Source organism: Coregonus lavaretus, assembly GCF_964263955.1.
Source record: "Coregonus lavaretus genome assembly, chromosome: 13".
Lineage (NCBI taxonomy): Eukaryota > Metazoa > Chordata > Actinopteri > Salmoniformes > Salmonidae > Coregonus > Coregonus lavaretus.
The window spans coordinates 46,430,571-46,491,518 of record NC_140000.1 but is presented as its reverse complement, the minus strand read 5'-3'; the positions used below and the strand labels follow the sequence as shown (position 1 = coordinate 46,491,518).

Here is a 60,948-nt window from a genome sequence, read left to right as displayed (position 1 = left end):
ATGCTTTTTTCTATATGAAGCCTCTCATTCTATAATTCTATTGGCTGCGTGGCCTAGGCCCCTTCTTAAAAAAGAACTACGGTAATGCATACCATGTGTCCATAATAAGCCCATGGGCCACAGTTTGAGAGCCCCTGCGACAGAGCACATACATTCATTTAAACATAGTCATGTTTATTACTAATATTATTATTTTACCTTTGACCTCTCCCTACATTTGCCTTAATGATACATAAAATAACACCATACCATCAGTCCCTATTGTATTATACTAGTACTTCAGTATTATCAGTCCCTATTGTATTATACTAGTACTTCAGTACTATCAGTCCCTATTGTACTGTTGACCATGGTATCCTTCTGGACAGACTGGAGAGGTGGGTTGGCCTCTCCGGTCCAGTTCTAAATTTGTGTAGGACCTATTTAACCGGTCGAGAGTTTTTTGACACCCTTGGTGAACATAATTTAGAGAAAATACATATCACAGGTGGCATTCTACAAGGTTCGATTTTGGGTCCGGTACTGTTCAGTTTATATATGTTACCATTTGGAAGCGTTATCAGAAAGCACAGCATTGATTTTCACTGCTGCGCAGCGATACACAACTTTACATTTCTGTGTCACCAGAGGATTTTAGCTCCACTGGTAAATTATTAGACTGTATTAGTTATTTAAATACTTGGATGGCTCACAACTTCCTCCAGCTAAATCAAGACAAGACGGAGGTACTTATTGTTGGAGCCAAAGCACAGAGAGAGAATCTAGCCACACATTTTAATTCATGGGCAATAAAAATAAAACACCAGGAAAAAAAACGTAGGTGCTATTTTAGATTTTGAACTAAATTTCGTACCAAACATTAAGAATGTGAGCAAAATAGCTTTTTACCACCTGAGGAACATTGCCAAGGTGAGGCCGTTTCTCTCTCAGGCTGATACAGAGCAGGCTTGACTACTGTAATGTTCTCCTGTCTGGTCTACCCAGGAAAGCCATTGGTCAACTGCAAAACACAGAGAATGCTGCAGCACGGGTACTGACCAAGACCAGACGGAAAGCACACATTACAACGGTTTTAAGGTCTCTGCACTGGCTGCCTGTGAGTTTTAGAATACATTTTAAGATTGGTTTTTAAATCAATCCACGATTGTGCACCCCACTACATGTCAGACATGCTTTTAATAAATAATTTAAATAAAAAGTAAACTCAATGGAGAATCGCCATTAAAAAAAAAGCTTTTTAGTCTAGGATTAGGCTTAACCTGTGTCTGGGAAACCGCCAGTGTTTTATTGCTAAACTGTAAAGTATGAATATACCTTTCATGTTTTGCCAGACTTTTTTGTTTGCCTATTTCTTCATAGATTAAGTGTTTGGTTGTTCTCGGTTGTGCTTGGTTGTTCTTTGTACTGTAGCTAGTTGTTTATGCTGTTTACTGTCGATCTGAAATGGTTTTGGTCACTGATAACACAGTGACCATGTCCGAATACCCATATTAGCCTACTATATACTTAAACTGCATACTCATTTTTGCGTTTGTGTCACGATCGTCTTGACGAGAAGGAGTAGACCAAGGCGCAGCGTGTGAAATGAACATGACTTTAATAGTTAAAGCACAAAATATAAAACAAAACACGATCGAGAAGTCCACAGTAACACTGACTGAACACGGAACAACAACCCACAACCACAAGGTGAAAACACACAGTTTAAATATGGCTCCCAATCAGAGCTAACGAGCCAACAGCTGACACTCGTTACCTCTGATTGGGAGTCACTCAATACAAACAAGGAAAAACAACCACATGGACAAACCAACCAAACAGAACACAACGAAACGAACACACCCTGGCTCAACATACAAAGTCCCGGAGCCAGAGCGTGACAGTACCCCCCCCTAAAGGCGCGGACTGCGACCGCGCCTCAAAAACCCCAAACAGGGGAGGGCTGGGTGGGCATTACTCCTCGGAGGCGGCTCCGGCTCCAGGCTTGACCACCACCCTTCTTCAATCCCCCCGTAGCGCCCCCGGTCCGACCTGACCCAGCTGGTAGGATCTGGACTGACGACGCGCACCCCTGGCTTGGCGCGTGAGGCAGGAACGGACCGGACCTGGCCGACAATACGCACCCTAGGCTTGATGCGTGGATTCGGAACGGGCCTCACCAGGCTGACGACTCCCTGGCTTGGTGCGAGTAGCAGGAATGGGCTGGATCAGGCTGACGGCTCGCACCCTTGGCTTGGTGCGAGTAGCAGGGACGGGCTGAACCAGGCTGACGACTCGCACCCTTGGCTTGGTGCGAGTAGCAGGAACAGGCCGGGCTGGGCTGGCGACGCACACCGTAGGCTCTGTGCGTGGAGCAGGAACAGGCCGGGCTGGGCTGGCGACGCACACCGTAGGCCTTGTGCGTGGAGCAGGAACAGGCCGGGCTGGGCTGGCGACGCACACCATAGGCTTTGTGCGTAGAGCAGGGACAGGCCGGGCTGGGCTGGCAACGCACACCGTAGGCTTTGTGCGTAGAGCAGGAACAGGCCGGGCTGGGCTGGCGACGCACACCGTAGGCCTTGTGCGTGGAGCAGGAACAGGCCGGGCTGGGCTGGCGACGCACACCGTAGGCTTTGTGCGTAGAGCAGGGACAGGCCGGGCTGGGCTGGCAACGCACACCGTAGGCTTTGTGCGTAGAGCAGGAACAGGCCGGGCTGGGCTGGCGACGCACACCGTAGGCTTTGTGCGAGAGGCAGGAACAGGCCGGACCGGGCTGGAGACGCGCACCGTCCATTTGGTGCGAGGGGCCGTAACAGGCCGGACCGTACTGGGGACACACACCACTGGCTCTACTCCGGGAACTGGAACGGGCCGGACCGGACTGGTAACACACCCCAGTACCTCTCGCCGTGCCTCTAAATCTCCTTTCCCTACTTTGACCAGTGGCCCCCGTAACCTGGTGGCCTTTTGAATTCGCCCCTTCTCTGCCTCCGTCAGCCCCGTCGTCCATGCCCTGTGCCCCCCCCTAAAAAATTATTGGGGGTGCCTCTCGTCCCTCCGACGCTGCTCCCACATCCAGGCTGCCGATTCCTGGACACGCTGCTTGGTCCTTTGATGGTGGGTTTTTCTGTCACGATCGTCTTGACGAGAAGGAGTAGACCAAGGCGCAGCGTGTGAAATGAACATGACTTTAATAGTTAAAGCACAAAATATAAAACAAAACACGATCGAGAAGTCCACAGTAACACTGACTGAACACGGAACAAAAACCCACAACCACAAGGTGAAAACACACAGTTTAAATATGGCTCCCAATCAGAGCTAACGAGCCAACAGCTGACACTCGTTACCTCTGATTGGGAGTCACTCAATACAAACAAGGAAAAACAACCACATGGACAAACCAACCAAACAGAACACAACGAAACGAACACACCCTGGCTCAACATACAAAGTCCCGGAGCCAGAGCGTGACAGTTTGATCAAATAGAATTCACTCGTCTTTTACAACTCAAGTGTTTGACAACAGCTGATAATCAGATAAATTGACTTTCCCACTCACGTGTTTGACAACAGCTGAGTAAGGCACTCTGGGAAGAGGGAGAGGTGTACACCTGCAGGGTCACCCACGACGACACCAGTGGTTCAGTCACCTTCCGGAGAAGTCAATGTACTGTCTAGGGGCAGGAGAAGCCATTGTAGGGGTCTAGAGAGTCCCCACGTGGTGCTAGTTCTGGAAACATTAGTGTTCTTAAAGCTGAATGTTACAGTATAATAGCGAATAATATCAGTAGTGCTGTATGCTAAATGAAGTATTTTGAGATTCTGTTGTACATGTCTTCTTGACTCTGAGTTCAAATACAGCTTGTTTTAATTTAAATATAAGCACAAGAGTTACTTTAATCAGGATTCCAGTGATCACTGTCTCATGAAGGCAACACATTTCACACTAATTTAGATCAATCAGCTTCTTTTATAATTTCAGCGTTGTAGCATATAGCTACTCTCATGTTTTCAAACAGAATTAAAAGGGCATCTGATACAACAAACACTCTGCAATCATTTCTACAATTGAATGATCCTGTTATACTGTAGCACCAATACCAGTGATAATAATTAGTGATATTTGATAATAAACCTCTAAGATCTGCTCTCAGAACTCACACTGCTAAACTGTTACTTTCCATAACATATATATTTATAATGTTTAATTCTTTATTTATATTTCTTTAATTGTAATAACATATATACATTGCGTTCGGAAAGTATTCGGACCCCTTCCCTTTTCCACATAAAAAAAAAATATTTTTTTCAATTTCTTTCAAAAACATGTATGGGGTAGATCAGCTTTAATATTGCAGATAGATTTTAACTTCAATCAATGTAATTGTCTGCATTACTTCCAATCCCCCATATGTATTTTTTTCTCGCAAATATATAATTTATATACATATATATACATACACATACATATACACATACATACATATAAATACATATGCATACATACAGTGGGGAAAAAAATAATTGAGTCAGCCACCAATTGTGCAAGTTCTCCCACTTAAAAAGATGAGAGAGGCCTGTAATTTTCATCATAGGTACACGTCAACTATGACAGACAAATTGAGATTTTTTTTCTCCAGAAAATCACATTGTAGGATTTTTTATGAATTTATTTGCAAATTATGGTGGAAAATAAGTATTTGGTCACCTACAAACAAGCAAGATTTCTGGCTCTCACAGACCTGTAACTTTTTCTTTAAGAGGCTCCTCTGTCCTCCACTCGTTACCTGTATTAATGGCACCTGTTTGAACTTGTTATCAGTATAAAAGACACCTGTCCACAACCTCAAACAGTCACACTCCAAACGCCACTATGGCCAAGACCAAAGAGCTGTCAAAGGACACCAGAAACAACATTATAGACCTGCACCAGGCTGGGAAGACTGAATCTGCAATAGGTAAGGAGCTTGGTTTGAAGAAATCAACTGTGGGAGCAATTATTAGGAAATGGAAGACATACAAGACCACTGATAATCTCCCTTGATCTGGGGCTCCACGCAAGTTCTCACCCCGTGGGGTCAAAATGATCACAAGAACGGTGAGCAAAAATCCCAGAACCACACGGGGGGACCTAGTGAATGACCTGCAGAGAGCTGGGACCAAAGTAACAAAGCCTACCATCAGTAACACACTACGCCGCCAGGGACTCAAATCCTGCAGTGCGAGACCTGTCCCCCTGCTTAAGCCAGTACATGTCCAGGCCCGTCTGAAGTTTGCTAGAGTGCATTTGGATGATCCAGAAGAGGATTGGGAGAATGTCATATGGTCAGATGAAACCAAAATATAACTTTTTGGTAAAAACTCAACTCGTCGCGTTTGGAGGACAAAGAATGCTGAGTTGCATCCAAAGAACACCATACCTACTGTGAAGCATGGGGGTGGAAACATCATGCTTTGGGGCTGTTTTTCTGCAAAGGGACCAGGACGACTGATCCGTGTAAAGGAAAGAATGAATGGGGCCATGTATCGTGAGATTTTGAGTGAAAACCTCCTTCCATCAGCAAGGGCATTGAAGATGAAACGTGGCTGGGTCTTTCAGCATGACAATGATCCCAAACACACCGCCCGGGCAACGAAGGAGTGGCTTCGTAAGAAGCATTTCAAGGTCCTGGAGTGGCCTAGCCAGTCTCCAGATCTCAACCCCATAGAAAATCTTTGGAGGGAGTTGAAAGTCTGTGTTGCCCAGCGACAGCCCCAAAACATCACTGCTCTAGAGGAGATCTGCATGGAGGAATGGGCCAAAATACCAGCAACAGTGTGTGAAAACCTTGTAAAGACTTATAGAAAACGTTTGACATGTGTCATTGCCAACAAAGGGTATATAACAAAGTATTGAGAAACTTTTGTTATTGACCAAATACTTATTTTCCACCATAATTTGCAAATAAATTCATTAAAAATCCTACAATGTGATTTTCTTAATTATTGTTTCTGATTTTGTCTGTCATCGTTGACGTGTACCTATGATGAAAATTACAGGCCTCTATCATCTTTTTAAGTGGGAGAACTTGCACAATTGGTGGCTGACTAAATACTTTTTTCCCCCACTGTATTTATATACATATCATTTTAAAAAATACATTTTCCTTTATTACTTTCCAACCCCACCACCCCTTCCCTAATTGGAGAAAACTAGTGAACAACAACGCTTAGGCCTCTACTTCCAACTTATACATACTATATACATTTTATGGACACAGTCAATTTTACAATAATTCTATTTTGTTTGTTTTTACTCCTGAACTTCCTCTACCCTCAACCTCTCCGATCATTTTCATGATGTCCATCCGGTTCGCTTCTATATGCCATATCTTTCTAACTGTGCTCTTTCACAAAAGCACTCAACCTATAACCTATATACTTATTATGGACACAGTATGCTTTACATTAGTTATCTTGTTGATATTAGTTGTTGTTAGTTGTTATTAGTCCCATCTTTCAGCTCCATTCAACACCTCCCATCTATCTCTTAACACCATCCATATTGGATTTCTATTTGCCATATATTTTTCAACTGTACTGTGATGTTTCACAAAAGTTCTGAACCCTTCTATTCTCATTGTTTGAAAATAAACATTTTTGCCAAAAGTATTTTTATATTATTGATCGATTGACTATGACTTTTCAGATCACCCAGTAGTGCTTTTTCCACATTTTGTTACGTTACTGCTTATTCTAATATTACCCCATAACGACAAAGCGAAAACAGGTTTTTAGAAATGTTTGCAAATTTATAAAAAATAAAACACAGAAATACCTTATTTAAATAAGTATTCAGACCCGTTGCTCTGAGACTTGACATTGAGCTCAGGTGCATCCTGTTTCAATTGACCATCCTTGAGATGTTTCTACAACTTCATAGGAGTCCACCTGTGGTAAATTCAATTGTAGGACATGATTTGGAAAGGCACACACCTGTCTATATAAGGTCCTACAGTTGACAGTGCATGTCAGAGCAAAAACCATGAGGTCGAAGGAATTGTCGAGGCACAGATCTGGGGAAGGGTACTAAAACATTTCTGCAGCATTGAAGGTCCCCAAGAACACAGTGGCCTCCATCATTCTTAAATGGAAGAAGTTTGGACCAGCAAGACTCTTCCTAGAGCTGGCTGCCCAGCCAAACTGAGCAATTGGGGGAGAAGGGCCTTGGTCAGGGAGGTGACCAAGAACCTGATGGTCACTCTGACAGAGCTCCAGAGCTTCTCTGTGGAGATGGGAGAACCTTACAGGATGACTACCATCTCTGCAGCACTCCACCAATCAGGGTGGTCATCAGGGTGGTCATACACAAGAAGACTCGAAGCTGTAATCGCTGCTAAAGGTGCTTCAACAAAGTAAAGGGTCTGAATACTTATGTAAATGTATTACTTTGTTTTGTTTTATATACATTTGCAAAAATGTATAAAAATCAGTTTTTGCTTTGTCATTATGGGGTATTGTGTGTAGATTGGGACAAAAAAACAATGTAATAAATTTTAGAATAAGGTTTTAACGTAACAAAATGTGGAAAAACTCAAGGGGTCTGAATACTTTCCAAATGCACTGTATTTATAATGTTTAATTCCTAATATGATTTTATTATATTGATGTTTTAGCAATGGTTTTCAACATTGCGTAGTCTACCCTTCTCCATTATATTTCCCCTGGTCTTCTGTACCTCCAACCCCCTGGGAACAGAGCGAATATCTGGTGACAGTGCTGCTCTATTCTGGGACAAGCAGAACCACCCAGCCCTGTCTATGGAAATCTCAGTTTCACTCCCACAGATACCAGTCTAGTAGTTGGACAGTTTCACTGCCTGAAATACCCTGGACTTGGCCAGATGTGAGGGAGGGGACTGGTTTTAACCTCTATGGTGGATTCAGGGAGGGTACAATAACAGATATTCCACCATGTAATCTATGACTGATAAAATTGATATTATACATAATGTAGATATGTCTAATGCCTGAACCCAGCATCATGTCTTATCCACAGATGTAACAGTCAGTAACCTGCTCATCAAAATAGTTAGTATAATGCCAGATGATCACATCAATATTTGGTTGTGAGGTGCTTTATGGGGATTGTATCTAGTTGTTCTGATGCTGATGTAACATCACCTTCTTTTTCTTTACTTCTGTACATTTTATTTCGCATATTGGACTGGTATTGTGGGTATTTCAGAACTTCAAATAACTTTTGTAGGTGCACTACAATAATGATGATGATGGGGAACATGTGATTTGAATGATGCTTTCTAAACATATTCAAAGTTGACTTCACTAACCAGTCTTCTGTGTCACTGTCTCTTGTATGACATAACCTCAGGTTATATCATCTCAGTGAATATGGTTGAATCTTTGCTTGAAACTTACTACCTGACTGGCGGACCTTGCAGAGACTGGGATATTAACTCTGAAATAATGTGAGACATTATTTCACATAGATGGAGTCTATTCAACTTATTATCTGAAATGTTTGCCATAGCAAAAGGGAAAGAATTGTATGTACAGTAGTCTGGAACTATGGTTGTTCAGGAATGCTTTAACATAAAGGTGGATAAATTGACATTATTGTCAGCATCACTGATATATTTAGCTCAGTGTATTTTAGTTCAGTCAGTGTTCCATATCATTGTCTCCTCCCCTCAGCACCTGCAGTAGGTCCCAGCTGTAGCAGTACAGTCACTGAGCAGTCTGACTGAGGGAGGTTTTTGTACGGCTCTGTATCACTGTGTGAACACATATTTACTATTGGGAATGTGTAAACTCTGACAGTAGTAATCTCCTGCATCTTCAGCCTGGACTCCACTGATGGTCAGAGTGAAGTCACTCCCAGATCCGCTGCCACTGAATCTAGATGGAGTCCCAGAGTTAAGAGTACTTCCTCGATAAACAAGGAGTTTGGGAATGGATCCAGGTTTCTGTTGGTACCAGGCCATACAGGGCAAAGATGAACCACAGTTAGGATACACAGCACTGCTGGTTTTACAGTCAATAATGACTGTCTGTCCTGGGAGAACAGATTTCACTGCAGGAGTCTGAGTCACAGTGATCTGTCCTCTGGATTCTGAAACATATAATAAAAAAATTCTATGAATAAAATATTTCATATAGTAATCAATTGTTCTGAATAGAAATATTAACATTGATATACATTTCAATGGTGTAGATGTAATTATTTTTCAACAGTAAATTCTGAAAAGTGTAACCTTGAAAGCAGAAAGCAAGTGTCCAGATGAAGATGGTGATAATAGTCATGGTTGTTGTGGGTTCTGTTGTCATGAAGGACAGCTCTCAGTCATGAAGTGTTAAACTCACAGGGATATAAACACTCTTAGAGCAGTGAGGCAGATGCATTATGCAAATGTCTGTTTCAAATCAGTGTCAGCCTGGGGATCTGAACTAGCAACCTTTTGGTTACTAGGCCAACGCTCTAAACGCTAGCTACCTGCCTTCCCTTTAATAACGTCAAAATGTTTACTCAAATAACTAATGTATGCAACTTTTATGTGATACCACCATTTATGTTTTATTCTGATGATGATCAGATATAATGAACTGTCTGTTCACTCATGCTTAGTCTCTTATGTAAGTTCCTCTAATCAGTTAGTGAACACTTCTCTAAACTAAAGCTGGTAGGATTCCTCTGGTAGTGTTGTCTGTCCTCTGTGACTTTATCACCACTGTTAAATCTGAGATCAACATCTTTAATAAAGGAATATACAACATGGATCACTATCACTACTGCTGCTGCTGTTGTCTTTCAGATGGACAATATGGAGGAATACTAGCAACACTGGATCTAATGTTGGACTATACCTACAGACTAGGAGAACATCTGATACACAGAAGAAGGAAGAAAAAATACTAATATCTGGTTTTAAGATGCAATTCATATTTGTATTATCTAGAAACAGCTTATATCAAGTGTTTGTTCTACCTGGAAGATGTTAAAGTGTATTTGTGTTGATTATGATTCTGTATGAGTGATCTTCACTGTAACAGCTGCAGCATCACAACACAGAGAGGTTTTTGTACCAGCAGTAATAGGGATTGTATCACTGTGGTGGACTTTTGGTAGCGGCACCAGACTTGATGTTGGAAGTAAGTAAACAACAAAATTACCTGTTTTATTCACCTTTTGATCTTGTGTTTCAATTTCTCTATCAATTTATCCTCGAATATATTGAGGATTTTTTAACTTACATTATTTAGTTGATTTCTGGACAAATATACTAGGCCTACACATACTATGGCCAATTTGAAAATAAACGCAATTACATCTTATCAAATTTGACCTGCATTTTTCTATGATGAGAGTGATTAGCCTACATTTGATTAGGTGTATGAATAAACATACTGCACCTTGTAGGAAATGTTCAATAAACAGGTTTAGCAGTTTAAGGGGGAAATCTAAACAAAAAACACTTTATTTCAGATGAACAAGATAAAATTATCTTTGGCAAGGATTCATACCATATTAGAGTCAATGATTTCAACCACAGTCTAAAGAAATGTAGCTTGCCCAATGGGCAGGAGGTTTTTGTACGATCAGTAATAGGGATTGTATCACAGTGGTACACTTTTGGTAGCGGCACCAGACTAGATGTTGGAAGTAAGTAACAAGCACACTTGATATTTCTTTCTGATTACACTTATTAAGTATGTTATTCTTACACTCTGTCTCTATGAAAATATTGTGATTCTAGATTTTCAAAATGTTTTAATTGCTTTTGACTGACCCTTCTTTCTAATACAATTTTATTGAATCGAAATGTTTTAATTGTAGGTTTATTTATGTCTGATTTGTATGATTGCAGACTATAACTCTTAATTCTGGTATGATTACTATTTAATAGCATTGGATATAGTAGTCATTATTGTTGCATTGAGTTCATGGTAGCCTTCACTGTTAGTGTGAAGACAAAGGATCTCAGTTATGTTTGTAACAGACTTCATGATCTACCATGGTTGATATGCGATTAAAACTCATCTATGCTCAGATTTTGCAAATACTATGAATATGGGAAGGCTATTCTGACCAGATCCATTCCTAAACAATATCTGTATGACATGTATAACTGACACCGTATGACTAGTAACTCTAGTTATTTAACCACTTTGGTTCATAAATCTGCTTTGTATCATATTACTTTTAAACAATCTAACTTTTACATTCATATTTAGAAGGCATTTCCATTTCACTTTATTTTGATGTGTCCTTTGCTGAAGATAATCTCTTACTGTAACTGTACTTGATGTAGTTACTTAGTTGATGTGTTCTGTTTCTTCCAGGTAACAGTTCCCCCACCCTCACCGTCCTGCCCCCCTCTAGTGAGGAGCTGTCCAGTACAACAACAGCCACACTGACGTGTCTGGCCAACAAGGGCTTCCCCTCAGACTGGACCATGAGCTGGAAAGTGGACGGGACCAGCAAGAAGCAGGAGGCCAGTCCCGGGGTCCAGGAGAAGGACGGCCTGTACAGCTGGAGCAGCACACTGACTCTCACTGCCCAGGAGTGGACCAAGGCAGGAGAGGTGACCTGTGAAGCGCAGCAGAAATCCCAGACTCCAGTCACCAAGACCCTGAGGAGGGCTGACTGTTCTGGGTAGGACCCCCCAGTCACACAGCCCTGTGGAGAGAGGATGCTGGTTCCTCTGCTTTGACTAGCTTTGTTCTAAAATCAGTAATTCTCTGATTTAGAGATCACCCTGGTGTAGACTAACAGGGGGCTTGGCTTGAATTAATGTGTCAATCCATTCTGTAGATTGAGATTGTGTTAGTTTTAGATTTGATGTGATCTGCTTTTATTCACTATCATGTTTGCTTTGATGCTTCGATTGTGTGAAAATGGATTAAAATAAATATTTCTTTTTGAAATGCATATTTTTGTTGTTTCTATTAATAAACAGTATCATAGATACTGTATATTTGTAATATTCTGGAAAAATATGTATTCAGTAAGGCTGATTAATGGTGTCTTTAAAAACGGTCAAGTCTAAAACTCACTCTAACATCATAATGGACCAGTATTTCATACTATCACAATATATTATGATATAATAGAAGAGGTTCTGCCATGGTAGTAGTTGACTGTCTTCATTCATCAGGATACTGAGTCTGTGTCAGACCTGTTTGACTTGACAGACTTTACAGTAATAAAAGAAGAACTATCAAACAGTCAACCGATATCTTGGACTCTCACGTGTGTTATAGGCTTTGATTTGAAGCTAAAAAAATAAAAAATAAAATACAAATATTACAAGTGGCACTACTTCAAGATTTAGCAGCGTTTCCCATACTCGGTCCTCAAGGGGTGCACATTTAGATTTTTGTCCTAACACTACACAGCTGATTCAAATGATCATAACTTGATGATTAGTTGATTATTTGAAACAGGTGTGTAGTGCTAGAGCAAAAACCAAAACGTGCACCCCTTGGAGTCCCGAGGACCGAGTTAGGAAAACGCTGCTATATAGTGTAGTGACAATCTTCTCTACCTCCAATCCCCTGGGGACAGAGTGAACATCTGGTGACAGTACTGCTCTATTCTGGGACAAGCAGAACCACCCAGCCCTGTCTATGTAAATCTCAGTTTCACTCCCACAGATACCAGTCTAGTAGTTGAACAGTTTCACTCCCTGAAATACCCTGGACTGGGCCAGATGTGAGGGAGTGGACTGGTTTTAACCTCTAAGGTGGATTCAGGGAGGGACTCATAACAGATATGCTACAATGTAATTAATGACAGATAAAATTGATATTATACTTTACGTAGATAGTGTATGTAGTGTACATGTGTCTCATGTTTGAACCCAGCATCATGTCTAATTCACAGATATAACAGTCAGTAACCTGCTCATGAAAACAGTTAATATAATGCTAGAAGATCACAATTTAAATCACACGTTTGGTTGAGGTCCATTTTGGAACTTGTTTTGGGGGGCTGAAGTGATTGTAACTTTGAAGTAATGTTGAGGTTAGAACACCTTTTGTTTTACATCTGTAGATCTTGCTTTACATATTGACAGAAAATGGGTTTCAAAACATCAAATACATGTTATATACACTTAAAGGCCATGACAAATATAACAAGTTATAACGATGATGATGATGTTAATGATGATGATGATGGTCATGTGAACTGAATGATTACCTTTTAACCAAATTTTCACATGTCACAGTTGACTTCATCTAGTGTTCCATGTCACTGTCTCTTCGCCCTCAGCACCTGCAGTAGGTCCCAGCTGTAGCAGTACAGTCACTGTGCAGTCTGACTGAGGGAGGTTTTTGTACGGCTCTGTATCACTGTGTGAACACCCAGACACTGTTGGGGTAGTGGAAACTCTGACAGTAGTAATCTCCTGCATCTTCAGCCTGGACTCCACTGATGGTCAGAGTGAAGTCACTCCCAGATCCACTGCCACTGAATCTAGATGGAGTCCCAGACTGAAGTGTTGTAGCATAGTAAATAAGGAGTTTAGGAGCTCCTCCAGGTCTCTGTTGGTACCAGGCTAGACGGTTATTGCTATAGACATCACTGCTGGTTTTACAGTTCAGAGAGACTGTCTGTCCTGGGAGAACAGCTTCCACTGCAGGAGTCTGAGTCACAGTGAACTGGCCTCTGGATTCTGAAACAGATGTCATGTAGAAATAGCATTCAATTGTTAATACATTTTTCCATGTAGCATATGAAATTAAACTGTAATGAGGTTATATAGCCTAATATTGCAATTGTCCGGGTAATTTTCTGTAAAATATATTACCTTGGAGACAGAGGGCAAATATCCAGATGAAGATGGTGATAAAAGTCATGGTTGTTGTGGGTTCTGTTGTCATGAAGGACAGCTCTCAGTCATGAAGTGTTAAACTCACAGGGCTATAAACACTCCCAGACCACTGAAGCATGTTCTGTCTATGCAGAGCATCATCACTATGCAAATAATCTTCTGGTCTTCTCACCATCCACCATTATTCAGTAAAGTGTCCTACATGTAAGTAGTCTTCCTGGACAGTCAGACTGATGTGATGTAGAAACATGATAGCTATGCAATCACTGAAATGGTTTCTGATATAAGTGCTAAATGGGGACTGATATAATGACTTTAGACATCTACAAGTGGAGCATATTGTTATTACTGTGTTATTAGAGCAGATAGTATCTGCTTTCTGTCTCCCTCCAGTGGTCAGGGTTAGTAACTGCAGTCTATGTGTTGAATATGTGATGCTGCTGATTGACTGTGCTCTACAGGGGATATCTCCAGAGCTCTGACGTCTCCAGTCTCTTGCTTCACATGCTGCTCTCTGGAACTACCACAGTGGTGTGAGGGAGGCTGTATGGGTAATGTTTAAGTGGTATATTGTATGTGTTGGAATCATGTTGATTAAATTATAGCTATTCAAAACACAGTTCATCTTTAGGGGTTTTGATCATTGCACATCATCTCTATTCAGATTGGTTGATGTGTCATTGTACTGGATCATATCCTCCCCTCAGCACCTGCAGTAGGTCCCAGCTGTAGCAGTACAGTCACTGTGCAGTCTGACTGAGGGAGGTTTTTGTATGGCTCTGTATCACTGTGTGAAAACATATATACTATTTGGATAGTGGAAACTGACAGTAGTAATCTCCTGCATCTTCAGCCTGGACTCCACTGATGGTCAGAGTGAAGTCACTCCCAGATCCACTACCACTGAATCTAGATGGAGTCCCAGACTGAAGTGTTTTAGCATAGTTAATAAGGAGTTGATTGTATTATACTAGTACTTTATTACCATCAGTCCCTATTGTATTATACTAGTACTTCAGTACTATCAGTCCCTATTGTACTGTTGACCATGATGTCCTTCTGGACAGACTGGAGAGGTGGGTTGGCCTCTCCGGTCCAATTCTAAATTGGTTTAGGACCTATTTAACCGGTCAAGAGTTTTTTGACACCCTTGGTGAACATAGTTAAAAGAAAATACAAATCAGAGTTGGCATTCTACATGGCTCGATTTTGGGTCCGTTACTGTTCAGTTTACATATGTCACCGTTATCAGAAAGCACAGCATTGATTTTCACTGCTGCGCAGGCGATACTCAACTTTACATTTCTGTGTCACCAGAGGATTTCAACTTCATGGATAAATTATTAGACTGTATTAGTTATTTAAATACTTGGATGGCTCACAACTTGGGCTCCCGAGTGGTGCAGTGGTCTAAGGCACTACATCTCTGTGCTTGAGGCGTCACTACAGATCCCCTGGTTCGATTCCAGGCTGTATCACAACCGGCCGTAATTGGGAGTCCCATAGGGCAGCGCACAATTGGCCCAGCGTCGTCTGGGTTTGGCCTGTGTAGGCTGTCATTGTAAATAAGAATTTGTTCTTAACTGACTTGCCTAGTTAAATAAAGGTAAAATGTGTGTTATTTTTTATTTATTTAAAAATAACTTCCTCCAGCTATATCAAGACAAGACAGAGGTACTTATTGTTGGACCCAAAGCACAGAGAGAGAATCTAGCCAAACATTTTAATTCACGGGCAATAAAGATAAAACACTAGGTAAAAAAACCTAGGTGTTATTTTAGATTCAGAACAAAATTTTGAATCACACATTAGGAATGTGACCAAAATAGCTTTTTACAACCTGAGGAACATTTCCAAGATGCGGACGTTTCTCTCTCAGGCTGATACAGAGAGACTCATCAATGCTTTCATTACAAGCAGGCTTGACTGCTGTGATGCTCTCCTGTCTGGTCTACCCATGAAAGCCATTGGTCAACTGCAAAACATACAGAATGCTGCAGCACGGGTACTGATCAAGACCAGACGTAGAGTACACATTACAGCGCTTTAAAGATCTCTGCACTGGCTGCCTGTGAGTTTTAGAATTAATTTTAAGATTGGTTTTTAAATCAATCCACGATTGTCCACCCCAATACATGTCAGACTGCTTTTAAGTTATGTTCCCAGTATGTCACACCCTGGCTCTGGGACTCTATATGTTGAGCCAGGGTGTGTTCATTCTATGTGTTCTGTTTCTATGTTAGGTGTTCTAGGTTGTGTTTTTCTATGTTTGCCTGTGTGACTCCCAATCAGAGGCAACGAGTGTCAGCTGTAGGCTGGTTGTCTCTGATTGGGAGCCATATTTAAACTGTATGTTTTTCCCTTTGGGTTGGTGGGTTTTTGTTCCGTGTTCGGTCATTGATACCGTGGACGTCACGAGTCGTGATTTGTTTTGCATTTTGACGCTTTAACTAATTAAAGTCATGTTTGTTCATCACGCTGCGCCTTGGTCTACTCCTTACCTCGACCTTGACAGAAAAACCCACCATGCAACGACCAAGCAGCGTGTCCAGGGGCAGCTCTTGGGCTGGACATGGGAGGAAGCGTCGGGAGAAGAGACGGTGGAGGCACGCCGTAGAGAGGAGCTACGGCGTGATCAGGGTCGTCGTCGGACGGTCGTGAGGCAACCCCAGAAAATTTTTAGGGGGGGGCACACGGCATGGACGACGGGGCTGACGGAGGAGAAAAGGGGGCGGATCCAGAAGGCCACCAGGCCAGGGGTACACCGCCCTGTACGTCCTGTGCGGATGCGTCACACAGAGTGTGTGAGGGTAGGCATTCAGCCAGGACGGGTGGTGGTCGCTCTTCACTCCAGGCCTCCTATCTGTCTCCACAGCCCGGTTCGGCCTGTCCCTGCTCCACGCACCAAGCCTACGGTGTGCGTCGCCAGCCCAGTCCGGCCTGTCCCTGCTCCACGCACCAAGCCTACGGTGTGCGTCGACAGCCCAGCCCGGCCTGTCCCTGCTCCACGCACCAAGCCTACGGTGTGCGTCGCCAGCCCAGTCCGGCCTGTCCCTGCTCCACGCACCAAGCCTACGGTGTGCGTCGACAGCCCAGCCCGGCCTGTCCCTGCTCCACGCACCAAGCCTACGGTGTGCGTCGACAACCCAGCCTGGCCTGTCCCTGCTCCACGCACTAAACCTACGGTGCGCGTCGCCAGCCCGGTCCGGCCTGTTCCTGCCACCCGCACCAAGTCTACGGTGCGCGTCGCCAGCCCGACCCGGCCTGTTCCTGCCACTCGCACCAAACCTACGGTGCGCGTCGCCAGCCCGGTCCGGCCTGTTCCTGCCACCCGCACCAAGTCTACGGTGCGCGTCGCCAGCCCGACCCGGCCTGTTCCTGCCACTCGCACCAAACCTACGGTGCGCGTCGCCAGCCCGGTCCGGCCTGTTCCTGCCACTCGCACTAAGCCAGGGGTGCGAGAAGTCAGCCTGGTAAGGCCCGTCCCTCTTCCACGCACCAAGCCAGGGGTGCGAGTCGTCAGCCTGGTAAGGCCCGTCCCTCTTCCACGCACCAAGCCAGGGGTGCGAGTCGTCAGCCTGGTAAGGCCCGTTCCTCTTCCACGCACCAAGCCAGGGGTGCGAGTCGTCAGCCTGGTAAGGCCCGTCCCTCTTCCACGCACCAAGCCAGGGGTGCGAGTCGTCAGCCTGGTAAGGCCCGTTCCTCCTCCACGCACAAAGCCAGGGGTACGAGTCGTCAGCCTGGTAAGGCCCGTTCCTCCTCCACGCACCAAGCCAGGGGTGCGAGTCGACAGCCTGGTAAGGATCGCTCCTGTTAAGTCCAGTCCTGCTCCAGCCGGCGGGGCCAGACTGGACCAGGGGCACTATGGGGGGTGTATTGGAGGGTGGTGGTCAAGGCCGGAGCCAGAACCGCCGCCGAGGAGGTATGCCCGCCCAGCCCTCCCCTGGTTTGTTTAGTTGAGGCGCGGTCGCAGTCCGCGCCTTTAGGGGGGGGTACTGTCACACCCTGGCTCTGGGACTCTATATGTTGAGCCAGGGTGTGTTCATTCTATGTGTTCTGTTTCTATGTTGGGTGTTCTAGGTTGTGTTTTTCTATGTTTGCCTGTGTGACTCCCAATCAGAGGCAACGAGTGTCAGCTGTAGGCTGGTTGTCTCTGATTGGGAGCCATATTTAAAATGTATGTTTTAACTTTGGGTTGGTGGGTTTTTGTTCCGTGTTCGGTCATTGATACCGTGGACGTCACGAGTCGTGTTTTGTTTTGCATTTTGACGCTTTAACTAATTAAAGTCATGTTTGTTCATCACGCTGCGCCTTGGTCTACTCCTTACCTCGACCTTGACACAGTAGGTCCCTCAGGTCCTCTGGCACTGGCCTTTTAACTATCCCAAAGCCTAGGACCAAGAGGCATGGAGAGGCAGCCTTTAGTTATTATGCCCACAGCCTCTGGAATAGCCTGCCCTACAACCTGAGGGGGGCTGAAACTGTGGAAATATTTAAAAGAGATCTTAAAACACATATTTTTACCTTTGCTTTCCTTAGGGTTCTTTTTAGTTGTTCAGTTTGTGTCATTCTTTTGTTTTTATCTTATGTTTGTTGAGAAGTAAATATTTCAGCTTTTATTTTCATTGTTTTTTATTAGTTTCTTCCTGTAAAGCACTTTTTGTTGCATTCCATGTCTGAAATGTGCTGTATAAATTTGATTTGATTATACTAGTATTTCAGTACTATCAGAGCCCATTATATTATACTAATACTTCAGTATTCAGGGTGGTACTGCGAGTGATCTATCTGTGAAGGTGGTCACACTTGTGTGAAGGAGGTTTTTTGTACAGAGACCACCAGAATGAATCACTGTGGAGGACTTTTGGAAGTGGCACAAAACTGGTTCTAAAAAGTATGTAAATTTTTGTCTTTCTTCCATCATACAACAAAATGTAATCATGATATTGAACAACGTTATGAGATTGTATCATCTTCTCCAGAGGAAATACTTTTATTCTATATATTTTTTAAAAATGTCTGTCAACACATTGGTAGATTGGTAAATGGAAGAGAAGGGAGAGAGTTTCATATACCACCAAGTTTATTTGGCAATAATAACGTAAGATTTTAAAATAACACATTTTGATACACAATATTGCATGTTAGCTCATTGTGCTGTCAAGATGTAGCTACTACTATTTATATAAGCAACAGTTTGTATTGTATGCATAGTAGATACTAACACAGACATGGTTTAAAGGTGAACCTCATCTATAGTTTTGAACAGTAATTTGAGGTCATTTTGGTTTGTGTCTCAAAGTAGATTTGACAAAAATTAATATGGAGGTTTCATGTCAGATTTTACATTGTGAATGTTAAATGATACTGTATCCAGACTATATGTGGTATCTGTTCCCTGCATGTCTTTCTAGAATTAGAGGCGGTTTCACAGACACAGATTAATCCTGGTCCTGGAATAAAAAGCAATCTCAGTGGAGAATCTCAATAAAAAATGCTTTTAGTCTAGGACTAGGCTTCACCTTTGTCCGGGAAACCGCCAGTGTTTTGTTGCTCTTTGAAGGCTACACTATAGAGCATGAATGTACCTTTACATGTTTTGTCAAATAATTAGTCCAGACTTTTTTTGTTTACCTATTTCTTCATAGATTAAGTGTTTGGTTGTTCTCGGTTGTGCTTGGTTGTTCTTTGTACTGTAGCTAGTTGTTTATGCTGTTTACTGTCAATCTGAAATGGTTTTGTTCACTGATAACACAGTGGCTGTGTCCGAATACCCACATTAGCCTACTATATACAGTCATTTTGGTGTTTATTCAAATAGAATTCATTCGTCTTTTCCCGACTCACGTGTTTGACGACAGCTGATAATCAGATAAATTGATGCGCTGTACAAAAATGAACGAATCACGAATTAGCGGACGCATTCGGAGTACATTGTTCAAAATTTCATATACTATAAAACGCAATTTTTTCACATACTATTTAGTACAGTAGTATGGATATTCAGACATGGCCAGTGTCTTTTCTCCCTCTCCTCTGGGGAGTTCTTCTCCCCTCTCCTAATGTTATAGAGTAGTATTAGTAGTAGTAGTAGTAGTAGTAGTAGTTGTTGTTGTTGTTGTTGTAGTTGTAGTTTTAGTAGTAGTAGTAGTAGTAGTAGTAGTTGTTGTTGTTGTTGTAGTAGTAGTAGCTCTCGCCTCGTCTCGTCTCGTCTCGTCTCCTCTCCTAATATAGAGTTGTAGTAGCTGACCCTCTCCTCTCCTCTCCTCTCCTCTCCTCTCCTCTCCTCTCCTCTCCTCTCCTCTCCTCTCCTCTCCTCTCCTCTCCTCTCCTCTCCTCTCCTCTCCTCTCCTAATATAGGGTTGTAGTAGCTGACCCGCCTCTCTCCTCTCTCCTCCAGCTAGTCCCTCTGTCAAGCCCACAGTGTCTCTGCTCCATCCTGTCCTCTGAGCAGTTCTCTGGGGGCTCGGCCACACCGGCCTGCCTGCTGAGCGGCTACTCCTCAGCAGCACTCTGACCCTGAGCAAAGCACGCTGGGAAGAGGGAGGCATGTACACCTGCAGGGTCGTCCACAACGACAAATCCATTTAAATCAGACATTTGGTTGAGGTCCATTTGGGGACTTGGTTTGGGGGGCTGAAGTGATTGTAACTTTGAAGTAATGTTGAGGTCATAACACCTTTTGTTTTACTTCTTACTTTCCATTTGGACAGGTATTGTGTTTTCAAAACCTCTAATAACTTTTAGATGATTTTTCAGGTCATGACAAATATACAGAGTTACAACCATGATGATGATGATGATGATGATGGAGAACATGTGATATGAATTATGCTTTCTATCCTTATTCAAGGTTTCCTCGCTGATCAGTGTTCCATGTCACTGTATCTTCCCCCTCAGCACTTGCAGTAGGTCCCAGCTGTAGCAGTACAGTCACTGTGCAGTCTGACTGAGGGAGGTTTATGTACGGCTCTGTATCACTGAAGTGTTGTAGCCGTGTAAATAAGGAGTTTATGAGCTCCTCCAGGTTTCTGTTGGTACCAGGCTAGATAGTTATTACCAAGCACTGCTGGTTTTACAGTCAATAATGACTGTCTGTTCTGGGAGAACAGCTATCACTGCAGGAGTCTGAGTCACAGTGATCTGTCCTCTGAGTCTGGATTCTGAAAAATAGAATTACAAATATTATATGAATAAATTATTACATATAGTATTCAATAGTTCTGAACAGAAATATTAACATTGATATACATTTCCATGGTGTAGATGTAATTAATTTTCAACAGTAAATTCTGAAAAGTGTCCAGATGAGGATGATGATAAAAGTCATGGTTGTTGTGGGTTCTGTTGTCATGAAGGACAGCTCTCAGTCATGAGGTGTTAAACTCACAGGGATATAAACACTACCAGAGCAGTGGAGCAGATGCGTTATGCAAATGAGTGTTTCAAATCTATTTCAGTTTCCAAGTAGGCAATCAATCAATCAATCAATTTTATTTTATATAGCCCTTCTTACATCAGCTAATATCTCGAAGTGCTGTACAGAAACCCAGCCTAAAACCCCAAACAGCTAGTAATGCAGGTGTAGAAGCACGGTGGCTAGGAAAAACTCCCTAGAAAGGCGAAAACCTAGGAAGAAACCTAGAGAGGAACCAGGCTATGAGGGGTGGCCAGTCCTCTTCTGGCTGTGCCGGGTGGAGATTATAACAGAACCATGCCAAGATGTTCAAAAATGTTCATAAGTGACAAGCATGGTCAAATAATAATCAGGAATAAATCTCAGTTGGCTTTTCATAGCCGATCATTAAGAGTTGAAAACAGCAGGTCTGGGACAGGTAGGGGTTCCATAACCGCAGGCAGAACAGTTGAAACTGGAATAGCAGCAAGGCCAGGCGGACTGGGGACAGCAAGGAGTCACCACGGCCGGTAGTCCCGACGTATGGTCCTAGGGCTCAGGTCTCTCAGTTGGCTTTTCATAGCCGATCATTAAGAGTTGAAAACAGCAGGTCTGGGACAGGTAGGGGTTTCGTAACCGCAGGCAGAACAGTTGAAACTGGAATAGCAGCAAGGCCAGGCGGACTGGGGACAGCAAGGTGTCATCATGCCCGGTAGTCCTGACGTATGGTCCTAGGGCTCAGGTTCTCAGAGAGAAAGAGAGAACGAGAGAATTAGAGACAGCATACTTAAATTCACACAGGACACTGGATAAGACAGGAGAAGTACTCCAGGTATAACCAACTAACCCCAGCCCCCCGACACATAAACTACTGCAGCATAAATACTGGAGGCTGAGACAGGAGCGGTCCGGAGACACTGTGGCCCCATCCGAAGAAACCCCCGGACAGGGCCAAACAGGAGGGATATAACCCCACCCACTCTGCCAAAGCACAGCCCCCGCACCACTAGAGGGATATCCTCAACCACCAACTTACAATCCTGAGACCAGGCCGAGTATAGCCCACAGAGGTCTCCACCACAGCACAAACCAAGGGGGGGCGCCAACCCAGACAGGAAGATCACGTCAGTAACTCAACCCACTCAAGTGACGCACCCCTCCCAGGGACGGCATGAAAGAGCACCAGCAAGCCAGTGACTCAGCCCCTGCAACAGGGTTAGAGGCAGAGAACCCCAGTGGAGAGGGGAACCGGCCTGGCAGAGACAGCAAGGGCTGTTCGTTGCTCCAGAGCCTTTCCGTTTACCTTCACACTCCTGGGCCAGACTACACTCAATCATATGACCTACTGAAGAGATAAGTCTTCAGTAAAGACTTAAAGGTTGAGACCGAGTCTGCGTCTCTCACATGGGTAGGCAGACTGTTCCATAAAAATGGAGATCTATAGGAGAAAGCCCTGCCTCCCGCTGTTTGCTTAGAAATTCTAGGGACAATTAGGAGGCCTGCGTCTTGTGACCGTAGCGTACGTATTGGTATGTACGGCAGGACCAACTCGGAAAGATAGGTAGGAGCAAGCCCATGTAACACTTTATAGGTTAACAGTAAAACCTTGAAATCAGCCCTTGCCTTAACAGGAAGCCAGTGTAGGGAAGCTAGCACTGGAGTAATATGATCAAATTTCTTGGTTCTTGGTTCTAGTCAGGATTCTAGCAGCCGTATTTAGCACTAACTGAAGTTTATTTAGTGCTTTATCCGGGTAGCCGGAAAATAGAGCATTGCAGTAGTCTAACCTAGAAGTAACAAATGCATGGATTAATTTTTCTGCATCATTTTTGGACAGAAAATTTCTGATTTTTGCAATGTTACGTAGATGGAAAAAAGCTATCCTTGAAACAGTCTTGATATGTTCGTCAAAAGAGAGATCAGGGTCAAGAGTAACGCCGAGGTCCTTCACAGTTTTATTTGAGACGACTTTACAACCATCAAGATGAATTGTCAGATTTAACAGAAGATCTCTTTGTTTCTTGGGACCTAGAACAAGCATCTCTGTTTTGTCAGAGTTTAAAAGTAAAAAGTTTTCAGCCATCCACTTCCTTATGTCTGAAACACAGGCTTCTAGCGAGGGCAATTTTGGGGCTTCACCATGTTTCATTGAAATGTACAGCTGTGTGTCATCCGCATAGCAGTGAAAGTTAACATTATGTTTTCGAATAACATCCCCAAGAGGTAAAATATATAGTGAAAACAATAGTGGTCCTAAAACGGAACCTTGAGGAACACCGAAATGTACAGTTGATTTGTCGGAGGACAGACCATTCACAGAGACAAACTGATATCTTTCCGACAGGTAAGATCTAAACCAGGCCAGAACTTGTCCGTGTAGACCAATTTGGGTTTCCAGTCTCTCCAAAAGAATGTGGTGATCGATGGTGTCAAAGGCAGCACTAAGGTCTAGTAGCACGAGGACAGATGCAGAGCCTCGGTCTGACGCCATTAAAGGGTCATTTACCACCTTCACAAGTGCAGTCTCAGTGCTATGATGGGGTCTAAAACCAGACTGAAGCATTTCGTATACATTGTTTGTCTTCAGGAAGGCAGTGAGTTGCTGCGCAACAGCTTTTTCTAAAATTTTTGAGAGGAATGGAAGATTCGATATAGGCCGATAGTTTTTTATATTTTCCGGGTCAAGGTTTGGCTTTTTCAAGAGAGGCTTTATCACTGCCACTTTTAGTGAGTTTGGTACACATCCGGTGGATAGAGAGCTGTTTATTATGTTCAACATAGGAGGGCCAAGCACAGGAAGCAGCTCCTTCAGCAGTTTAGTAGGAATAGGATCCAGTATGCAGCTTGAAGGTTTAGAGGCCATGATTATTTTCATCATTGTGTCAAGAGATATAGTACTAAAACACTTAAGTGTCTCTCCCGATCCCAGGCCCTCGCAGAGCTGTGCAGATCCAGGACAGCTAAGCCCTGGAGGAATACGCAGATTCAAAGAGGAGTCCGTCATTTGCTTTCTAATGGTCATGATCTTTTCCTCAAAGAAGTTCATGAATTTATTACTGCTGAAGTGAAAGCCATCCTCTCTTGGGGAATGCTGCTTTTTAGTTAGCTTTGCAACAGTATCAAAAAGAAATTTTGGATTATTCTTATTTTCCTCGATTAAGTTGGAAAAGTAGGATGATCGAGCAGCAGTGAGGGCTCTTCGGTACTGCACGGTACTGTCTTTCCAAGCTAGTCGGAAGACTTCCAGTTTGGTGTGGCGCCATTTCCGTTCCAATTTCCTGGAAGCTTGCTTCAAAGCTTGGGTATTTTCTGTATACCAGGGAGCTAGTTTCTTATGACAAATTTTTTTCGTTTTTAGGGGTGCAACTGCATCTAGGGTATTGCGCAAGGTTAAATTGAGTTCCTCAGTTAAGTGGTTAACTGATTTTTGTCCTCTGACGTCCTTGGGTAGGCAGAAGGAGTCTGGAAGGGCATCAAGGAATTTTTGTGTTGTCTGAGAATTTATAGCACGACTTTTGATGCTCCTTGGTTGGGGTCTATCATTGGTTAGGCTCCTATCATTACAATATATTTTGTCCTGCATGAGTTTGTTTTACTAATAATAGTAATTAGGTGGGTACTTATATTTGTCCTATTTCACGCGTGTATTATACGGGAATTAGAAAAATATTTTTTTGGGGGGATATCCCAACTCCACCTGAGACATCCTCGGAGAGTGGGGTCACGTACAGCATCTTTCATTATAAACAGAGACCCTGGAGCAATAAGGGTTAAGTGCCTTGCTAAAGGGCACATCGACAGATGTTTCAAAGGGTCGACCTGGGGATTTGAACTAGCAACCATTTGGCTACTAGGCCAACGCTCTAACCACTAGCTACCTGCCTTCCCTTTAATAACATCAAACAGCAAATGTTTACTCAAATAACTAATATATTGCAACTTTTATGTCACACCATCATTTATTTTTATTCTGATGATGATCAGACATAATGAACTGTCTGTTCACTCATGCTTGGTCTCTTATGTAAGTTCCTCTAATCAGTTAGTGAACACTTCTCTAAACTAAAGCTGGTAGGATTCCTCTGGTAGTGTTGTCTGTCCTCTGTGACTTTACCACCACTGTTAAATCTGAGATCAACATCTTTAATAAAGGAATATACAACATGGATCACTATCAGTACTGCTGCTGCTGTTGTCTTTCATATGGACAATATGGAGGAATACTAGCAACACTGGATCTAATGTTGGACTATACCTACAGACTAGGAGAACATCTGATACACAGAAGAAGGAAGAAAAAATACTAATATCTGGTTTTAAGATGCAATTCATATTTGCATTATCTAGAAACAGCTTATTTGAAGTGTTTGTTCTACCTGGAAGATGTTAAAGTGTATTTGTGTTGAATGTGATTCTGTATGAGTGATCTACACTGTAACAGCTGCAGCATCACAACACAGAGAGGTTTTTGTACCAGCAGTAACAGGGATTGTATCACTGTGGTTGACTTTTGGTAGCGGCACCAGACTTGATGTTGGAAGTAAGTAAACAACTAAATTAACTGTTTTATTCAGCTTTTGATGTTGTGTTTCAATATCTCTATACATCTAGCCTCGATATTGAGGATTTTTTAACATACTTTTTTTTACATGATTTTGGGGGGAATAATACAAAGCCTACACATAATATGGCCAATTTTAATTAGTATGTCATTACATCTAATTAAATTTGACCTGCCTTTAAACGATGAGAGTGATTAGCCTACATTTGATTAGGTGTATGAATAAACATACTGTACCTTGTAGGAAATGTTCAATAAACAGGTTTTGCAATTTTGGGGGCAAAACAAAACAAAAAATACTTCATTTCAAATTAACAAGATAAAATCATCTTTGGCAAGTATTCATAACATATTAGAGTCAATTATTTAAACCACAGTACAAAGAATTTCAGCTTGGCCAATGTTCAGGAGGTTTTTGTACGAGCAGTAATAGGAATTGTATCACTGTGGGACACTTTTGGTAGCGGCACCAGACTAGATGTTGGAAGTAAGTAACAAGCTCACTTGATATTTCTTTCTGATTACACTTATTAAGTATGTTATTCTTACACTCTGTCTCTATGAGAATATTGTGATTTTAGATTTTCAAAATGTTTTAATTGCTTTTTACTGAGCCTTCTTTCAAATAACATTTTTTAAAATCAAAATGTTAAATTGCAGGTTTATTTGTATGTCTGATTTGTATGATTGCAGAATATAACTCTTAATTCTGGTATGATGACTATTTAATAGCATTGCATATAGTAGTCATTATTGATGCATTAAGTTCATGGTAGCCTTCACTGTTAGTGTGAAGACAAAGGGTTTCAGTTATGTTTGTAACCAGCATCATGAACTAACATGGTTGATATGTGATTAAAACTAATCTATGCTCAAATTCTGCAAATACTATGAATATGGCAAGGCTATTCTGATCAGATCCATTCCTAAATAATATCTGTATGACATGTATAACTGATGCTGTATGACTTGTAACTCTACTTATTTAATACTTGTTCGGTTCATTAATCTGCTTTATCATATTACAGTTTGTGTTTATCCACATCTTTTACCAATCTAACTTTTACATTAATATTTAGAGGGCATTTCCAATTCACTTCATTTTGATGTGTACTTTGCTGAATATAATTTCTTACTGTAACTGTACTTGATGTAGTTACTTAGTTGATGTGTTCTGTTTGTTCCAGGTAACAGAGTCCCCATCCTCACCGTCCTGCCCCCCTCTAGTGAGGAGCTGTCCAGTACAACAACAGCCACACTGACGTGTCTGGCCAACAAGGGCTTCCCCTCAGACTGGACCATGAGCTGGAAAGTGGACGGGACCAGCAAGAAGCAGGAGGCCAGTCCCAGGGTCCAGGAGAAGGACGGCCTGTACAGCTGGAGCAGCACACTGACTCTCACTGCCCAGGAGTGGACCAAGGCAGGAGAGGTGACCTGTGAAGCCCGGCAGAAATCCCAGACTCCAGTCACCAAGACCCTGAGGAGGGCTGACTGTTCTGGGTAGGACCCCTCAGTCACACACCCCTGTGGATAGAGGATATTGGTTCCTCTGCTTTGACTTGCTTCGTTTTAAAATCAGTCGCTCTTCAATATAGTGATCACTCTGGTGTAGACTAACAGGGGGCTTGGCTTGAGTTCATGTGTCAATCCATTCTGTAGATTGAAATGTTGTTAGTTTTAGATTTGATGTGATCTGCTTTTATTCACTATCATGTTTGCTTTGATGCTTCGATTGTGTGATAATGGATTAAAATAAAGATTTATTTTTGGACTGTATATTGTTGTTGTTTTTATTAATAAACTGGATAATAGATACTGTATATTTGCAATATTCTGGAAAAATATGTATTCAGTAAGGCTGATTAATGGTGTCTTTAAAAACTGTCAAGTCTAAAACTCACTCTAACATCATAATTGACCAATATTTAATACTATCACAATATACTATGATATAATAGAAGAGGTTCTGCCATGGTAGTAGTTGACCGTCTTCATTCATCAGGATACTGAGTCTGTGTCAGACATGTTTGACTTGACAGACTTTATAGTAGTATAATAAGAACTATCAAACAGTCAACCGATATCTTGGACTCTCACGTGTGTTATAGGCTTTGATTTGAAGCTAAAATAAAAAATAAAAAATTACAAATATTACAAGTGGCACTACTTCAAGATTTAGCAGCGTTTCCCATACTCGGTCCTCAAGGGGTGCACATTTAGTTTTTTGTCCTAACACTACACAGCTGATTCAAATTATCATAACTTGATGATTAGTTGATTATTTGAATCAGGTGTGTAGTGCTAGAGCAAAAACCAAAACGTCCACCCCTTGGGGTCCCGAGGACCGAGTTTGGGAAACGCTGCTATATAGTGTAGTGACAGTCTTCTCTACCTCCAACCCCCTGGGGACAGAGTGAACATCTGGTGACAGTGCTGCTCTATTCTGGGACAAGCAGAACCACCCAGCCCTGTCTATGTAAATCTCAGTTTTACTCCCACAGATACCAGTCTAGCAGTTGAACAGTTTCACTGCCTGAAATACCCTGGACTGGGCCAGATGTGAGGGAGTGGACTGGTTTTACTGTAACCTCAATTGTGGATTCAAGGAGGGGGACTTTCTTACAATGAATAAACCACCATTTAATAGATGACATAAAATATGGGTATTACTAAATATAGGTATTGACAGTTACTGACATCACATTCTAATTCCTAATTCTATGGTTACGGAGATGTTTGTAATGTCTGAGCTCAAAATCTTTTTCCTCAAAGCAGAGGGCAAGTGTCCAGATGAGGATGGTGATAAAAGTCATGTTTTTGTGGGTTCTGTTGTCATGAAGGACAGCTCTCAGTCATGAAGTGTTCAACGCACAGGGATATAAACACTCCCAGACCTCTGAAGCATGTGCTGGCAATGCAAAGTGTTCTCTCTAACCAAACAGACTTTCATGGTCCCACAGAGAAACTGTAGTTGAAGAGATCTTCTTCTTTGGTATAATAGTGTTCGCAACAATTATGTTTATTCCGCCACCTACTGTACATGTGGATAATAAGGATCCAAAAAGGAAAAAAATGTTGGGTAAAAAATAAATAAATACATATATTTTTTAAAATCCATACAAACTATCTGTAATGAAATGTTAATTAAACTAAATCAAAACGAAATGTGTTTTAATCAGGTCCCTACACAGGCTCAGAAGGATCCTGTGATGGCGGGACATTTCCTGACGACAATAGTCCTTGCAGTGCTTCTGCTGTTTAAGTCTTCTCATTTACATTTACATTTACATTTACGTCATTTAGCAGACGGTTTTATCCAGAGCGACTGGATTGGTGCAAATTGGTGCATTCACCTCATAGCCAGTGGGATAACCACATAGCCAGTGGGATAACCACTCGGCTGCAGATATAATGATGTCCAGCTTCTTAGACACTTGTGCAGTACAATTAATAACTGTGGTTATAAATGCTACAAAATACACCTTTTTCACAATAAGTGTATCCAGATTACTTGATTGAAGTATAACATTTGCAACTGGTTGTGGTGCATCCACCACCATATCTTCTTCAGAACTGAGGCCTCTTGCCCCTTCAATGCTCTTCACCACCTCCACATAGGAGATTTGCTGTACAGCCCTGATCCTTAACACCTCAACCTCTTTCACCCTAACAGAACACTCAGGGTATTCAGAATTATGATCCACGCCACAGTTGAAACATTTTACATCCACAGACTCTTCAATAACATATTCCTTCCATCTGCAAACACTTGACACATGGCCAAACGTTTTACACTTTTTGCATTGCTTCGGGTTTTGCACGAATGCTCTTACAGCGTATCTTATATCCCAACTTTACATAGGGTGGTAAATACTCATCAAACATGAATAATACAGATAAACTTTGCTCCTTTTTCCCATTCTCCATACGGGTCAAGCGACATGCATTAACTACTCCTGGAATTCTTTGCCTAAGATATTGATTATCAATGTCCAACGGGACGCCAGAAATAATACCTTTTACCGGTTTCCTGCTCCGAAAACCAAAGCTGTTCACTTCATGCGTCTATATTTTCGCGAGCCACAATACACATTCCTTTTGCTCTTTAGATACACACCATATCAACACCATACCATTCCTGGTTACTATGATATCAACACCATACCACTCCTGATTACTATGATATCAACACCATACCACTCCTGGTTACTATGATATCAACACCATACCACTCCTGGTTACTATGATATCAACACCATACCACTCCTGGTTACTATGATATCAACACCATACCACTCCTGGTTACTATGATATCAACACCATACCACTCCTGGTTACTTTGACTGCATCCACGTTTCCCAATGCCTTCTTCACCATCCTCTGACTTCAAAAGGGTTTCCCAAATAAACATCTTTATCCAAAAAATTTACTCCAACAAGGAACTGTCACACCCTGACGTATGAAACTCTAGTATGTTGAGTCAGGGTGTGGAGTTCTATGTTGTATTTCTATGTTTGGCCGGGTGTGATTCCCAATCAGACAGCTGTCGCTCGTTGTCTCTGATTGAGGATCATACTTAGGCAGCCTGTTTACAATCATTAGTTGTGGGATCTTGTTCCGTGTTAGAGGCTTGTATTGTGTTTAGCCTTAGGACTTCACGTTTCGTTGGTTTGTTGTTTTGTTCGTGTGTTTATCGGTGAAATAAACATGTATGCCTTTCACGCTGTGCCTTGGTCTGACCCGTCCTTAAACGAACGTGACAGGAACGATTCATCAGACTCATTTTCCACAACAATTTTAGCCCTTTCTGTTCCATTCTTGGACTTCACTATTGTCCACTCATCTTTCTCACTAACTGTACTCAACACGCTTTCAGCTTCAAACGACACTACTTCTTCTTCCACCATCTCTCCCCTCGTTGAAGAGACGTGTGAGCAGCTGACCTTTAAAAAGGTTGAGAGCTGATTGTCCAGCCAATCATGGCCTTGATTGGTAAATGAGCCTCAGCTGGAATCAATTAAAGACTGTGAAGGTGCTGGAGGATAGCAGGGCGTGGCAGGAACGAGGTGTTGTACTAACGATCAGGCGTTTAAGAAATATTTAATTGATTTAGAGATTAAACCTGATGTGGCTTAGACCACATATTGATTTGATTATTCCTGGTTATTGTTCAATCAGATCCGATAGATCAACTGGACAGGGTGGTATTTGTACTATGTTCATAAGAGAAGGTCTTGTATATCGTAATATACCTGTCCCATCTGAATATGAATGTGTGATGGTGGAAATATACATTGCAGGTAGTAATATTAAGTTGCACAATTTTTACAACTGTCTGTAGCAATGTTTGATGAAATATCAGGAGAAATGGGCTCTAGAGAGATATGGTGCGGCAACTTTAATGCACATAATAGTTTATGGGGAAGCACACATACAGATGCTGATGGTACTATTGTGGAAGATATGATGGAAACAAGAGCATATGTCTTAACGATGGATGTGGTACAAGAGTTTATGTTTTTAGAGGGGTTACATCCTGCCTGGACCTCGCTGGCTTCTAACTCTATTGCATCTATGTGTGAATGGAATGGATGATTCTACTGTTGGAAGTGGTAATTTCCCAATTTCGTGTACCATGAACTTTGATGTTACTACTCCAGAAAGGGTACCGTTCAGATGATGGTGCTTTCATAATGCAGACTGGGAAAATTTGGTGATCATTACTTAAATGTTGGACAGTTATCTTTAGAGAGGCTGGTTGATGTATGTGCTTTCTCTGTGACATCACTGATTTTGAGTGCTACAAATGTGTATGTACCAGAGAGTGAAGTGGGTGAGAAAAGGAAGGTGTTTCCATGGTGGACTGAAGAGTGCACTGCGGCTATTAGAGAAAGAAATAGGGCTTACAGAGTGTTGCGTAGGTTCTATGACTCCTGAGAATCTAATTGATTTCCAAAGGAAGAGAGCTTTAGTACGTAGGGTCATTAAGTCTGTCAAGAGAAATGCATGGAGGCAGTTCTGCTCTACAATAGGCAGGGGTACTGAGCTGGGGGATGTATGGTCTTTGTTGAAGAAGATGACCGGAAGAAGCAAGTCCACTCGAATTCCAGTTTTGGTTGTGGGTCAATAAATAATAAAGAAAAAGCTGACTTGTTGGGGAAGACAGTTACTAGTGTACATAGTGGGGTTACTTTGGATGAAGTATAAAAGCAACGTAGTTGTGAGATTTGAAATGCTCATGTTAATGTGAATAAGAAAAGGGATACTGTTGACTCTTCTTTGGATGCTGATTTTACCATACATGACATGCGTTCAGCCTTAATAGGCTGTGGATATACAACCCCAGGTCATGATCAGTCGTGCTTTGTAATGTTTAAGCATATACCTGATGAGGTAATGTAGTGTATCTGTTTACTGCATGTCTTTGTAGACTTAGGGGCAGTTTGCCAGACACATTAAGCTTAGTCCTGGACTGAAAAGCAAACTCAATTGGATAATCTTCATTGAAAGAGCTTTTAGTCTAGGACAATGCTTCATCTGTGTCCAGGAAACCCCCTCCTAGTGTTTTGTTGCTCTTGGTGTGCTAAACTGTAGAGCATGAATGTAACATACATTTTTCTGATGAATTGTTTTGTCTAGAAATGTTTTCAGAGTTTATTTTTGCCTTTATCTTTATAGATGAAGTGTTTTGTTGTTGTCGGTTGTTCTCAGTACTGTAGCTAGTTGTTTATCCTGTGTGTATTACCTCCTCCTCTCCTCTCCTCTCCTCTCCTCTCCTCTCCTCTCCTCTCCTCTCCTCTCCTCTCCTCTCCTCTCCTCTCCTCTCCTCTCCTCTCCTCTCCTCTCCTCTCCTCTCCTCCCCTCTCCTCTCCTCTCCTCTCCTCTCCTCTCCTCTCCTCTCCTCTCCTCTCCTCTCCTAATATATTCCATTATACAATAGTAGTAGTAGCTGACCCTCATCTATCATCTCTCCTCTTCTCCAGCTCTTCCCTCTGTCAGGCCCATAGTGTCTCTGCTCCCTCCTGTCCTCTGAGTAACTCTCTGGGTACTCGGCCAAACTGGCCTGCCTGCTGAGTGTCTACTCCCCCCAGGGGGAGATGGTGAGCTGGGAGGTGGACGGGGCGGAGGTCAAGGATAGGGTCCTGACCACCACAGAAGAAGAGAAGGGCGGCCTCTTCAGCTGCAGTAGCACCCTGACCCTGAGCAAGGCACGCTGGGAAGATGGAGAGGTGTACACCTGCACAACGACGACACCAGTGATTCAGCCGTCAATATGGTGTCTAGAGACCGGAGAAGCCATTGTAAGGTTCTAGAGAATCCCCACATGGTGCTAGTGAAGGAAACATTAGTGTTTTAGAGCTGAATGTTACAGTATAATAGTGAATAATATCAGTAGTGCTGTGTGCTAAATGAACTATTTTGAGATTATGTTGTACATGTCTTCTTGCGTCTGAGTTCAAATAAAGCTTGTTTTGATAAGAAAATAACCCAATAACTGATTTAATCATGATTCCAGTGATCACTATCGCATGAATAGGCAGCACACTTCATACTAATTTAGATCAATCAACTTCTTTTATAATTTCAGCATTGTAGCATATAGCTACTCTCATGTTATCAAACATAATTAAAGGGCATCTGATACAACAAATACTCTGCAATCATTTCTACAACTGAATGATCCTGTTATACTGTAGCACCAATACCAGTGATAATAATTAGTGATATTTGATAATAAACCTCTAAGATCTGCTCTCAGAACTCACACTACTAAACAGTTACTTTCCATAACATATATATTTATGATGTTTAATTCCTAATATGATTTTATTAAATTAGATATTTTAGCAATGGTTTCAACAATTTGTGGTCTACACTTCTACATTATATTTCCCCTGGTCTTCTCTACCTCCAACAACCTGGGGACAGAGTGAATATCTGGTGACAGTGCTGCTCTATTCTGGGACAAGCAGAACCACCTAGCCCTGTCTGTGCTGAATTAACATTACTTTTATTTTTACTTCAGTAGATCTTACTCTGCAAATGGACTGGTAATGTGTTCCAAAACTTCTAATACATTTTTATATACATTTTCAGTTCATGACAATATAACAAGTTACAACCATGATGATGATGATGATGATGATGAGGACGTTGGAGAACATGTGATCTGAATGACACTTTCTAACCATTTTCAAAGTTGACCTCCTCTACTGATCAGTGTTCCATGTCAGTGTCTCTTCCCCCTCAGCTCCTGCAGTAGGTCCCAGCTGTAGCAGTACAGTCTGACTGAGGGAGGTTTATGTATCTGTGAACAGGGGCGGTGTGTTCAATAGGGCGATATGGGCGACGCACTGCCAAACGGGAAAAGGAAGGGATTTTTTTTCTAATCAATTATATCACGGCAACAGTAGTTATCAGTGTTGTAATCTAGACGCCTGATCTGCCACAGTGCCACTAAATGTCCAATCAGGCTAAAGTCGTGCTTCAAATGCCCCCCCCCCCCCACTTTTGGGGCGATTTCAGTAAGGTTGAAAATCGCCCAGAAGTCTGTCATAGACTCCCATGTAAAATCTATTTTTTTCAAATATCAGAGCTTTCAATACAATCTCTATGGGTTTCTGAGGGCTTGCACTTACGCGCTTTCGTCATACGTAACGTAACCATGAACGTAACTAAGAAAAGAACGGGTAGCAGCGTCAATCAATTCACTACTACTATCAAAATGGCTAGGCTTCAGTGCAACTCGATTGTGTCTTTGAAAGAAGTTCCTTTTTGTCGGCGAACAAATGAAGATAAATTGGCAACGAAACAATTAGGACCTCCCAGACCAAATTTAATAATTCAACAGGTTTCTACTAAAGGGGGGAAGTCCTACACCCGAGGATTTTCCAAAAATTGGTATGAACGAAAAACCTGGCTAGCAGGCTGCGATGTAGCTAATGCAGTTTTCTGCTACCCCTGCTTACTCTTTCACCCTGATGGCGGCACGGCAGACAGCACCGCTTGGACAGCGACTGGTGTGTAACGGACATGCACCATCTTTCAGGAAAGATTAAGAAACATGAGCTGTCAAAGACCCACATGGATAGCTGTTTGAGATTGCTTTGGGGAGAGTGAACATTGCTACTCAACTGGATGAGGGATACAGGCTAGCTGTCCACCGCCACAACGATGAGGTTAGTGTTGATAATCACAAGTTTACTGGAGAACTGAAACTGACAAGGCTGACAAGATAGGACCCTTTTGTCCATTGTTATTGGATAGGAACAGAACTTATAACCAGCTCCTGACCTAAATAGATCTTAGCACAACATTTTACTCAACATATCATATTCCATATTCACTATAACAAATATATTTACTACGACATTAGCAAGAACCGCCACATCCTCAGCCGGCTAATCCAGTGTGTGAAGTTTTGCGGAGTGTTTGAGTTAGCTTTGCGAGGCAAAGATGAAACTGAGGGCTCCACCAACCCTGGTAAGCCAACACTTTTGAGATCAGTCAATAAATGCTTCTGGTATTGACTTATATGCTGCCCCTGTCTTCATGTTGTTGCTGGACATATCTTTTTTTAAATGTGTGTAGGTCACCTAAATCATCAGAAAAATTGCCCCCCCTGAGAATTTTTTCAGGAGCCGCCACTGTCTGTGAACACCCAGACACTGTTGGGGTAGTGGAAACTCTGACAGTAGTAATCTCCCGCATCTTCAGCCTGGATTCCACTGATGGTCAGAGTGAAGACACTATGAGTTCCACTGCCACTGCATCTAGATGGAGTGTTTTAGTATGGTAAATAAGGAGTTCATGAGTTCCTCCAGGTTTCTGTTGATACCAGGCAAGACGGGCATCAGAGTAACCTGCTTGATACACATTACTGCACGTTTTACAGTTCAGAGAGACTGTCTGTCATAGGAGAAAAGTTTTCACTGCAGGAGTCTGAGTCACAGTGATCTGTCCTCTAGAATCATGAAAAATAGAATAAAACATTTATATGAAATGAATATCACATATATTAAGCAATTATTCTGAATAAAATATTTACATTAATATACATTATACTTTTGTGTAGATTAAATAATTGTTCAACAACAAATTCTGAAAATGGTAATGTAGTATCCTAAACAGTTTATGACTTTGCTGACGTTTGCAAATGGTGTGTAAGATTGCCACTAATCAATAATTTGGTAAAATAAAATGAATAAAATAAAGTGATATATTGATTGATTGGTTGATTGATTGATTGATTAATTAATTAATTAATTAATTTGTTGATTGATTGATTGATTGATTAATTAGTTAATTGTAATCACATAAAAAAACATTTAAAAAAAACATTTACAAATAAAATAAATAAAAAGGAGAGACACATATAAAAGAGTTGTTACAATGGGGAAAAGGACATCAAAACTACAAAAGTAATTACTCCTGTTGATATAGTACAACATAGTAATCCTCTACTTAATGGTATTGCAAGGTTGTCTGGAAAATGGAATAAACGTTGGCCTGACATTGAACAACCATGGCCAGTGGAAGGGACTCTTAACCCAGACGTCATCAAGATAATGCAAGTGCTTGTATCCACGTATAAGGCAGATCAAAAGAAGGGGGAAAAAGGTTAAAAAAAGAGACAAAGAGAGCTGGGTGTTCTAAAGCTGTTTGAAAATGACGGACAAAAACTGATAAAAGATAGAAAAGATAAAAGAGACAGAGGTATAGAGAAAATTGCAAAAGAGGTGAAGGTAACAGAAAAACTAATGGCAGAAGTCAATACACCTTTCTCACATATGGATTCAGCAAAAAGACCCCCACCTTACGAGGAAGAAGTAGAGTTTAAGGACGTCTATCCTCAGCTTCCAGTAATCATTCAGGAGGGTGATTATTGCATCAGAGATGAAGATGATCAAATAATAGAGAGAGGACGAGCAGAAACGACCATAAAGATGAATCCAAACTCCAAAAGTAAGAACAAAACGAGATGTCTGGAAACTAAGGGTGGAGTGAGGTTCAGGAGGATGGACCTTGAAGATGATGATGATGATGATGATCAGAGTGATTCAGAAGAGATAATGGGTGGATATGACCCTGTGATCAGACAGAGGTTGGCCAGAGCGGAAAGAAGGGGTGATGGAAGTTGGAAGAAGAAGAGTACAAGAGATTCGAGTTCTGATTAAAGTAGATGGAGACAGCGATGAAGATTTGGAGATTAAAAGTACTTCATATTCAAGAGGATTTTATCCTACAATGACTAGCACAGAAGAAATAGAACAAGATATAGATCAATGCATATCATGCCTGGAAAAGGCCAATAATTTAGAAGAAGTAAGACAATTGGAAGAACAACTCAAGAAGCTGAAGATACAGAAGAAAAAACTTATGAAAAAAGGATCCCAAGAATTGGAGAAGAAGTATACATTAAGGCCAAGACAAGGGAGCACCAGTAAGAAGATGATGCCAGTGATCATTCGAGGACAGAACCTGGAGTATAAGCCTTTGCAGAATACTGATATGTCAGATATACTTGAGAAGCTGCCTACTCTTCAAGATGGAATATATCCTTGGTTTTCAAAGTTGGAAGAAATTACGGTGGGAACACAGTCAGCCATAGGAGACATTAAGATACTTTTGGCTAATCTCCTTGGGATTCCAGGCATGGAATACATTTTTCAGAGAGCTGGACTTCATAGCTATGTGGGGACTGCAGTGAACGACCCTGAATTGTTGGCTGCAAGTAGAAATTGGCTGTGGAGAGCACTGAAAGATACGTTTCCAACAAATGTGCATCCTGACAACATTCTGATTGATCCACTAGGACAACAAGAAAATCCGAGAGCCTACGTGTCAAGAGTTCATCAAGTGTGGAGAAATATTACCGGAAATGATCCAGATGTGAGTCAAATTGAGCAGTCAATTTTGAGAGCTAAACTACAGATGGGACTGCCCTCACCAGTAAGGGGCAAACTGGCAGAGGTGGTTGGACTTGGAAGCATGACAAAAGGTGTCTATACAGATCATATAGCCCATCAAGTGGATCTGTACCGGAAAAAGGAACACAGCCAGAAAGAACAGGACCAAGAAACTCTCAGAAAACTCAATCAAATACAACTGGTGGAGAATAAGAAGGAGAAGAAACAAGCTTTGGTTATGCAGAATCAGTGTGCACCAAATCAACAATCACTGCCACAGCTTCAACCGAACCAGTTCCAACCGCAATTGTACCAGCCACCAATAGCGGTACCAGTCGTTTCATATCCACAGCCAGTTTCTGGACAAAGAAAGAATTGGAGAGGAAGAGGATGAGAAGGTTTAGGAAGAGGAAGAGGAGGAAAATTTAAGCCATACTTCCAGCAATCTTCAGAAGTGTGTTATAATTGTGGACAGGTTGGTCACTTTGCCCGTGAGTGTAATGGGACAGGAGGAAACACCAGAGGGAATTTCAGAGGAAGATACAGGGGCCAGTCAAGATCATCTGGAGGACCGGTGAACCCTTATAGGGGCCCGGAGCAAGGATTCTAGAGGTGCCCAGAAGATCCGAAAGGGGGGTGTCAGCTGGTAGCATCAGGACCGGAAAAATATCCAACAATTGAGGTGAAAGTAAACAAACGACCATTGGAAGTGATGGCGGATAGCGGAGCTGCTTTTACCTGTGTTCGGCCTGAAGATGCTACACATCTCCCTATGTCCAATCAACTAATTAGGACAATCGGATTTGAGGGAGTGAAACAGCTGATTCCTCTTACAGAACCAATTGAGCTCTGCTATGAAAATCAGAAAATTACAATACCCATACTTGTATCAGAACATACACCTATCGCATTGTTGGGAAGAGATGCATTGTGTAAATTGAACTGTACAATAAAATGTACACCAGACGGCTGTCTGGTAGAAGTGCCAAAGGAAAAGGTTTACCAATTGTTGATGACGACAGAGATGGATTCTTCTTCAGTATTCTGGATTGGAAATCTCAGTGAAGATTTTTTGAAGCAGGCTAAGATATGGGAGAAATTCATTGTGACAAACATGCCAGATGTGAGGCTTCCGGAATATCCATTTCATTTTACCCTCAAGTATTTCAAGAATGCTGCCCAATCAGACTCAGAGGAATGGTTGAGTCATCAACCAAAGAAAGTTCATCTCAGCTCATGTTGCATAATTTTAGGACCACAAGGAGCAGCTATGAAGATAAACACAGATGATTATCTGGATAAATAATTTGAGATTGAGAAGAGTGTGCCACATGTGACCTTGTTGGTTTCTGAAGGCTATGAACAGAAGCAAATAGGAGAAATTATGACAGAAGCAGAGAAAGCTGTTTTCGTACCGATGAAAGAGAATTTGGCGATTTGGAGGAGTGAAGATCAGCGATTTCTTAGAATCATGATTTCGGCTCAAGGACAAGGAGAGCCACAAGCTGTACAGATGACACATGAATCTATCTGCAGTGCGAAGATGGATTCAGACCCCATGAAAGAGGAGATGTTGGAACAAGTTCCAGAATGTTTGTGGTCTCAACACAATACCGATATTGGACTTGTGAAATCAGCACAACCGGTGAAAGTTGAACTTCGACCAGGAGCCAGACCTCCTTGGAAGAATCAGTATCCATTGAAAGATGAAGCAATCCAAGGGATCGAACCACAAATTGAAGGACTTTTGAAAGCAGGTGTTTTAAGGACAACAAAATATCCTCAGAGTAACACACCTTTGTTGCCTGTGAAAAAACCAGATGGAACTTATCGTGTGGTTCATGATTTGAGAGCAGTGAATGAGGTAGTGACTGACTTTCCAGCGGAAGTGCCAGACCCGCATACCTTGTTAGCCCAAATTCCTCCTGATGCGACGCATTTTACGGTGTTAGACTTATGTGGTGCATTTTTTAGTCTTCCACTTAGTGTAGAAAGTCAGGGTTTATTTGGGTTCACATATAAGGGACAGTTCTATGAGTACAGTTGTTTGGCACAGGGGTACAGGCATAGCCCCCACCTTTTCAATAAAGTACTGAAGGATGATTTGGTAGGGATAGATCAGATATTGCAAAGCACTGTCATTCAGTACGTAGATTATATAATTATCTGCTCACAGAATAAGGAAACATGTCATAGATGCTCAATTAAATTGCTACAGGTATTGGCAGAAAAGGGGCATAAGGTTTCACAGAAAAAGTTGCAATATTGCCAGGAGAAGGTTGTTTATTTGGGTCAGAAAATAACGCATGGACACAGAAGCATTTCGGATAGTCAATTGGAAGCTATTCGTATGGCTCCGAAGCCTAGAACTGTCAGAGAGATGATGACATTTCTTGGTATTGCTGGTTATTCTTCAGCTTGGATTGAGAGCTATGCTAGTTTGACGGGACCTTTGAGAGCTATGGTTAAGGATACCGGAGGTGGTCAACTCCATAGCAATCTTTCCTGGACACAGGAAGGCCTTGTGGCATTTGAAACGATCAAACAGAGGTTGCAGGAGGCACCTGCACTCACACTACCAGACTACTCTAAGAATGTTTTGCTATATGTGTCTACTTCTACTGGAGGTAAATATGCATGTGCAGTTCTTTGTCAGCCGACAGGCACAGGGACGAATCCTCAGCCTATTTCCTACTACTCTACTGCCTATTCCGAAGTAGAACTAGGGCTACCACTGTGCTACAGAGCAATGGTGGGAGTATATTCAATGTATAACAAAGCATCATCTGTTACAATGGGTTACCCAGTAACAATTCTTACCCATCATAGTCTCAGAAATCTTCTGAACTTTGGAAAATATACATTGACTATGCCTAGGCTCAGAGACTATCATAGGCTCTTAGAGCAGGAAGATGTCACCCTAGTGAGGTGTGATACGGTGAATCCAGCCGAGAATTTGCCAACTTCAGAGGATGGTGAGCCACATGATTGTGTCCAAGAAGCAGAGAAATACTAAAGGCTTAGATCAGATTTGCAAGCCTTTCCATTACGTGAGGCAGACCTGGAGTATTGGACTGATGGGTCTTGTTATCGTATGGGAGATAAATTGTGTGCTGGCTATGCAGTAGTTAAAGCCCAAGGAACTGGATTTGTTGTTAAAAAGGCTGAAGTAATACCACAGCCTGTGTCTGCACAACTTGCTGAACTTGTGGGGCTAACAGAAGCATGTTTGTTAGCAGAAGGAAAGCGAGTGACGATATACACTGATTCAGCATATGCACGTAGTGTATGTCATCTGTTTGGAGCAGTGTGGAAAGGTCGAGGGTTTAAGAAAACGGATGGTTCTCCGATACAACATCATCCGCAAATAATGAAACTGTTGCATGCTATGATGAAGCCTAAAGAGATAGCGATAGCTAAGTGTGCAGCTCATAAGACAGATGTGTCAAAAGTCACACAAGGGAACAAAGCTGCTGATGAAGCTGCAAAAGCCGTCACAGGAGCAGACAAATTGGGCAAAGTTTTTCTGGTCACTCATCTAGTGGACTTGGAAGACAAAATTACGCTTAAGGGTGTGATTTTGATGCAGGAAGCTGCTTCTACGATCGACAAACAATTATGGCTAGACAGAGGTGCCGTCAAAGATGCTACTGGTCTTTGGAGAAACCATGAGGGGTTGATAGTAGCGCCTCTAGACCTATTAGGTCTGATGATTCAGGAAGCACATGGGTTAGCTCATGTTGCAAGGGGGGAGGTTAGGAGAAAGATCACAAAGGAGTATGGTTTCTGGGCACCATATTTGCTTGAACAGGTTGACTATGTCATAGGCAGGTGCACAATTTGTCTGAAAAATAATGTTCGCAGGGGTGTGACTGTTCTTCCTGGTCACATTCCTACACCGAGAGGTCCTATGCGTGAGTTGGTTATCAACTTTGTTGATATGATAAAACCAGTTGATGGGAAAAGATACATGTTGGTGGTTGTAGATAGATTTTCACGATGGCCGGAGGCCTGTCCAACCAAGCGAAAAGATGCTCAGTCGGTTGCTAAGTTCTTGTGTAAAGAAGTCATAAGCAGGTGGGGATTTCTCGATCGAATATCCTCAGACAATGGGAAAGAATCTCCAGGTTCCCTTGGAGAGTTCATCAATGAGCTTGACGCCTTGATAAGTTCCTTTCCTGAGGATGGCTCACCCTTCACAGTCTTGGGGGATTTCAACCTTCCCACGTCTACATTTGACTCATTTCTCTCTGCCTCCTTCTTTCCACTCCTCTCCTCTTTTGACCTCACCCTCTCACCATCCCCCCCCACTCACAAGGCAGGCAATACGCTTGACTTCATCTTTACTATATGTTGCTCTTCTACTAATCTCACTGCAACTCCCCTCCATGTCTCCGACCACTACTTTGTAGCCTTTTCTCTCTCGCTCTCCTCCAACACTACTCACTCTGCCCCTACACAGATGGTAACGCGCCGCCGCAACCTTCGCTCTCTCTCTCCCACTACTCTCTCCTCTTCCATCCTATCATCTCTTCCCTCTGCTCAATCCTTCTCCCTCCAATCTCCTGATTCTGCCTCCTCAACCCTCCTCTCCTCCCTTTCTGCATCCTTTGACTCCCTGTGTCCCCTATCCTCCCGGCCGGCTCGGTCCTCCCCTCCAGCTCTGTGGCTTGATGACTCATTGCGAGCTCACAGAACAGAGCTCCGGGCAGCTGAGCGGAAATGGAAGAAAACTAAACTCCCTGCCGACCTGGCATCTTTTCACTCCCTCCTCTCTACATTTTCTTCATCTGTTTCTGCTGCTAAGGCCACTTTCTACCACTCTAAATTCCAAGCATCTGCCTCTAACCCTAGGAAGCTCTTTGCCACATTCTCCTCACTGCTGAATCCCCCCCCCCCCCCCCCTCCTCCCTCTCTGTGGATGACTTTGTCAACCACTTTGAAAAGAAGGTTGACGACATCCGATCCTCGTTTGTTAAGTCTAATGACACTGCTGGTCCTGCTCACACTGCCCTACCCTATGCTTTGACTTCTTTCTCCCCTCTCTCTCCAGATAAAATCTTGCGACTTGTGACTGCAGGCCGCCCAACAACCTGCCCGCTTGACCCCATCCCCTCCTCTCTTCTCCAGACCATCTCCGGTGACCTTCTCCCCTACCTCACCTCGCTGATCAACTCATCCTTGACCGCTGGCCATGTCCCTTCCGTCTTCAAGAGAGCGAGAGTTGCACCCCTTCTCAAAAAACCAACACTCGATCCCACTGATGTCAACAACTATAGACCAGTATCCCTTCTTTCTTTTCTTTCCAAAACTATTGAGCGTGCCGTCTTTAGCCAACTCTCTTGCTATCTCTCTCAGAATGACCTTCTTGATCCAAACCAGTCAGGTTTCAGGACTGGTCATTCAACTGAGACTGCTCTTCTCTGTGTCACGGAGGCTCTCCGCACTGCTAAAGCTAACTCTCTCTCCTCTGCTCTTGTCCTTCTAGACCTGTCTGCTGCCTTTGATACAGTGAACCATCAGATCCTCCTCTCCACCCTCTCCGAGCTGGGCATCTCCGGCGCGGCTCACTCCTGGATTGCGTCCTACCTGACCGGTCGCTCCTACCAAGTGGCGTGGCGAGAAGCTGTCTCCGCACCACGTGCTCTCACCACTGGTGTCCCCCAGGGCTCAGTTCTAGGCCCTCTCCTTTTCTCCCTATACACCAAGTCACTTGGCTCTGTCATATCCTCACATGGCCTCTCCTATCATTGCTACGCTGACGATACACAACTAATCTTCTCCTTTCCCCCTTCTGATAACCAGGTGGCGAATCGCATCTCTGCATGTCTGGCCGACATATCAGTATGGATGACGGATCACCACCTCAAGCTGAACCCTGGCAAGACGGAGCTGCTCTTCCTCCCGGGGAAGGACTGCCCGTTCCATGATCTCGCCATCACGGTTGACAACTCCGTTGTGTCCTCCTCCCAGAGTGCGAAGAGCCTTGGCGTGACCCTGGACAACACCCTGTCGTTCTCCGCCAACATCAAGGCGGTGACCCGATCCTGCAGGTTCATGCTCTACAACATTCGGAGAGTACGACCCTGCCTTACACAGGAAGCGGCACAGGTCCTAATCCAGGCACTTGTCATCTCCCGTCTGGATTACTGCAACTCGCTGTTGGCTGGGCTCCCTGCCTGTGCCATTAAACCCCTACAACTCATCCAGAATGCCGCAGCCCGTCTGGTGTTCAACCTTCCCAAGTTCTCTCACGTCACCCCCCTCCTCCGCACACTCCACTGGCTTCCAGTTGAAGCTCGCATCCGTTACAAGACCATGGTGCTTGCCTATGGAGCAGTGAGGGGAACGGCACCTCCGTACCTTCAGGCTCTGACCAGTCCCTACACCCAGGCGAGGGCATTGCGTTCATCCACCTCTGGCCTGCTGGCTCCCCTTCCTCTGCGGAAGCATAGTTCCCGCTCAGCCCAGTCAAAGCTGTTCGCTGCTCTGGCACCCCAATGGTGGAACAAGCTCCCTCACGACGCCAGGACAGCGGAGTCACTCACCACCTTCCGGAGACATTTGAAACCCCACCTCTTTAAGGAACACCTGGGATAGGATAAAGTAATCCTTCTACCCCCCCCCCCCCCCCCCCCAACAAAAAATAAATAAAAAATAAAGTATAATTGTAAAGTGGTTGTCCCACTGGCTATAGGGTGAATGCACCAATTTGTAGTCGCTCTGGATAAGAGCGTCTGCTAAATGACGTAAATGTGCCCTTGAGCAAGGCACTTAACCCTAATTGCTCCTGTAAGTCGCTCTGGATAAGAGCGTCTGCTAAATGACTAAAATGTAAATGTAAATGTGAAATTGATGTTGCAAAAATTGGGAATTAAGCAACGTCTTGGAGCAGTTTATCACCCACAAAGTCAAGGGATTTGTGGAAAAAATTAACGGTGTCTTGAAAAATCGCATTGTCAAAATTTGCCAGCATACGGGTCTAAACTGGATAGCAGCGCTTCCTTTAGCATTAATGGTGTGTCGCTCAAGTGAGTTGCGTGATCTACGTATGACACCCCATGAACTGGTCACAGGAAGAAGGATGCCTACGCCTTGTTTGCGAACAAGCGGAAAGGCTCCAAGCTTGGCTCTCTTGGAAGATGAAATGAGAGCGTACGTTACATATACGGCCAATTTTCATAAAAAGCTGTCCACATATGTTTCTGACAGGCAAAGAAAAGAAGAGGTGCAGGAGAAGCTTGATGAGAAAAAACGGAGTACAGTGCAACCTGGGGACAAGGTGTTCGTGAAGGTATTTAGAAGGAAGTGGTATAACGAACGTCGTGAAGGACCATTTGAAGTTGTTCGTAGTACTGGAACAGCTGTCCAGGTTAAAGGGTCTCCAACGTGGTATCATTTGTCACATTGTGTTAAAGCGCCTGGAGAAGAAGTGCCACGCACAGAGAGACAGGATGTTGAAGGCTCAAGAGAGCAGGATGAAGATAGGGAAGAACAGGCGGAAGGAGAGATGCATGACAATATCCAGTGTCAAAACCCAGAAGGAGAGATTGTCCATGTTGTGGACAACATTGATGATAATGTGTACACTTCTGATGATGCCAGAGATGACTCTGCAATGGATGGAAAGGAAAAGAGATTTGGGGACATTGATTTTCAATACGTCCCAGAAACCACAGGGAATATTTCAGTGGAATGTGAAACCGCGGAGATCACCAAGGGCAACTCTGTTACAGGAGAAGCTGGTGATTCAGTTAGACAAAGTAGGCCCAGACCAGTTAGGAGAAAAGTCAGACCAAAACGTTACGAAAACTAGGGTTGAAGTAACCCTAGGGAAGTCAGCTCAGCTTCCATGCCAGTGCACGAGAGAGAACAGTGGTGAAGGGAAATTTAGAGTTCAGTGGGAAGATAGCTATGGGAGGAGTTTAGATCTGTTAGGAGCAGTTGCATTGAGAAAGTATGTGTTGCTGAATGATAAGAGAAGAATGAAGATTGAGGGTGATTGTACTCTCTATGTGTACAATTCCCAGCAGGAGGATCAAGGTGATTATAAATTTATTTTTTATAATCCACAGTTTGAAAGTGAGGGATTGGAGTCGGGACTGAGAGTTAATGTAGTGACGCTAGTGGTGATAGATGGAAATACAAGTAAAGAGCTCCAAGCTGTAGGGAAAATAGATGAATCCACAACAATTACATCAACACTTCAGCCTAATACAACAACAGTAAGAAGCAATTCAACTCTTTCAACATTGACAGCTATTAAAGCTATAAATGTATCACATTTCATTACAATGGCGCCTCAGAAACTCGCTCCAACACCAATTTTAGAAGAAAAGACTGTCATTAGGGTTAGGATGGGTTGTACAGCTCATCTTCCTTGTAGATGTGAGAGACGGAGTGGGGGTGGTGACATTCCTCCCACGTGGAGAGATAATTATGGCGAAGAAGTGTTGTTATCAGGACCAGAAGTAGAAGCTGTGCCACCTAGTCAAAGGAAGTATATTTTGTACAACGATATGAAGTGGAAGAGGGTTATGAGTGATCGCTCACTTATTTTGAGTAATATTACATGGGAAGATCAGGGAGAATATACTTGTACTTATTTAGAGCCAGCGTTCAAATTTGTTACGGTTAAGAATTACTGGTTAGAAGGCTATGTAACCCGTAAGGTGACGCTTATGATGGAAGATTTAAAGTCTGTTGAAGTTTCCACAGTCACCAAAGGAGTTCAGGAGCAGTATATTACAGTAGCCACTCCAACAGTAAATAATACACAGAGGACATCTGTTACTTTGCCACTGGAAATAATTAAGAGTGTTAATACATCAACTAAAGCCACTATTTTCACAGTAACTTTGGAAGAAATGAATGTTACAACAGCGATAACACGTCTCGGAAATGTGACACAGACACCAACAACAACTTTTCTGAAACTAAAGGATGTAGTAAACGTGACTCAGAAGTCTATGATACCGATGGAGAGTGCTGTAGATGGTGGTAAGGATAGTGTTGAAATAGGAGAACAGATGGTAGCAGTGAATCATGTACATTAATCTGAAATAGTGCAGAATACTATCCCGGAGGTACAGGATGAGTTCTTTAATTTTGATGGAACACCAGAAGATATATCTGATCAATACCGCTCGATAGGGAAGAGATAAACTAAATGGAAGGCATATGGATTTGATTCTTCTGTTTTGCAAATTAAAGATGGATGGGCAGGTAGGAATCTATGGTTCCAGCAGTTAACTCATTCTGTAAGATCAGTGAGGAATCTTGAGGGTCCATGTCTGTTGAGAATTCCAGCACCAGGCACATGGGGTTCAATCTTAGAGACAGTGGCTCAACCTCTATCAACCGCGTGTCAATCTTATGCTTTATCATGGTTGTTGTATCAGCAACAATCATTAACAGATATAATGATGTCGTTGTCGAAGCATTTGTTTAGGCCTAGGTTTAATTGTTCTTGGTTAAATGAATTACCCTATGTGAATTTGTTAGATCAGAAGGAAAATCAGTTAACAGCGATTCCTGAAGCATTGGAGGTGAAACCAGTGAGGGCTAAAAGCTGTTTTTGTTCAAATAAAACATATGATGGACCGGGTATGTTTATGGGAATATCAGATTGTGATGATTATATGATGACTTTGGGTAAGCATGAACGTAAGGTTAGTGATGAGACATATGAAGTAACTTTTTATGTTCCATTTAGTAAGAACAGAAGGACTTTGATGGTAAAAGATCAGCTTTTGCCTGGCAATGTGACTATTGGGAATTTTCGAGATATTTGGTGGGTTTGTGGTGATAAAGCATATATATTCTTACCCTATGGATGGACAGGATGTTGTTACATGTCGACGTTGAAGCTTCCATATGAGGTTTATACTATTCAAAAGGGGAAGGCACCAGACACTGCTAAATCTGATTCTAGGTCTGGAAATAGGGTGAAAAGGGAAATGGCACAATTTCATAGGTTGGAATCCTACCATTGGAGGATAAGTCTAGGAGAGAAGTGGGGACTTGGACTTTTTCCATGGTATGGTGTAACATTTTTGGCAGATCACATTGATAATATTGCCTATACTTTGCAGGGCTTTGCAAATGAAACGATACGAGGGTTTAATCTTCTGTCAAATACTCAAAGAAGTCACAGACTGACGCTGTTGAAACATGACATGGCTCTTGACTATATTTTAGCAAAACAAGGTGGATTATGTTTGGCTATGAACTTGAGGGGGGATGATTGCTATACTTTGATCCCCGATAGTTCCGATAATATCACTAGTGTTATAGATGCATTGAAGACTATAAGGGATGCGTTTGGTCAATCTGAAGGAGCTGGATGGTCAGCGAAGGCTTGGTTGCAAGATCAGTTAGGCCCAGTGGGAGCAGTGATAGTTCAGATTTTAGTAGCAGCTCTTGTAGCGCTGTGTGTGATGTTTTGCTTTTGTACTTTGTTACTAACTTTTGCGAAGGCTATGATATTGAGATGGGTTGGAGTTGTGATGCCTGGGGACAACACTCAGATGCCCTTGTTAACTGTTACTGATCTAGATGGAGATAAACAAGTGGGACTGGATGGAGTATTGATGGATAGATATCCATTTTGAATATCCGATAATTTTTTACGTCTTTACATATTCTTGTGATATTTAGTATTTTCTTATGATTCAAAAGGGGAAATGTGATGTCATTCATTTTATATATAATCTTATATATCATTCTTATATTATTGCTGACATTGATGTTTTAATTTGCATGTGTTGTTTTGCAAAAGATACTGGTTGGTATTTTCTTTTCTTCCAGAAGCATATGGGGGAATGTGTAGAGGGGATTCAAATACTCAAACATGGACAATATGAATGGACTGGAGGAAGTGGAACAAGGAAGGTGTGGAGATGTTCAGATTCCATCATCAACGTTTCATTGGAAGTCGACACTGCTGAGGAGATGAAGTATAGTGGACTACATTCCAGTGTCTGCAATGATATATAGACATATTTGCATGTGTAATACATAATTTGTGTTATATTCTTTCTGTATTAATGTTTTGAAGAATTATGTTTTCTGTTGTTGGGTACATGTGGGGACCTCAGATGTTTTTGTTTATTTTGTTGAAGCTTAAGGATATTGGGTCTAGGCAGGGACAGAGAGAATCCACAGGAGGGTCCGATGGGTCGACCAGCCTGAATGTGGAAATGTTTTATTGTATTTTGTTTGCTGAGGTTTTCATGTGTATTCAATTGCACCATAGCTTAAAATGCATTGATAAAGATTTATAAATTGATCTGGAGTACTTAGGTGGTCGCCTGGGGCAGAGGGGCCGTGAGAGAATTTTCCTGTCTTGATTGATAAATTGATATTTGGAATGAAAGCTGCCATACAGGTTTTTCACTCTTACACTCCATAACAATTTATTTACATTCCATAACAATTTATTTACACTCCATACAAAAATGTGTCTATATAACCATGTGTTTACTCTCCGTACATTTTGGTTTATTGCTGAAGTTACTCAAGAACAAAAATTGTTATTTGTCATAATCCTATTCTTTTTGTTTTCGAGACTTAATTAGTCTCGAAGGGGGGAAATATGTAGTATCCTAAACAGTTTATGGTTTTGCTGACGTTTGCAAATGGTGTGTTAGAGGAAACTTGGCTCGGCTTGCGGAAACATCTGGAAAGCATTACTACATAGGTTTCTTGGAATAGAGGAAAGTCTGCTATGTAGAGGCAGGGAATTGGTTAATTAAAAATACGCCATATTATGTTACATAGGATATAAATACCATGTTCTGAACAAAGGGACGGGGAGAGATAACATATTAGATCAACAGATTGGCCGTTTCTCTCCAGATATTTTGCAGATGTCTGTAAATTGATACTGTGAACTTTGATATAAATAAACTTTTGTAATCAAAGTACAGTGTAAGCGGACTTCTTATCATCACAGCATAGATCAGCATCGTTGTCTTGGACACCAAAGTAACCTTGAAACCAGAAAGCAAGTGTCCAGATGAAGATGGTGATAAAAGTAATGGTTGTTGTGGGTTCTGTTGTCATGAAGGACAGCTCTCAGTCATGAAGTGTTAAACTCACAGGGATATAAACACTCCCAGACCACTGAAGCATGTGCTGCCAATACAAAGTGTCTTATATGTAAATATTCTTCTAGGACAGTCAGACTTTATTAGTAAATGTTGTGTGATGTGATGTAGAAACATGATATCTATGTAATCACTGATATCATTTCTGATATAAGTGCTGAATGGGGACTGATATAATGATTATAGGCATCTACAAATGGAGCATATCGTTATAAATGTGTTATTAGACCAGGCAGTCTATGTTTTCTGTCTCCCTCCAGTGGTCAGGGTCAGTAACTGCAGTCTGTGTGTGGACCTTGTGATGCCACTGAATGACAGCTCTAAAGTGGAGATCTCCAGAGCTCTGACGTCTCCAGTGTCCTGCTTCACCTGCTGCTCTCTGGAACTACCACAGCAGTGGTGTAAAGGAGGATGTATGGGTAATGTTTGTGGTCTATATTGTATGTGTTTGAATCATGTTAATTAAATTCTAGCTATTCAAAACACAGGTCATCTTTAGGGGTTTTAATGATTGCACATCATCTCTTTTCAGATTGGTTGATGGTTTTCCTTGAGTTACTCAACAGAGTCAACATGTAGTTAATGGTCAGGAGAAGCATTTAGTGATCAGTTATGATCTAAGGTCTTCTAGACATAGATCTAGTTTGACTCTATTGTTGTTCAGCTCTACTACACACTGTGTCATTGTCCTGGATCATCTCCTCCCCTCAGCACCTGCAGTAGGTCCCAGCTGTAGCAGTACAGTCACTGTGCAGTCTGACTGAGGGAGGTTTTTGTACGGCTCTGTATCACTGTGTGAACACCCAGACACTGTTGGGGTAGTGGAAACTCTGACAGTAGTAATCTCCTGCATCTTCAGCTTGGACTCCACTGATGGTCAGAGTGAAGTCACTATGAGTTCCACTACCACTGAATCTAGATGGAGTCCCAGACTGAAGTGTTGTAGCATAGTAAATAAGGAGTTTAGGAGCTCCTCCAGGTCTCTGTTGATACCAGGCTAGATAGTTATTGTTATAGACATCACTGCTGGTTTTACAGTTCAGAGAGACTGTCTGTCCTGGGAGAACAGCTTTCAGTGCAGGGGTCTGAGTTACAGTGACCTGGCCTCTGGATTCTGAAACAGAGATGTCATGTAGAAATACCATTCAATTGTTAATAAGTTTTTCCATATAGCATATGAAATTAAACTGTAATGAGGTTATATAGCCTGATATTGCAATTGTCCGGGTAGTTTTCTGTAAAATATATTACCTTGGAGACAGAGGGCAAATATCCAGATGAAGATGGTGATAAAAGTCATGGTTGTTGTGGGTTCTGTTGTCATGAAGGACAGCTCTCAGTCATGAAGTGTTAAACTCACAGGGCTATAAACACTCTCAGACCACTGAAGCATGTGCTGTCTATGCAGAGCATCATCACTATGCAAATAATCTTCTGGTCTTCTCCCCATCCACCATGTTTCAGTAAAGTGTCCTACATGTAAGTAGTCTTCCTGGACAGAGACTGATGTGATGTAGAAACATGATATCTATGTAATCACTGATATGGTTTCTGATATAAGTGCTGAATGGGGACTGATATAATGACTATAGACATCTACAAGTGGAGCATAAAGTTATTACTGCTTTTAGACCAGATAGTATCTGCTTTCTGTAGCAGTACAGTCACTGTGCAGTCTGACTGAGGGAGGTTTTTGTACAGCTCTGTATCACTGTGTGAACACAAATGTACTATTTGGATAGTGGAAACTCTGACAGTAGTAATCTCCTGCATCTTCAGCCTGGACTCCACTGATGGTCAGAGTGAAGTCACTCCCAGATCCACTGCCACTGAATCTAGATGGAGTCCCAGACTGAAGGGTTTTAGCATAGTATATAAGGAGTTTGGGAGCTCCTCCAGGTTTCTGTTGATACCAGGCTAGATGGTTATTAGAAAACACATTACTGCTGGTTTTACAGTTCAGAGAGACTGTCTGTCCTGGGAGAACAGCTTTCACTGCAGGGGTCAATTCTGCAAAAGAGATGTCATGTAGAAATAGCATTCAATTGTTAATACATTTTTCCATGTAGCATATGAAATTAAGCTGTAATGAGGTTATATAGCCTAATATTGCAATTGTCCCAGACTGAAGTGTTTTAGCATAGTAAATAAGGCGTTTACTAGTATTATACTCTATTGTATAATACTAGTGCTTTATTACCTTCAGTCCCTATTGTATTTTACTAGTACTTCAATACTATCAGTCCTTATTGTATTATACTAGTACTTCAGTACTATCAGTCCCTATTGTATTACACTAGTACTTCAGTACTATCAGTCCCTATTGTACTGTTGACCATGATGTCCTTCTGGACAGACTGGAGAGGTGGGTTGGCCTCTCCGGTCCAGTTCTGAATTGGTTGAGAACCTATTTAACCTGTCAAGAGTTTTTAGACACCCTTGGTGACCATAATTAAGAGAAAATACAAATCACAGGTGGCATTCTACAAGGTTCGATTTTGGTTTCAGTACTGTTCAGTTTACATATGTTACCATATGGAACCGTTATCAGAAAGCACCACATTGATTTTCACTGCTGCGCAGCGATGCACAACTTTACATTTCTGTGGCAACAGAGGATTTCAACTCCATGGATAAATTATTAGACTGTATTAGTTATTTAAATACTTGGATGGCTCACAACTTCCTCCAGCTAAATCAAGACAAGACGTAGTGTCACGTTCGTTGAGAGACGGGTCAGACCAAGGTGCAGCGTGGTATGCATACATGTTTATTAGAATGAATAAACACTAGACAAAACAACAAAAGCAACGTAACGCGAAGCTCAACAGTGGCTACACACAACAAGCCAAACACGAGTCAAGATCCCACAACTAAGGTAGGCAACCAGGCTACCTAAGTATGATCCCCAATCAGAGACAACAATCGACAGCTGCCTCTGATTGGGAACCACACCCGGCCAATATAGATCTAAACATACTAGATCTCCACATAGAATGACACATTACATAGATACTCACACCCTGACCAAACCAACTAGCGAACTCTATGTCAGGGCTTGACAGTACCTCCCCCCCCAAAGGTGCGTACTCCGGCCGCACCAACCTGACTCATTAGGGGAGGGTCCGGGTGGGCATTCAGCCTCGGAGGCGGCTCCGGCTCCGGGCGTGACGACCTCTCCCTCTTTGCCTCCCCGTTGCACCCCTGGTCTGGTCTGGACCTCGGCGCGATCCTTCCCCTCTCCTTCCTCCCACGATGCACCAAGCCCTGTCTGGACCCTGGTGTGGGAGGCCCCGAACCTGGAGAGGGGCTGACGTCTGGGCCTGGAGGGGAGCCGCTGACCGGAGCTGAACTGGACCCCGGTTGAGCGGACTGCTCTGGCTCCGGAGTGGAGCCGCTGACCGGAGCTTGACTAGGCACCGGTGGAGCGGACTGCTCTGGCTCCGGAGTGGATCCGCTGACCGGAGCTGAACTGTACCCCGGTGGAGCGGACTGCTCTGGCACTGGACTGGAGCAGCTGATCAGAGCTGGACTGGGCCCCGTGGAGCGGACTGCTCTGGCACTGGAGTGGAGAAGCTGACCGGGCTACGGACACGCACCACTGGTCTGGTGCGAGGAACAGGCATGGGCCGCACCGGGCTGGGAACACGCACCACTGGTCTGGTGCGAGGAGCAGGCACGGGGCGTACCGGGCTGGCGACAAGCACCACTGGTTTGGTGCGAGGAGCAGGCACGGGCTGTGCCGGACTGGATACACGCACCACTGGTTTGGTGCAGGGAGCAGGTACGGGCTTTGCCGGACTGGGAACACGCACCACTGGTCTGGTGCGAGGAGCAGGCACGGGGCATACCGGGCTGGCGACACGCACTACTGGTTTGGTGCAGGGAGCAGGTACGGGTCGTACTGGACTGGATACACGCACCACTGGTTTGGTGCGGGGAGCAGGTACGGGGCGTACCAGGCTGGGGAGGCGCACTGGTGACACAGTGCGTAGAACCGGAGCAGGATATACTGGACCGTGGAGGCGTACTGGAGGTCTGGAGTGTACAGCTGGCACAACCCGTCCTGGCTGGATGCCCACATTCGCACGACACGTGCGGGGCACTGGCACAGGACGCATTGGGCTGTGAATGCACACTGGTGACACAGTGCGCATCTCCGCATACCTTGGTTCCTCAATGAACACACACTCCTTTTTTTGCCTGACCAGCTCCTCTCTCCGTGCATCCACTACTTCCTTCTCCCTACGGGCCTCCTGCAGCGCCTCCTCTTGAAGGGAGCTCTCCTGCTCTATTCTCACTATCAGCCCCCGTAATGTGGTGGCCTCCTCTCTTAAACTGCAGATCCGCAGGTCTTGGAGGACCTCTAAAATAGCGGCCTCCTCCTCTACAGTCAGCACTTTCACGGCCTCCTGCTGCCTCGTCGTCCACCCCGTGTGCCCTCCCAAAACATTTATTGGGGCTGCTTCTCAGGCTTTCTTCGTGACCAAGTATTTTTAAGTCGCCGTTTCTCCTCACTTGCTGCCTCTGTCTGCTCCCAAGGAAGGCGATCCATCCCAGCATGGATCTCTTCCCATGTCCATGAAACCTTACCATTTAATATCTCCTCCCAAGTCCATGATTTCTGCTTATCCTGGGCACGCTGCTTGGTCCTTGTTTGGTGGGATCTTCTGTTACGTTCATTGAGAGACGTGTCAGACCAAGGTGCAGCGTGGTATGCGTACATGTTTATTAGAACGAATAAACACTAGACAAAACAACAAAAGCAACGTAACGCGAAGCTCATCAGTGGCTACACACAACAAGCCAAACACGAGTCAAGATCCCACAACTAAGGTAGGCAACCAGGCTACCTAAGTATGATCCCCAATCAGAGACAACGATCGACAGCTGCCTCTGATTGGGAACCACACCCGGCCAATATAGATCTAAACATACTAGATCTCCACATAGAATTACACATTACATAGATACTCACACCCTGACCAAACCAACTAACGAACTCTATGTCAGGGCGTGACACAGAGGTACTTATTGTTGGAGCCAAATAACAGAGAGAGAATCTAGTCACACATTTTAATTAATGGGCAATAAAGATAAAACACCAGGTAAAAAAACCTAGGTGTTATTTTAGATTCTGAATAAAATTTCGAATCACACATTAGGAATGTGACCAAAATAGCTTTTTACCACCTGAGGAACATTGCCAAGATGCGGCCGTTTCGCTCTCAGACTGATACAGAGAGACTCATCAATGCTTTCAATACAAGCAGGCTTGACTGCTGTGATGCTCTCCTGTCTGGTCTACCCATGAAAGCCATTGGTCAACTGCAAAACATACAGAATGCTGCAGCACGGGTACTGATCAAGACCAGACGTAGAGTACACATTACAGCGCTTTAAAGATATCTGCACTGGCTGCCTGTGAGTTTTAGAATTAATTTTAAGATTGTTTTTTAAATCAATCCACGATTGTGCACCCCAATACATGTCAGACATGCTTTTAAGTTATGTTCCCAGTAGGTCCCTCAGGTCCTCTGGCAGTGGCCTTTTAACTATCCCAAAGCCTAGGACGAAGAGACATTGAGAGGCAGCCTTTAGTTATTATGCCCCCAGCCTCAGGTATAGCCTGCCAGAGAACCCGAGGGGGCCGAAAATGTGGAAATATTTAAAAGAGATCTTAAAACATATCTAGTAGTAGTTGTTGTTGTTGTAGTAGTAGTAGTAGTTGTTGTCGTTGTTGTTTTTGTTGTAGTAGTAGTAGTAGTAATAGTAGTAGCCTCTCCTCTCCTCTCTTCTTCTCCCCTCTCTTCTCCTCTCCTCCTCTCCTCAGTAGTTGTAGTAGTTGTAGTAGTAATATTAGTAATAGTAGTAGTAGTAGTAGTAGTAGTAGTAGTAGTAGTAGTAGTAGTAGTAGTAGTAGTAGTAGTAGTAGTAGTAGTAGTAGTTGTTGTTGTTTTTGTTGTTGTAGTAGTAGTAGTAGTAATAGTAGTAGTTGATGACCCTCTCCACTCCTCTTCTCCCCTCTCCTCTCCTACTATAGAGTTGTGGTAGCTGACCCGCCTCTATCCTCCAGCTAGTCTCCCTGTCAGGAGGAGGAGGAGGAGGAGGAGGAGGAGGAGGAGGAGGAGGAGGAGGAGGAGGAGGAGGAGGAGGAGGAGGAGTAGTAGTACCACCTTGAAAGCAAGTGTCCAGATGGTGAAAAAAGTCATGGTTGTTGTGGGTTCTGTTGTCATGAAGGACAGCTCTCAGTCATCAAGTGTTAAACTCACAGCGCTATAAACACTCTTAGAGCAGATGCATTATGCAAATGAGTGTTTCAAATCTATTTCAGTTTCCAAGTAGGCTCCCATCATAAGAATATAATTCTCTCGCATAAGTTTGCTTTTCTAATAATAGTAATTAGGTGGGTGCTTATATTTGTCCTATTTCACACGTTTATTATATGGGGATTGGATATGTTTTTTGGGGGGGACATCCCAACTCCCCCTGAGACATCCTCAGAGAGTGGGGTCACGGCCATTATAAACGGCGACCCTGGAGCAATTAGGGTTAAGTGCCTTGCTAAAGGGCACATCGACAGATGTTTCGCCGTGTCGTCCTGGGGATTTGAACTAGCAGCCTTTTGGTAACCAGGCCAACGCTCTAACATCAAACAGCAACTTTTACTCAAATAACTTATGTATGGCAACTTTTATGTCACACCACCATTTATTTTTATTCTGATGATGATCAGGCATAATTAACTGTCTGTTCACTCATGCTTGGTCTCTTATGTAAGTTCCTCTAATCAGTTAGTGAACACTTCTCTAAACTAAAGCTGGTAGGATTCCTCTGGTAGTGTTGTCTGTCTGTGACTTTACCATAAATGTTAAATCTGAGATCAACATCTTTAATAAAGGAATATACAACATGGATCACTATCAGTACTGCTGCTGCTGTTGTCTTTCATATGGACAATATGGAGGAATACTAGCAACACTGGAGCTAATGCTGGACAGTACTTACAGACTAGGAGAACATCTGATACACAGAGGAAGGAAAAAATACTAATATCTGGTTTTAAGATACAAATCATATTTGTATTATCTAGAAACAGCTTATATAAAGTGTTTGTTCTACCTGGAAGATGTTAAAGTGTATTTGTGTTGATTATGATTCTGTATGAGTGATCTTCACTGTAACAGCTGCAGCATCACAACACAGAGAGGTTTTTGTACCAGCAGTAACAGGGATTGTATCACTGTGGGACACTTTTGGTAGCGGCACCAGACTAGATGTTGGAAGTAAGTAACAAGCTCACTTGATATTTCTTTCTGATTACACTTATTAAGTATGTTATTCTTACACTCTGTCTATGAAAATATTGCGATTTTAGATTTTCAAAATGTTTTAATTGCTTTTGACTGACCCTTCGTTCTAATAAAATTTTATTGAATCGAAATGTTAAATTGTAGGTTTATTTTTGTCTGATTTGTATGATTGCAGACTATAACTCTTAATTTTGGTAGGATCACTATTTAATAGCATTGGATATAGTAGTCATTATTGTTGTATTGAGTTCATGGTAGCCTTCACTGTTAGTGTGAAGACAAAAGGTCTCAGTTATGTTTGGAACCAACTTCATGAACTAACATGGTTGATATGTGATTAAAACTAATTTATGCTCAGATTATGCTCAGATTTTGCAAATACTATGAATATGAGAAGGCTATTCTGATCAGATCAATTCCTAAATAATATCTGTATGACATGTATAACTGACGCTGTATGACTTGTAACTCTACTTACTTAATACTTGTTCGGTTCATTATTCTGCTTTATCATATTACAGTTTGTGTGTTATCCACATCTTTTACCAATCTAACTTTTACATTAATATTTAGAAGGCATTTCCAAATCACTTTATTTTGATTTGTCCTTTGCTGAAGATAAGCTCTTACTGTAACTGTACTTGATGTAGTTACTTAGTTGATGTGTTCTGTTTGTTCCTGGTAACAGTTCCCCCACCCTCACCGTCCTGCCACCCTCTAGTGAGGAGCTGTCCAGTACAACAACAGCCACACTGACGTGTCTGGCCAACAAGGGCTTCCCCTCAGACTGGACCATGAGCTGGAAAGTGGACGGGACCAGCAAGAAGCAGGAGGCCAGTCCCGGGGTCCAGGAGAAGGACGGCCTGTACAGCTGGAGCAGCACACTGACTCTCACTGCCCAGGAGTGGACCAAGGCAGGAGAGGTGACCTGTGAAGCCCAGCAGAAATCCCAGACTCCAGTCACCAAGACCCTGAGGAGGGCTGACTGTTCTGGGTAGGACCCCTCAGTCACACCTCTATGGAGAGAGGATGCTTGTTCCTCTGCTTTGACTTGCTTTTTTTCTAAAATCAGTCGTTCTCTGATTTAGTGATCACTCTGGTGTGGACTAACAGGGGGCTAGGCTTGAGTTCATGTGTCAATCCATTCTGTAGATTGAGATTTTTTTATTTTTTTTATTTAATGTGATCTGCTTTTATTCACTATCATGTTTGCTTTGATGCTTCGATTTTGTGATAATGGATTTAAATAAAGATTTCTTTTTGGAATGCATATTTTTGTTGTTTTTATTAATAAACTGGATCATAGATACTGTATATTTGCAATATTCTGGAAAAATATGTATTCAGCAAGGCTGATTAATGGTGTCTTTAAAAACTGTCAAGTCTAAAACTCACTCTAACATCATAATTGACCAGTATTTAATACTATCACAATATACTATGATCAGTGGCGGTTCTAGACACATTTTACTAGGGGGGCCAAGGAGGGGCCAGTGTTTAATCAGGGGGGCACACATAAAAAAACTGGCAACACATGATATTCAAAGATTATAAACTTTATTTTACTTTAAAATCATATGACATTTATTATAACACGTATTTTGTACAAGAGTGCAGATGCAAGAGAGATAGTGCCATAAAAATGAAAGAAAAAAAAAAAAAAAAAAAAAAAAAAATACAGGGTACAAATACAGGGTTCATATTCAATGTGAACAAAACTCCAGGATACAACAAAGGGTACAACAATGTGCCATTTCCTATTTATGGAAGCCCCACTACTGTGGACAGTTGATTCCACATTTTGTTTTAAGAAATAAAACTTTCTGAGTGATTTATAAACAAAACACACTACCCTGTATCCATTTAGGTAAAATAAACCAAATCAGAAAAGAAATTCAATTCAAAGAGGCTTTACTAGCATGACCATATTGACATACAGTATTGCTAAAGCACATAAACAGGGAAACGTGTTACACATTAACATCCAGTAGTCCAATAGGATGCAGATAATAAACATTAAGTTAACATTCGTTTAAAAGCAACAATCATGTCAACACAATGTAGCAATATGAACAACACTGATGGATATCAGCAACAACATGAAAACAAGAATATTACAGGTGTCTGTGTGTGTGTGTATGTGTGTCTGTGTCTTTGTGTACTTCACTGTCAGTTGATGAGCAGGTGTACAAAAAAAGGCTTTACAACATATATGGGCAAGTCCATTTAGGACAGCACATTTCCACCATAGTTCACATTGGGAAAAAATGACAGCATGAATGCTCACTAAACAAACATATACTACATATACCTTTTTATACACATTTTTTTTCAGTAATTTTTTAAGAGTGAAAGGGAAGTAAGCAATCGCTCATCATAGGATCATACATATTTCAGTTACAATATTAGTTACAATATTAGTGTTAGTTAGATCATCATGTCAAAGCTGGACCTGTAAAGTCTGAACGACACAAGTGTGCAATGATTGGAGTGATTTTGTTTCTTTTTTTTCTTGCTTTGCTTGTTTTCAAAAGGAAAAATCATAGTTGGTAAAAAATAAAATAAACTTTTGTTGAAAGGTATCACACTGTATAATTTACAAATATCTAAAGAGGTTTAGTGGATGCCATAAAACATCTGTGGAGCTTGAAGATTTGTAGTACATAGATGTTTGGCAGAGATAATTCAAAAGAATAAAATCATAAACTCTATCTATCTATCGAGAGAGAGAGAGAGAGAGAGAGAGAGAGAGAGAGAGAGAGAGAGAGAGAGAGAGAGAGAGAGAGAGAGAGAGAGAGAGAGAGAAGTGTTTCCTTAGAGCAGTACATGCAGCAATCACTTAATGGAGTGATGTCATAATGGGCCACAAAACTTTGGGGATGTGGATGGAAAGTTACAGGCAGGAGAGGGGAACCAACAGAAGCAGGTCTTGAGACATGAGTTTGCCCCTTTTTGAAAACCTCTTGAGAGAGGATTGGTGGGATATATATACATACATACATACACTCTAGTAGTGTGTGGAACTACTGGTACTGTGAGGAAAAAAAGATAGATGATGTAAAATGAAAAATAAAACAAGCTTCAGCTTCTTAAGACATGGTGGGTTCATCTAAGTAGACACATGTAACTTCATGTGGACACCAGACTGTCTTTGTCTACACATCTAACTTCATATGGACCCCAGACCGTCTCTGTTTACACATGTAACTTCATATGGACACCAGACTCTTTGTCTACACATGTAACTTCATATGGGCACCAGACTGTCTCTGTCTACACATGTAACTTCATATGGACACCAGACTGTCTTTGTTTACACATTTAACTTCATATGGGCACCAGACTGTCTCTGTCTACACATGTAACTTCATATGGACACCAGACTGTCTTTGTTTACACATTTAACTTCATATGGGCACCAGACTGTCTCTGTCTACACATGTAACTTCATATGGACACCAGACTGTCTCTGTCTACACATGTAACTTCATATGGACACCAGACTCTTTGTCTACACACGTAACTTCATGTGGACACCAGACTAACTCCATTCATTTTACCGGTGGTATTGAGAACAGATAAACCCACCGTGTCTTAAGAAGCTCAAGCTTGTTGTTTTATTGTTCATTATATCTCTTTTTCCTCACAGCGGCACTCATACGCTACTAGCGTATATATCATATAGATACACTACAGCAACAGGATACGGCGGTTGTGCTGTCTGGCAAAACGGTGCGCCACTCTAATTTACCCGTGTAGAACGTTGCCGTGTAGAGCGTTGCATTAGTTCCGCTTTTGGCGCTCGCGTGTAAAATAGTTATAAATTCATAATTTTTTATTTGG

At 42.5% G+C, this 60,948-nt stretch overlaps 3 gene segments (V, D, J or C); all 3 read left to right on the top strand.

Moving 5' to 3' along the window:
- The first annotated feature begins 349 nt into the window (after window positions 1-349).
- Window positions 350-11,638, top strand: LOC311140061 (Ig kappa-b4 chain C region-like). The segment is given in 2 exons: window positions 350-377; window positions 11,322-11,638.
- An 8,073-nt stretch (window positions 11,639-19,711) lies between these two features.
- On the top strand, window positions 19,712-27,277 carry LOC311140060 (Ig kappa-b4 chain C region-like). The segment is given in 4 exons: window positions 19,712-19,745; window positions 20,271-20,367; window positions 26,151-26,260; window positions 26,961-27,277.
- A 27,859-nt stretch (window positions 27,278-55,136) lies between these two features.
- On the top strand, window positions 55,137-58,103 carry LOC311140059 (Ig kappa-b4 chain C region-like). The segment is given in 2 exons: window positions 55,137-55,150; window positions 57,794-58,103.
- The last annotated feature ends 2,845 nt before the right edge of the window (window positions 58,104-60,948 follow it).